Source organism: Peromyscus leucopus, chromosome 17, assembly GCF_004664715.2.
Source record: "Peromyscus leucopus breed LL Stock chromosome 17, UCI_PerLeu_2.1, whole genome shotgun sequence".
Classification (NCBI taxonomy): Eukaryota; Metazoa; Chordata; class Mammalia; order Rodentia; family Cricetidae; genus Peromyscus; species Peromyscus leucopus.
In genome coordinates, this window is record NC_051077.1 from 52,322,163 (window position 1) to 52,385,920 (window position 63,758).

At 40.6% G+C, this 63,758-nt stretch overlaps 1 protein-coding gene and 1 pseudogene across 1 annotated transcript; both read right to left on the minus strand.

Moving 5' to 3' along the window:
* Positions 1-2,439: 2,439 nt before the first annotated feature.
* LOC114709610 lies at positions 2,440-29,141 on the minus strand (annotated as a pseudogene).
* Positions 29,142-38,024: 8,883 nt separating this feature from the next.
* Positions 38,025-56,299, minus strand: LOC114709609 (zinc finger protein 431-like). Its single transcript, XM_037211788.1, has 5 exons — positions 56,049-56,299; positions 52,252-52,284; positions 41,534-41,660; positions 41,270-41,330; positions 38,025-40,166 (listed from the first exon to the last, which is right to left on the minus strand). The coding sequence occupies exons 1-5, from the start codon at positions 56,049-56,051 to the stop codon at positions 38,957-38,959; spliced, it is 1,434 nt and encodes a 477-aa protein (XP_037067683.1). The 5' UTR covers positions 56,052-56,299; the 3' UTR covers positions 38,025-38,956.
* Between the last annotated feature and the right edge of the window lie 7,459 nt (positions 56,300-63,758).

Below are 63,758 nucleotides of genomic sequence, written 5' to 3' on the forward strand. Positions count from 1 at the left end.
TTGGGTTCCAAAGTTTAGATAGAAAGCAAAAGATATGCAAAACTAAGCAATTTAATGAAGTTATATAATGAATTTTTCCCAGTTCTAAAACTCTCCCCCACTCTCAGCTCATCTCTCCTGCAAGGTGATCAGATAAGGAGCAAATGTTTCTCTGATAGAGACATCCTCATCTGGAGGACTTTTCCCACAATGAGATCCCCAGGGAAATGTGGATTTCAATGGGCTCTCTGTTACACTAGTTAGCCAAAGAATGATATAAATGTCTCTTATTCCTACCAGGCAGACAGTTTCCAGGGATTGACAGGGTGGGGACTGAGGAGTGTTTAAGGTCCAAGTAGGGACCACAAAGTTGGGGCCTACTAGGTACTACCACTGACAGCTACATGTAGTGGCCAAAAAAAAAAAAAAAAAGAAAGAAAGAAAGAAAGAAATGACTGGAAGACCTAAAGAGGGCTGACGCACCACAGCTGAGTGGATACAGAGTAGGAGCCAGCTTATGCTCAGGTACACCCCTAGCATGCTGTCTGGCCATTTGATCCTCAGGCTTTCACACTCAAACCTCCCTCCCTAACAAATCCTCCACACTCCACATCTCTTTGTAAAAGCCTGATTGACCCAGCCTTACAATGACTGATGTTTAAGTCTCAGGATCTCCTGACAACCTGGATGTCATTTGGAGTCACAACCATTCAGGGCTCCTAACTGAAGGTTTTGTAGGCATGAGGGAAACAGAATATGGTCCCATTCAGAAAAGTCAATCTTCATGCCTGCAAGTTCCTTTTCTCTCTTTACAGGAGGCATAAACTCCAGCAGGGGTACACATGACATGTGTCCTTGTGGGCTCCCTTTGCTGCCTACTTATCACATTTGAGATAATCTCAGTCTTGTGGCTTTGGTCAAGCAGCTCAGCCACTTCTTAAAGACTGGTATAGTCAGTTTCTCTCCTGATCATTTTTTGTACTCTTCCCTCATTTTGTGGACATTTGGGCATGGAATCTTCTTTAAGCACCATGACTAAGTTAGTTTCTGATGCTATCAACCTTATATTTCTTTTGGTGATCAAGGCTGAGGTAAAGATGAACTCAGTATCAGCCATCCATACCTTACTGCTATAATGACATGTTTATGGGGCTGAATAGATGGCTTAGCAGCTAACAGTACTAGCTGCTAATCCACAGGGCCTGCTTTGATTCCCAGCATGCAAAAGACAGCTCACAACTGTCTGTAACTCCAGTCACAAGGGATCAGACCCCTCTTCTGATCTCCACTGGTACCTGGCATGCCCTTCATATACACACTTGCAAAACTTAAGACATCTAGATTAAATTTCATTCTTTTTTAAAATAACATATACATGAAGAAAACTTTTAAAACCACACACACACACACACACACACACACACACACACACACACACACACACACACATACTTCCACCATTTGTATGTCTGATGCCCTAGGATGTCAGAAGAATGTATCATATCTCCTGGGCTTGGAAATAACAATTAGTTGTGACTTATCTGATGCAGATTCTAGGAATCAAACGAGTACCCAACAGAAGCAATACTATTGTGCAATAAAGGAGACTATAAGGGTTCCACCCTCGATAGTCCCCTCCCAGGGTCTGGGAAGAATCTACAACCAGCTGATAATGAATCTATGTACACGAAAATCTTTAGTCCATACACTTTATTCTTCTGAGTCAGTTCTCTCTTGACACAGCTTCTATTCTGCTCTCATACCTATCTCCTTTTTTGCCTCATTTCTTTCTACATTTATCTGCTGTCTCCTCTAAGCTTTGTCTTAATTCTCTCATCTTAGTTCTGCCCCATCTAGGTTCACATCCATCTAGTTCTTTCCCATCTTAGCTCCTCTCCCATCTCCTTCTTCCTCTTCTTGTTCTTTCCCATCTGGCTCTTCCTCATCTTCCTTGAGTTCCTCTAGTGCTCTCTTTTAGCCCTTTAATCTAGTTTTTTTCGATCTAGTTCTTCTGTTCTCTTTTCTCTGTCTCGTCCTCAAGTTCTCTAGTCAAAATCCTCCTTCTCTCTCTCAGTTCTCCCTCCTCAAGTTCTCTAGGGTATTCAGTTATAAACCCAAGTCATATCGATCCTCTTCTTTTTTTTTTAAGATTTATTTATTTATTATGTATACATTGTTCTGTCTGCATGTATCCCTGCAGGCCAGAAGAGGGCACCAGATCTCATTACAGATGGTAGTGAGCCACCATGTGGTTGCTGGGAATTGAACTCAGGACCTTTGGAAGTGCTCTTAACCTCTGAGCCATCTCTCCAGTCCCCAGGCTTGAATTTTTACAGGCTCCTAAAGGCAGGTAAAAATTTTCCTTAGGCAGTGACCACCAGGCTTTCTTTTACAATCCAAAATGGGAGTGGTAAAAGAGGTCTTAATTAATAAATAAAAGATAGCAATATATCATTTTCACTTGCAAATAGGATTTATTATTCAAATAAATAATAATTTTTAACTCTATTTTACTTTATCCTTGGATGAAAACATGTTTACAATATGAAAAGAAGACAATATTTTACTGATGTAATGTTTCAGCTAATCTTATGTGGGCACCAGTGAGATGGCTCAGTGGGAAATGTCTGCAGTGTGCAAGGCCAGTAACCTCGTCTTGATCACCATATGAAAATGGCTAAAAGTAGACCCCACAAAGTTGTCTTCTGGCCACCACATCTCTGTCACAGTCAAAAACCCATAATCACATACAAAACAGAAACATTTTTATAAAAAAATAAATCTCATTAATGTTACATCTTGCATCTCTGGAAGACAGTACTTTAAGATGAAGTGTTAAATGGATAACTGATGGGGACATGAAAATGCATGGAACTTCAAATACTATATAAATATCCATAGAACATCAAGTTATATTGTGAAATATATAGTTGATTGCTGATAATTCTACATTATTACATCTCTACCAAATAGATGAAAATGCTGCTGGATATACACATAAGGCATTTAATGTTTCTTATATTCTCTTCCATTAAACATTTTAACATTAACATTGTTAAAATGTGTTGACAAAACAGCAAACTGGAGGTACATCATCTACCCTTGAACTTGTACTCATTAGGATCATGAGTTCAATTGTATCCTTGACTAATTACTGATAACCAAGCCAGGCAGTATAACAAACAACAACATCTCAAAGGAATTTGCAAAAATATGAAGAAAAAAAAACCAGGAACAACAACCAACCACCCTTTCACAGATACCCTTACTTGAAAAATAGGATCATACACTTGTTGATATTTAAATGGACCACTTTAGATGATGGGCATCCCATTCTATACACTACAGCAGAAAAATATCTATCACTAAGTGAAAACACAATAGAAGATGAAGAAAAGCCACAGGAGGAATACAAAAATAACTTCACTAAATCAATTGGCCATACATATAACACACTTTAATATCTACTTCAAATATTGCAAAATAGAAACCATAATGCTGTGATCTCAGCTATCAGTTTTGTGTGAACATGGTAAATGATTTACTTATTTCAAGGTTACAATGAAAAAGAAATGAAACAAGCTTTTTTCTGGAAACAGAAGACAACTGTGATATTTAAAGTCTTTACAAAAATCATTTATATGAATAGGGTTTTTCTCTTCTTTGAGTTCTTCCATATTTGCTGATATCAAGAGGATATTAAAAGGCCTTAAAATATTTACAGGACTAGAGATATGGCAGAGCAGTTATGACAAGTTTATTCCCCAGATTAAAGTCAGTTTCTTAACAACTTCCTGTAATTCCTGCTACAAGAAGATCCAAGGGTCTAACCTTCTTGGGTCCCAGCATGCACATGCACATGCACATACCCATACAAAGACACAGTGACATCACATAATTAAAATTAAATCAAATCTTTAAACAAAGTTTCACTCATGAATGTTTTTTCTCATGTAAGCATTCACTCATATAACAGAGGTACTGAGGCTTACTTATGAGTTTTTCTTCATCTTGAATTGATTCATGTAACAGAAAGCAAGCCTGTAGGCTTGAAGTCAGGGAACTCAATCCTTCTCAAGTTGGTAGTCTCATTTGGGAAGATTTAAAAAAAAATACTGCTCTTCTGGAAGAAATATGTCACTGGGGGTGGGCCTGAGAGTCTACATCCACAAACCATTTTGAGTTAGTTCCCACTCTGCTCCAGGCTGAAGGCTGAGGTTGTGAGTTCTTAGCTTCCTGATTTAGCTGCCATGCCTGACACTTGTTGCCATACCACTTTCATGGTGATCTTGTATCACTCTGGAATCACAGGCCAAATTAAACACTTTCATAAGGTGACTTAGACACTATGTTTTATCAATTTTCATGGTGGTCTTGTATCGCTCTGGAACCACAGGCCAAATTAAACACTTTCATAAGGTGACTTAGACACTATGTTTTATCACAGCAATAGAAAAGGCACTAATACAAATCCATAAAGTTTTACACCTGGATGAGTTATTTCATGCAATTGAATAAAAGTGTGAAATCTAAAAGGTTACCTTATCTTTTAATTTCATAGGGCTTTTGTTCATGAGTTTGGAGTTGCAAACAAAATAAAGGGGGACAACATAATGCTTGACTAGATTGTTGACACCTGTCAGATTTTTTTCTTTATAATAAATAATCTTATATAACTGGATGTTATGTTGGCTAAAGATCTTGCCAAATCATTTATGATCAGATTGCCTTCTGTATGAGTTTTTTGAGGTCCTCAGAGACTACTCTGATATGCAAAGGCTTTAACATACCAATTACATGATAAAAGATTTACTCTTGTATAAAGACAACAACTTGACCACACTCACTACATTTATAGGGTTTCTCTGCAGTATGATATTTTTTTCTCATGATTTCAAAAACTGCTGATGATATATGGAAAGGCTTTATCACACTAATTACATTTGTAAGGTTTCTCTCCAATGTGTCCTTTTATGCATTCGAAGATGACTGTGAAGCGCAAAAGCTTCAAAACATTGATTACATTCGTAAGGTTTCTCTCCAGTATGTATTATTTTATGTATTTGAAGACTACCATGATGTGCAAAGACTTTCCCACATTGATTACATTCATAAGGTTTCTCTCCAGTATGTGTTCTTTTATGAATTTGAAGTTGACCATTACTTGTAAAAGCTTTACCACATTGATCACATTCATAGGGTTTCTCTCCAGTATGTCTTCTTTTATGTATTTGGAGATTACTGTATTGTGCATAGGCTTTACCACATTCATTGCATTTGTAGGGTTTCTCTCCAGTGTGTGTTCTTTTATGTGTTTGAAGATGATTGTGGCGTCCATATGCTTTACCACATTGATTACACACATAGGGTTTCTCTCTAGTATGCGTTCTTTTATGTATTCGGAGATAACTGTTATTTGCAAAAGTTTTACCACATTCATGACATTCATAGGGTTTTACTCCAGTATGTGTTATTTTATGTACTCGGAGATTACTCTGGTGTGAAAAGACTTTCCCACATTGATTACATTTGTAGGGTTTCTCTCCGGTATGTGTTCTTTTATGTATTTGCAGATGACTATGACGTGCATAGGTTTTACCACATTCATTACATTCATAGGGTTTCTCTCCAGTATGTGTCCTTTTATGTACTTGGAGATTACTGTGTTGTGAGAAGGCTTTACCACATTGATTACATTCATAAGGTTTCTCTCCAGTATGTGTCCTTTTATGTTTTCGAAGAAGACCATGACTTGCAAAGGCTTTATCACATTGATTACATTCATAAGGTTTCTCTCCAGTATGTATCCTTTTATGTATTCGAAGAGTATTACGGTGTGTAAAAACTTTACCACATTGATTACATTCACAGGGTTTTTCTCTAGTATGAATTCCTTCATGCCTTTGAAGATGCGTGTGATATGCAAAGACTTTAACACATTGAGTATGTTCAGCAGCTTTCTCTCCAGTATGACTTCTTTTGTACCTGCAAAGATAATTGATACATATAAAAAGCTTTACCACATTCATTACAATGATGAATCTTTATATCTGTATGAATTAATTTTACAACTTGGTCTAATTGCAAAGAGGGATCAGATCTCAAGGTTTACACTGATGGTGTTCCCCTTCATTAAGGGTTCTTCATTTTGTGTCTTTGAAAATACCACGCCGGGCGGTGGTGGTGCACGCCTTTAATCCCAGCACTTGGGAGGCAGAGCCAGGAGGATCTCTGTGAGTTCGAGGCCAGCCTGGTCTACAGAGAGAGATCCAGGAAAGGTGCAAAGCTACACAGAGAAACCCTGTCTCAAAAAAAAAAAAAAATACCTGTGAGGGTAAGATCCTTTATTACATGGCTCACATTTATAGCATCCTTTTTATAGATGAGATTTTTCACATATTTAAAGAGAACTGGAAGAACTCAGACCTTTACCATATCTACTGCATTCATAAATTTTCCTATAGTATAAATCATACTACATTTTCAAAGTGAACCAGGACAAACAGAAGTATTTATACCTTCCAATACTCATAGGGCTTTTCTGTAGTGTGAGTTTTTTGATACATTCCCAATGAAGTTGGAAAGCAAATTAATTGTAAACTTGTATAACATTCAACAAGTCTACTCAACATTGAGACTACTACATATCGTCTAATTGTTCTGGCAAAAAGAGAGAGAGATGTTGCTTCTTTCCATATCCCTATGCTCACAGGGCTTGAATCCAGAACAACATATACCTATTAAAGGAAAAATAACAAATAAAAGGTTTCCATATCACATTCACACAGACTGACTTTCTGTTCCTCAGACATGTGGTATAGGAATTAAGGCTTCTTCACAAAAACCTTCTTGATGTTCATAAACTGCCACTCACTAAACTTAGCAAAGTCACTACAAATATCTGAGTAACACTAGCTTTACTATGAACTACTTGCTTATTACAAGATTTTGGACATATACTTATCACCTACTCAACATGTATACCTTTTCCAATATCTGAGTGGTATAAAAATAAAAGGATTTGCAGTTCTACAGCCTACCTCTCATGGGGCTGTGATTCAAATGGTGATATGAGTTAAGGCATTATTTCCTTGTCTTCTTTCTTAAAAGAATGACTTGCAAAGACAGATCACCTTTCTAACAATGAAATACATGGATCTGTGAGAATTTAATAATCAATACACTTCAAGACGTGCTTATTTACATGGTTGCTTTCCTTCAAAACTTCCAGTACATATCAAAATTTCTTCAAATGAATATTTATATCAGCTTGCACATGAAAATTACCTTCCATATCTTCTAGAAGTTTGACAATGTTCTTTAATATTATGGTCTTCCCAATTGTAGCCTAAAATATAGAACCAGAAAATGTATGCTATATTATTAGGAATTGTGCAAAATTTAGGTTACTATCTTCAGCTCACCTTAAAGCCATGCCTGATTTATTCACCTCATTCTTCCTTTCTCAATTGAAATTATGGAAGAATATCAATAACCAAAAAACAGTTGTCTCTTTATTATAAAACATGAAGGAAAATTCAGTCTTACCTATAGCAGTGAGGTTCCAGTAAGTCTCCAACATCACATCTTTGTAGAGATTCTTCTGGGAAAGATCCAGCAAAGTCCACTCTTCCCGAGTGAAGTCAACATGCACATCATCATAGGTCACTGCATTCTAAAATATCCCATACATGTGTACAACAAAAAGTGTGATAGTGATAGCATTGTAAATGCATAATTCTTTGACAATATATTTATATAATTCCAGTGCTTCCCACACTTATTCCATGATTGAAACTCTAATGTAATCACCAAGTTACTTTAGAAGGATAGTGAATAGGAAGCTCGCTTGTCATTTCTTCACCCTTTGAGTAGGATAAGGCCTCAAAAGAGAAATGCCAACTAACAGACATAAAAAGAGAGACAAGGAAATAGATCCAGACAGATCCCTGCACGCCAAGTGATAAGATTAAAGGCGTGTGTTACCATTGCCTGACTTTTTTGTTTACTTATAATGGCTTGATTTTTTCCTCTGATCTCCAGGCAAGCTTTATTTATTAAAGCATAAATAAAATATCACCACATTTCAGCACAAATAAAATATCACCACAACAATGTGCTAACCATGATGACCACTGAGAGGTGCTTAACTATGAGGTCATAAGGTCAAATGTCTGTCTAAGGGAAATAAAGCATGGGAGAAGGAAACTTGTGATAAAACTGTCAGTGAATTATTGTCTAGCTTCTTGGAACAAATTTGAGGAAATAAAACTCAAATTATAAATTTTGTGACTTTCAAGTGAAAAAAAATACAGACAGCCTCAAGTTATTGAGGGCAATCTCCTTAACAGCAAAATTGGTGGTCATATTTTCCATTACATCAATGCCACATCTCTGTTCCTAGACCTAAAACTACCTCTCCACAGAAAGCTCACAAACCAACAAAAACTCAAGGAACGTTTAACAGAATATAGTAAACTTTCTGAATATAAAAATTGGTGAAGGTCCATCATTTTCCAGAGAAACAAGAATATAATTAGATGATAATAAAACTAACTAGATGGTACCACTGGGGGAAAAAAAGAGAGACCTTAACACAACTACAAATATAGATCATGGTCCCTTAAACAAGAATGACAAGATTAGAATCAAAATCAAACTCCAAGAAATCACTGGCCAGAACTCAATCTGTGCACTCCCACTCTATCCTTTGCCAATAATGGAAAATGGGTTGGGTCAAGAGACTATGGCTTTGTATGATGAAAGTACACCAGGGATTACTCTTATCTTTTCTCTCAGGGTGAACAACTTAAACCAGGAAAATAACAGCACTGTGAGGGAGGGTCACACTATTTTGCCCAGATCTTCTATTTTAATTTGGCTTCATCATTAGGTCAGTCCTTTATCCAGATTCTTGGTTTTTCTCAGCTGTGTACCTGAGAAATAGCCAGTCAGGACATTCACTGATGGTCTAAAATTGATATAGACCTTGGTATTATCAACTACTGCCAAAGCAGGAAAGTTTTCCCTTCCTTCTTGCCCCTCCCTTTTCTGCACTGTCATTACATCAAAGTTGGTCAATGAACTCAATTTGTCCACAGGTCCCTCTCAATTAGTTATGTCCCCAATAAAAGTTGGAGAAAGTGGGAGACCACAGAAGTTTCCTTGCGAGATCTGAGTTTGCCTGACACAGCAGAGCTGCATAAGGGGATGATCTGACCATGGGCAAGGTTGTCAGGTGGCTGGAAGGGTCTGCACTTGGCTGTCCCTGGGTGGAAGTCTTTTGCTCCTCCCCTTGGCATTCCTTTAAAAGCCCTTTGGCAGAGACAGTTGGGGCTTGATGGATAAGGATCCAGGTCCTCCCAAGGCTTTTCTATGTTTTGGTCTCTCTCTCTCTCTCTCTCTCTCTCTCTCTCTCTCTCTCTCTCTCTCTCTTTCTCCAGCTATATTTCTATCTAATATTTCCTGTTGCTCCTGATCAAGAATACCCTGGAGGAAAGGTGGGGGAGGGGTGGCCACAGGAGATATTGGAGGACACTCATTAACTGGTCTGTTTTTCCTTCTAACTGACCATTCAAGGCCCAGCCTGGAAGGAGTTGCAGGACTGTCTTCCCAGCACTGGCAGCAGAGGCAAGATTAGCCGTCTTCAAATTAATTTTCAATTACATAGCATGAGGCAAGCCTAAGTTACAGAAGTCATTACTCTAAACAGAAATAGTCACCAGCACTTGAGAAAAAAATGAATGTAATTCTTAATGACAAAGAAACATTGGAAAACATAAGCAAATAAATATTAGAGCAGTAGTGTTCTTTAAAGAAATGAAATTTTAAAATGATGCCAATAATTGGCTTATTTAAATGATAAAGATAGTTTAATACTAAAGAAAAAAAGAGATATATTGATATAGAAGTAACTAACCGTCTTATTAAATAAGAAACACAGAAACAATGTAAAGGAGAAAGCTGAGAGGTCAGAGCTCAGAGCTAAAATCTCACCCTTCCGCCTGCGGTGTCCCAGCTTCCCGAAAGAGAGCTACTTCCTGTCTGTAAATCGATTTTCCAGTCATTCTGCCTTCTCATTGGTTGTAAACCCAAACACGTGACTGCCTCGTCACTGTCTGAATGTACAGCCCCCTAGGTCTTAAAGGCATATGTCTCCAATGCTGGCTGTATCCCTGAACACATAGAGATCTATGGGATTAAAGGCGTGTGCCACCACCGCCACACTCTTGCTATGGCTCTAATAGCTCTGACCCCCGGGCAACTTTATTTATTAACATACAATCAAAATCACATTTCAGTACAATTAGATTACCACCACATATTGAAAAGGAGTAGGCCCTTCCCTAGTAGCAGGAATGTCATTAATAAGAGACTAATTGATCTTGCCCATATGCACATGTTGGCTTCTAAGATCTATAACCTGACTCACAGAATTATAATCAATGGTCTGTGTCTCAAACCTCTGAACTGACTTAACTGTTTCAAGCAGGATTGAACATATTTGCATAGGAGAGTTCCTCATTGGAAAGTCAGTAGACATTGGATCAAGCTTAACTTCCCAAATTGCACACCCACCAATCTAGTCTGTCTTCATTCACATGACATAAATTAATACATACATGATAGGAAAAACAAAGGCACTGACCCTGCTACAATCAGGTTTTTTTTTTCATAATGGAGACTCCAACAGCTGAATGCCTACACTGTTTTCCCCTGCAGTGTATACAATAAACTATTCCTCCTATTCTGGTCTGAAGGCAGAAACCATGCTCCAATTGCAAACCCTTTTCTTGTGACTGCAATGGATAGTCAACAACATGACTCAAATGGACAGTTTTACAACTCTGAGGTGGTACAGTCATTCTAGAATTTTGAAGGTATAATAGAGAGGACAGCAAGGTCACTGACCTAAACAGCAGCAGACCAGGATCAAGGCCACCTGAGTGAACATAAGAGAGTTTGTCACAGAAACATTTTTCTAAAAGGCTGCAAGTTCTCTCAGCCGGTCACCCCAGTCTCTAGGCCCTAGGGATGGGGCATAACCCGTGCTCCCCTACCCCCACCAACAGCAGCCCCAGCTGCAGGCCAGCAGGCAAGACTACTGCAAGGAGGCTTGCCCACCCCTCCTCATTGAACCCTGTAATCTACAAGCCCCAACCCATCCCCAAAACCCATCCATCCCCCCAAGACCTAGACTCTGTCAACTCTGATTAGACCAAGAGGTGAGTGACTGTTCTCCCCCCACACTCCCACCCATTGTAGCTCCAGTTTCAGGCCAGCAGGCAAGACTCCTGCAGGCAGGCCTGTCTACACACACACACACACACACACACACACACACACACACACACACACACACACATACCCGCCGCACTGGATCCTGTAATCTACAAGCCCTACTCCCTCCCCGCAAACCCACCTATGCCCTGAGATCACAACTGCTCCCTAAGTCACAGACTCCACCAGCTCTGATTATACCAAAACTGTTCTCCCAGCTGGTCAGCCCAGTCTCTAGGACCTAGGACCCAGGGCACAACCTGTCCCCCCAACCCCCACCCATTGCAGCCCCAGCTGCAGGTCAGCAAGAAAGACTCCTGTTGGCAGGCCTTCCCATCACCATCATCCACTGGACTCTGCAATCTACAAGTCCCACGCTGACCACAAACCCACCCATGTCCTGAGACCCCAGCAGCTCACTGAGATACAAACACTGCTTGCACCAATGGGAGGAAGAGGTGGCTAGATGCCAGTGCAAGGGTACATTCAAAAACATAAAGTGCAATACGGCACCACTAGAACCTAGTGGTTCCACTACAGTAAGAGCTGAACATGTTAACATAGAAGAAGCAGAAGGGAGACACAGAATCTGCCAGCTCTGCTTGAACTAGGAGGTGAGTGACTCCTCTTCCACCTACAGAGTCCTACCTCTAGGACTTAGGTTCTGGGGCATAACCTGTGCCCCTCCCAACCCCATCCATCAATGCTCCAGTTGCCAGCCAGCAGGAAAGACCCCTTCGGGCAAGGTTTACTATAACAACACCCCACACTGGACACTGCAATCTACAAGACTCACTCCCTACACCAAAACCACCCATCTCCTGTGACCTCAGCTGTTTCCTAAGACACAGAACCCACCAGCTCTCATTGGACCAAGAGTAGCTCTTTCAGACACAGAACCTCTTACGCCTATTGGAGGAAGAGATGGGTAGGCGCCAGTGCAAAAATACATACAACAACATAAAGAGCAATATGGCACCACCAGAATCTAGCAGTTCTACCACAGCAAGACTTTAACATCACAACAGAGAAGCAGAATAAAGTAATCTTAAAAATAACTTTATGAAGATGATAGAGGTCTTTAATGAGGAAATGAAAAAATCCTTTAAAGCAATTGAGGAAAAGACAAACAAAAAAATTGGAAGAAATCAGTAAATCCCAAAAGTCAAGAAAAAGCAATTAAACAGGTGAAGGAAACAGTTCAAGACGTGAAAATTGAATTAGAAACAATGAAGAAGACACAAACTGAGGGAATGCTGGAAATAGAAAATCTGATTAAATGAACAGGAGCTACATATGCAAGCATAACCAACAGAATACAAGAGATAGAAGAGAGACTCTCTGGTGTGGAAGATACAATAGATGAAATAGATTCATCAGTCAAAGAAAACACTAAAGCCAAAAAAGTCATCACACAAAATATCCAGGAAATCTGTGACACCATGAAAAGGCCAAACATAATAGGGATAGAAGAAGGGAAAGAATACCAGCTCAAAGGTACTGAAAATATATTCAACAAAATCATAGAAGAAACTTTTCCAACTTAAAAAAGGAAATGCTTATGAAGACACAAGAAGCTTATAGAATACCAAACAGACTACACCCCCCAAAAAGTCCCCTTGCCACATAATAGTCAAACTACTAAACATACAGAATAAAGAGAGAATATTAAGAGCAGCAAAAGAAAAAAGGCCAAATGACTTATAAAGGCAAACCCATCAGAATGACACCTGACTTCTCAATAGACTCTGAAAGACAGAAGGTCCTGCACAGATGTTATGCAGACACTAAGAGACCATGGATGCCAACCCAGACTACTATGCCTAGCAAAACTTTCCATCACCATAGACAGAGTGCACAAGATATTACAAGACAAAACCAGATTTAAACAACACCTATCCACAAATCCAGCCCTACAGAAATCACTAGAAGGAAAACTCCAACCTAAGGAAGTTAGATGCACATATAACAACACAGGAAATAGATAAGAAATACACACACACTACCACCAAAAGATACGAGGAATTAACAATCACTGGTCATTAATATCTCTTAATATCAATGAACTCAATTCACCTATAAAAAGACACAGGCTAACAGAATGAATATGAAAACAGGATCCATCATTTTGCTGCATACAAGAAACACCTCAAATTCAAAGACAGACACTTCCTCAGAGTAAAAGTCTGGGAAAAGACTTTCCAATCAAATTGACTTAAGAAGCAAGCTGGTGTAGTAGCTATTCTAATATATAACAAAATAAACTTCAAACTAAAATCAATCAAAAGAGATGAGATGGACATTACATATTCATCACAGGAATAAATCCACTGAGATGAAGTCTCAATTCCTGAACATTTATGCCCCAAATACAAGGGCACCAACATATGCACAAGAAACATTACTAAGGCTTAAATCATACATCAAACCCCATACACTAGCAGTGGAAGACTTCAACAGCCCACTCTCACCAATGGACGGGTCTGCCAGACAGAAACTTAACAGAGAAATAAGGGACCTAACAGAAGTTATGATTCAAATGGACTTAATAGATATCTACAGAACATTCCACCCTAACACAAAAGAATATATCTTCTCAGCACCCCGTGGAACCTTCTCTAAAATCTACCACATACTCAGTCACAGAGCAAATCTCAACAGACACAAAAAAATTGGAATAACCTCCTGTATTTTATCAGACCACCATGGCATAAAGTTAGAAATCAACAACAGTACAAATTACAGAAAACCTACACTCATGAAAACTGAACAGTGCTCAACTTAATTACCACTGGGTCAAGAAAGAAATTAATGACTTCTTAGAATTCAATGAAAATGAATGTACTACATATCCAAATTTATGGGACACTATGAAAGCAGTGCTAAGAGAAAAATTCATAGCATTAAATGCCCACATAAAGAAGTTAGAGAAATCTCATACTAGCAATTTAACAGCACACCTGAAAGCTCTAGAACAAAAATAAGCAAACTCACCCAGGAAGACTAGACACCAGGAAATAATCAAATTGAGGGCTGAAATCAATAAAATAGAAACAAAGAGAACAATACAAAGAATCAATGAAACAAAGAGTTAGTTCAATAAGATAGATAAGCCCTTATCCAAACTAGCCAAAAGGAAAAGAACATCCATAATTAACAAAATAAGAAATAAAAAGGAGATATAACAACAGACAATGAGGAAATCCAGAGAATCATCAGGCCATACTTCAAAAACCCTGTACTCCACAAAATTGGAAAATCTAAAAGAAACGGATAATTTTCTGGATGGGTACAATATACCAAAATTATATCAAGACCAGATAAACAATTTAAATAGCCCTATAAGGCCTAAGGAAATAGACAGTCATTGAAAGACTTCTAAGCAAAAAAAGCCCAGAACCAGATAGATGGTTTCAGCACAGAATTCTACCAGAATTTCAAAGAGCTAATACCAAATCTCTTCAAATTGTTCCATACAAAAGAAACAGAAGGAATATTACCAAACTCTTTTTATGAGGCTACAATTACTCTGATACCCAAACCACACAAAGATGCAACAAAGACCAATTACAGACCGATCTCCCTCATGAACATTGATACAAAAACCCTCAATAAAATATTGGCAAGCTAAATCCAAGAACACATTAAAAAAAATTATCCCCCATGACAAAGTAGGCTTCATCCCAGAGATGCAAGGATGGTTCAACATACAAAAATCTGTCAATGTAATACACAATACAAACAAATTTGGAAGAAAAAAGCCACAAGACCATCTCATTATATGCTGAAACAGCCTTTGGCAAAATCCAACACCCCTTCCAGATAAAGGTCTTGGAAAGGTCAGGAATATAGGGAACAAACCTAAACATAATAAAGGCAATTTATAGCAAGCCAACGTGTTAAGGCTACTTCCTACTTTCTCTTCTTTGATCCACTTGTATTTGAGTTTTGTGCATAGTGATAGATATGGATCTGTTTGCAATCTTCTACATGTTGGTATCCAGTTATGCCAGCATCATTTGTTGAAGATGCTTTCTTTTTTTTTTTTTTTTTCCATTGTACAGTTTGGCCTTCTTCGTCAAAAGTCAGGTGTTCATAAGTGTGTCAGTTGATGTTAGGATCCCTACACTGAACCTGATAGAAGAGAAAGTAGGAAGTAGCCTTAACACGTTGGCTCAGGAGACCACTTCCTAAATAAAACACCAGAAACACAGATAATGAGAGCAACAATTAATAAATAGGACCTCCTGAAACTGAGAAGCTTCTGTAAGGCAAAGGACATGGTCAATAAGACAAAATGACAGCCTACAGAATAGGAAAAGATCTTCACCAACCCCACATCTGAAAGAGCGCTGATCTCCAAAATATATAAAGAATTCAAGAAACTAGACATCAAAATAACAAACAATCCAATTTTAAAATGGGCTACAGATCTAAACAGAGAATTCTCAACATCCTTAGTCATCAGGGAAATGCAAATCAAAACAACTCTGAGATACCATCTTACACCTGTCAAAATGGCTAAGATCAAAAACACTGATGATAGTTTATATTGGAGAGGATGTGGAGCAAGGGAAACACTCCTCCACTGCTGGTGGAGTACAAACTTGTACAGCCACTTTGGAAATCAGTATGGCAACTTCTCAGAAATTTGGGAATCAATCTACTTCAAGATGCAATGATACCACTCTTGGGCATATAGCTAAGGCATGCTCAATCAAACCACAAGGAAACTTGCTCAACTATGTTCATAGTAGCATTATTTGTAATAGCCAGAACCTAGAACCAAACTAGATGATGTTCAACTAAAGAATGGATAAAGAAAAGGTAGTACATATAAACAATGGAGTATTATTCAGCTGTAAAGAACAATGACATGAAATTTGCAGGCAAATGGATGGAACTTGAAAATATCCTGAGTGAGGTAACCTAGACTCAGAAAGACAAATATGGTACATAATCACTCATAAGTGGCTACTACATGTAAAGCAAAGGATAACCAGACTACAACCCACAGTTCCAGAGAAGCTAGGGAACAAGGAGGACCCTAAGAGGGATGAATGGATCACCTTGGGAATGGGAAATAGATAAGATCTCCATGAGTAAACTGGGGATGGGAGGGTAATCGAGGGGAGGGGATAGGGGACAAGAACATGAAAGAACGGGATGGTTGAGGTGAGGGAGGGTTGGCGTGGGCAAGCAATGAAAGAGATCTTTATAGAGAGAGACATTATGGAGTTAGGAAGAAACCTGATACTAGGGAAATTCCCAGGAATCCACAAGGACAACCCCAGAGTAGACTGCTAGCAATAGGGGAGAGTGCCTCAACTGGCCTACTCCAGAGCCTTCATCCAGTAACTGATTGTGGGGGGCCTGCCCCCAATTTTTCCCTCCACGCTACTCTTGAGCACAGAGAAATGAGGAATATGTAGATTAAAATATAGAGGGAGAGGCCGGGCGGTGGTGGCGCACGCCTTTAATCCCAGCACTCGGGAGGCAGAGCCAGGCGGATCTCTGTGAGTTCGAGGCCAGCCTGGACTACCAAGTGAGTCCCAGGAAAGGCGCAAAGCTACACAGAGAAACCCTGTCTCTCTCTCTCTCTCTCTCTAGAGAGAGAGTTAAAAATATGATAGCCTCCGGAGGGTCTGGGTCAAAACCCACCAGCCCCTTCTGACTCTACTAAAGGGCTTTTAAAGGAATGCCAAGGGGTGTAGCAAAAGACCATCATAGCCAAGTGCAGACCACCCCAAACACCCGGTGACCATGCACATGGTCAAGCCATCCCCTAATGCAGCGCTACTGTGTAAAGCAAGCTCAGATCTCACTAGAAAGTTTTTGTGGGCTCCCACAGGTCCATCCTCTATTTTTTTAAAGAGCCCATCAGGCCCCATCAGATAGCCTGAGGTCTGTATTAGGTCATCCCCTTCAGCCAGACAACCCTTACCCATCTTGGACTTTCCATCAAGTGCCCTCTGGCTTAGATTGGGAAGCTGGCAAGAGAAAGTAGCCCATCCTTGACTCTCAGCCTCTGGTAGGAGGGAGTACTGAGCTTAACTTAGCTCTAGCTCAGGTTACTATTGAGTTTACAACCTCCACAGTAATCTCCATAGTTGCCACACCTCCCAGTACAGGAGTAGAGGATTATAAAGATGGTATATCTTTTTTGGAATGGGTCTTAAGGTGTTTATAACAGCCTTAGCTGTGCCAAGACCTATTTAAATCAATAAATCTTGATACAAACCACATCAGACAAATTACAAACTTAAAGAATCCCTTAGCTTTTACCAAACTCTGGTTCATTAACATCAACATAATTCTAGTATAAATGTTACATATTTACAACTATCATGACTATTTACTACACATATTTACAACTAGCATGGCCATTTACTATATGTATCTACACTTCTTACAAACTTACATCACTATACATATTACAACTTCTTTTTGGTTTTTTTTTTTTTTTTTTTTTTTTTCAAGACAGGGTTTCTCTATGTAGCTTTGGAGCCTTTCCTGGAACTCACTCTGTAGACCAGGCTGGCCTCGAACTCACAGAGATCCGCCTGGCTCTGCCTCCTGAGTGCTGGGATTAAAGGTGTGCGCACCAATGCCCAGCTCCATATTTACAACTCTTTATAATCTTACTTATTTATACTTCTTAAAAACTTATATTCAAGAGCAAACTTTATATAATTATCTTATAAACTTATATTCATAAGGAAACTCTATTAGCACATATCTCTTAGAAGAACTATTTACCAACCTTATGTTTAACTATAGAACTATACAGACATCTAGAACTAAGTTACACTAGTAAGCATCTAAAAGAGATTTCTTAACATTTAGAAGAGATTTCTTAGCTAAACTATTAACAAGACAAGAAGTACACAACTCATTTCTAAAGTTCAGAAGTTATAGTGAAATTCAGAGTTTATAGTCAACTTTGATATCATGCTTAAAGTTCTTGAGAGTTTGAAACAAGAGTCTAATTTGGCTCTCTCTACCCTGTGATTTAGTGAGTTCTGTTGCTATGGAGTTGTAACACTTGTTGCTGGGAGGCTGTAACACTCTCAGGAAAATGCCACTCCCCAAAGTCACCATTCCTGCCGAGCTCTCTCTGTAACCAGCAGAGATGCGCTCAGTGACAGGCTGTTTCTAACTAGGGGCTGTCCCTTTACCTAACTCACTGCAGCTCCCCTGTGCCACAATTCAGACAAATGTTTCTATTACAGTAGAACTTTCAATTTGCTCTACCAAAAAGCCTTGCCTCAGAATGAGGGTGAAATTACTGTATTGAGCTGCCATAAAGCTCTTAGCAAAAACTCCTTGTGCAGCTAATACACACTATCTCAAGCCTGCACTGATTTGCTACTAGTCACACAAAAGCGGTATGGCTTTGAGCTCCATTTCTTTTCAGCTTTTCATTGGAGTTGACATTCAACAAACTCAATTTTCCCCCTTCTTAATTTTTAAAGGTTGTCTTTTAAGTTTACCATGAGCATTTTTTAATGATATCAATGTTTTTCTCTTGAATCTTAAGCCTAACTCAATCTCTCAAGCTCCTGAAGCAACAATCTCCCAGTGTAAGGACCATTTTCCCTTGTTTTCTAAAGGGTTTCAAAGTTGCTTGTTGATAAACAGTATTAGCATTTTAATAATCTTCTTAGAGGCAAGCTGTTCACCTGATCTTCATTCTCATGAGGTAAGATTAAGCTTTCTGACATTGCTTTGGAAAAACAAAAACAAAAACAAAACCTGCATTTGGAGCTGAAAAAAGAGTTTCTGAGCAGTATCACCATTTTGATCTGATAAAACTACATTTCCCATGGTGCCTTTCTCTATATCACCATGCTGTTCCATTAGATACTATGTTTCCCAGACTGCCTTTTGAACTACATTTCCCAGGTTGCCTTTCCGGTACTCCACATTTCCCATTTCTGGTTACATGGCTAAAGTCAAATTTCAAGTTTTTGTCCTTTCACCACAGGAGATCTTTTTCTTCCCTAAGCTTGCATTGACAGGTGTATTTCCTTCACCTGACACTGTCCCCAAGCGGGCTGCATCTGTCTGCCCACACGCACTCAGTGCTTATTGCCAGAAGCAAAAACCCTTCAGGGCTTCACTCCCTCTCCTCACCGGGTCAGTGAAAGAAAATGAAAGCATTTGAAACAAAGCTTTTTCAGAAAGATCCTTTCCGCAATAGAAAATAGAGCTTTTTCAGAGAGAGTTTTTTTCATAGCTCATGCCCTGCCTCCTTCATTGCAGGGAGGATTTCAAAGCCTCCACTGCTTCCTCCACACCCTCAGACCCTCCCCAGGTCCTGAACAGCCTATGTTACAGCTTCACCTTGGGGAAGCTGTCCCTGCTTTGGCTTTCTGCCTGCACTTTCCCCGAGAATCTACGGCTAGGCTATCTAGCCTCAGGGGATTTCTGTCTAGGGTCTGAAGTATCTGCTGTTTTTCTAACACTCGCTTGAAAGAGACAGTGCTAGCAGAAAGAATATCTTGTTCCAAGAGGTCTTTTGTTTTTTTTTTTTCTTAGAGCAAATGACAGATGATTTCCCATACTGATATTGTTTCCAGGTGAGTTAAATTCTTGCCCTTCCAGAAAGAGAATCTGAGGAAGAAAGTTCTGAAAGGCTTCTAGTTTTTTAGAGAGAGATTAAGTTTTTCCCAAGAAAGTTTTCAGTTTTTGAGAGAGAAAGACCACCAAGTTTTCTGAAAACTTCTGTTCTCTAAACTTTGGCTTCATGGCAAAGAGAAAACTAATTATGTTGTTATGGTGTTGTACAAGTCTTCTCAGGCTCTGCTGGTAGAGTGGAGGGTTTTGTTTCTCCCACATCTGCCTCAGAAAAAATTTCCTCCTGCGTTTTAGGGCTTAGATCTAAACTGTCCCAAATCAATGCCCACAGGCCAAAGGCTTCCACAGGAATCTTTTCTGGCTCATATTCTTTATAATGTTTTTGCATTTCAACCCCAATTCTGCATTCAAAGTCCCATATTCAGTCTGCATTCAAAGTCCCATATTCAGAAAACCAAGGACACAGTTCTTCTATGAACTCCAAAAACCTCTGTACTTACCTTAACCCCTCTATTTTTTAAACTTTCTACAAGTGACTCTTCAAAGGCTTGCTTACTATTTTCATGCCCCATTTTAACACTAAGGAAATTCTACTCTTATTCAAAATTTTTCTCACACTATATTCCACCTTTCATAATTTTTATTATAGATAGGAGAGAGAAAGAAAGAAACTTTGATAAAGAGATACATCTATGCTGAAGCCTTATTCAGGTGTCTTTCGGCCCCTCATTCTTCCTCCCAAGAACAAAACCCTCCATCTTCACTTTCACCACAAAACTGGACCAGTCCAACCGCTTCTCATGGGGCTTTCTCCTCAAGCTTTGCCAAGTCCCTGGGTCCCGGTTCAGTTGCTCCATCTGTGGGAGACTAGTTCCCACATTTATTTACCCCATGGACTATTGAGGGGTGAGGAATAAGAGATTTAGATAGGCCAGGCTGTGGTGGCACACGCCTTTAATCCCAGCACTCGGGAGGCAGAGCCAGGCGGATCTCTGTGAGTTCGAGGCCAGCCTGGGCTACCAAGTGAGTTCCAGGAAAGGCGCAAAGCTACACAGGGAAACCCTGTCTCAGAAAAAAAAAAAAGAGAGAGAGAGAGATTTAGATAGAAATATAGAGGGGAGAGAATAGAAACACAGGATAGCCTCTGGTGGGTCTGGATCCTTATCCACCAACCCCTTCTGTCTCTACTAATGGGCTTTTAAAGGAATGCCAAAGGGTGGAGCTTCCCCCAGCACAGCCAAGTACAGACCACCCCAAACACCCGGTGACCATGCACATGATAAGCCATCCCCTAATGCAACCCTGCTGTGTAAAGCAAGCTCAAATCTCACAAGGAAGCTTTTGTGGGCTCCCACAACTAATGGAAGCAGATGTAGAGATTCACAGCCAAGCAACAGGACAAGCTCTGGAAGTCCAGTTGAAGAGAGGGAAGAGGAATTATTATATGAGCAAGGTGGATCAGGATCATGATGGGGAAATCTACAGAAATCTACAGTGCCCTTAACCACTGAGCCATCACTCCAGCCCCAACTCTGACCATCTTAATGGCGCTGATGATTGTGAAACGAACAATGGTGTTGTCAACAAGCCTGAACTTGACTCATTTGGTAATATTAAACTTATAGAATTTGACAGGAAGAGTCCCAGGAACAACTGAACCAAGCTTGTAGGAACTCACAAACTTTAGACCAACAGCTGTGGAACCCGCATGGGACTGGACTAGGCCCTCTGCTGATGGGAGACAGTTGTGTAGCTTGGTCTGTTTGAAAGGTTCCTGGCAGTGGTATCGGGATCTATCCCTGGTGCATGAGCTAGCTTTCTGGAGCCCATTATATTTGGTGGGACACCTTGCTCAGCCTTGATGCAGGGGGGAGGGGCTTGGACCTGCCTCAACTTTGCTGACTCCCCATGGGAGCCCTTATCTTTTTGGAGGAGGGGTTGGGGGGTAGGTCAGGGGAAGGCTTGAGGGGAGCAGGAAGAGGGATAAGAGGGGAATCTGTGGTTGGTATATAAAATTTTAAATTTTTTTTAAAAAGAAAATTAGGTGATTTACAATCATAATGTAGTTAACCCAATATATTGGATTTACACTTAAAGGATAGTAATAGCCTTAGGATTACTTTACTCAGCACTTGTGCTAACTGGGCATTATACTTCTGCCCAAACAGAGAGGGAAATAAACATGGCAAGGCAGGACCATAACAAATTACACCCTATGACTCATAGAAACTTCAACAAGAAAATGAAAGAGAATATAAGATGGAGCAACTCTATGATATTGATCTGCTGGGCCAAGACACCCAGGACATTGTTCCTAGGACTCTTTCTGTCAAATTCTGTAAGTTTAATATTACCCAATGAGTCAAGCTCAGGCTTGTTGACAACACCATTGTTCATTTCACGATCACCAAAACCATTAAGATGGTCAAAGTCAGGGCTGGAGAGATGGCTCAGTGTTTAAGAGCACTGACTACTCTTCCAGAGGACCTGAGTTCAGTTCCCAGAACCCACATGCCAGCTTAAAACTGTCTGTAATGCCAGTTCCAGGGGACCTAAAACCCATGGCAAAACACTAATGCACATAAAATAAAATTTTAAAAAAAGGTGGCCAAAGTCGGAGATGTCATCACTTTCATCACCAACCATATCTGCAGTACCAGGAACAATAAATGAAACAGCCACCATACCAACAGCAACTATAACAAACAAGCCAAGAGTAAGGCATGACATTGGTGACTTACCCTGCTACCCTTTGGATTGATTCCCACTAGAATCTCACATACACTAGGAATGCAGTCAATGTTCCATATGTTCATTGTGAAGCTATTGGGAATACAGTTTGGTATCACTATTGTGATGAATGAGAAAGGCTAATGCCCATATTGCACCAATATTGAGAACCATAGGCACCAATGACCAAGAGGATGCTGAAAACATACATTTTTAGGAAAGAAACACATTGAAATGCCATTTAACATAGATTTGTAGAACTATCACAGTAACATCAGCCATCTACAACTTCCACTGAAGAGAAATAGCTTCTGGAAGGAAGGAACATTGTCAAGAGTTTGTGTTTCCTTGCCAGGTGGTGGTTGCACATGCCTTTAATCCCAGCACTCAGGAGGCAGAGTCAGGCGGATCTCTGAGTTCAAGGCCAGCCTGGTCTACAGAGCAAGATCCAGGACAGGCACTAAAACTACACAGAGAAACCCTGTCTCAAAAAAAAAAAAAAAAAAAAAAAAAAAAAAAAAAAAAAAAAACCAAAAATGAGAAATAGCTCTTAAATCATCCTTCCAACTTACAAGGAACAACAAGGGAAGAATAAGATTTGAAATGCCAGACATGGAAATAGTAACAAACACAAAATTCCTCCCAGCATTTTGTCCTCAGATTTATGGCAGATGAACCCTGTATATTTAGAGGCTACCAGTACAATAAAACTACCAGGACTGCAAATGAAAATGTATACAACTATCCAGATTGAGACCAGAATGAGGAGCCAGTTTGCTTGACTGAGGAGACATCAACATCAACCACAACCAACCCATGTGAACCCATAATTTGGCATAACTGTACCTTGACCCAGACACTGATAGGAGAACACCATGCAAACATTTTCTCTCTTGGAATACAATAATACCATTACCATGTGGATTCAAATGCCGAAATTCATGTTTTTGGACTATACCCAGAACTGAGTATGTCAAATGTGACTATAGTGTTTGTGGCCAAATTTCCCAACATACCCTACTATGATGAGATGGACATATGGAAGAACCACCTGCTAGGGAAGGCAGAAAAGGATTCATTTCCACCTATTAATGACTGGCTGGAAATTACAGCACTGGGTACAGAACATTACAGATTTCCATGACCTTGAGTGACCTGCTGCCACAACCCTTCACATCTTACAACACCCTGTGGAACTATATAAACCCTTGTAAAAGAAAATAAAGTGGCACCTTGATCAGAATCTAGACTTGGTGTCTTTCCTTTGTATCTCCTGTCCCTACATTCCCTCCTTAGGGTGGTCGAGAACCCGTTGAAACCCTGCAGGCGGGGCAAGTAACAACAACAAAACTTGGATGGAAGGAAGGAAGGAAGGAAGGAAGGAAGGATCACTGGGAATATGATTCATCAATATTAAGAGTCTATATGGTGGCGTACGCCTTTAATCCCAGCACTTGGGAGGCAGAGACAGGCAGATCTCTGTGAGTTCTGAGGCCAGCCTAGGATACAGAGTGAGTTCCAGGAAAGGCAAAAAGCTACACAGAGAAACCCTGTCTCAAAAAAACAAAACAAAACAAAAAATGAGTTTATATATGATCAATTTGTACCATAAATTGAATACAATTCAAAGACAATGCCCAACAATTTATTAACAGGAAAGTTGATGCCAAAGCTACATGCAACGTGGAAACACTCAGAATACTCAATGGGATTATTTAAAAAAAAAAAATAGTATACACATTGGCACAATGTGACCTTTATATTAACCACAAAAGCTACAATAATCAAGAATGTATAAATATTTATGATGGAATAAAGGGGACAGAGAGAAAAAGCCAAGAACAAAAGCAGGAAAATACAGTCAACTTTTAATTAAAAGACCTAAGAAAACTCAGCCAGGAAAAGTGTGATTTTGACCAATGTTAGCCAGCTACCTATGATTCTATGTGTACATAAATTTATTAACACAGACTTCACAATTCCCACAAAATTAACTCAAACTGACCCTTAATCTGTTATGTTTCTGACCCTCCAGCTACTGACATTTCTCCTAGAGATGCCCCATGATCTAGAGCCCCATCTGCCAATGGAGGTGATCTTCTCCAGAGTCTACTATGGCTCTACAGCCCCCCCTATCCTTGTGGTTTCAGGCAAACCCAGCCCCAATGATACCCAATCACAAAACAGTGTAGAAGAATAATTTAGTTTGCTTCCTGACACGTGGATTATGATACAAGATGTGGCATCTGACCTATGCAACGGCCCAACATCATACAAACTTCAGAAACCTCTGCAGCTCAGAAACACCTCTTGTCCCCTGGAACTGAACTTCCCTGAATCTCAGTCACGATGGCTGGCAGTAGAAAGTTAAAAGCATTCTAATCATGGATTGCTGAAGGATGATCCCATTCATTACTTTCTACCAGTTTCCAAACTATCTGTAACATTTATAAGACAAACCTAAAAGTGGAATGCAATATTCAGAACTTATAGAAACCAGGTCTTCAGTTTTCCAAACTGTCTTCTCACTGCACACCAACAACAATGTCTGTGTGCACACTGGACAGTGATATTACAAGCAGTATGGCCTCCCATGCCAGGTAGCAGAGCCTCCCCCTCCCTAGGGAATCCACACTCAGCAAGGCTCAGAAGCCAAGGCCCACTGTCCAGGTAACCACAGGGACCAAAAAAACCACAGTCTGGCTCACAGTCCATCCCAGTCCCAGCAGCCAGGACTCTGACATCTCAGCCAACCTGCTCTTTCCTGTCTAAGGGCAAAGGTGCCAAATTCACCATAGCATGTCTTATGGTCTTTCTTACAGCTCCCTACAGCATAACCAGAGGAGAATCCTGGCAAGAACCTGTAAGCTACCTCCCGCTGGTGCTCCTGACTGCAAAGCCTTCTCAGAGTCCCTCATTGGCTACGGCCACCCAGCTGGGCCCCAGGACATTAGCAGCTCCCCTATTTGGTGGGCAGAGAACAAATGACTCAGACATCTAACACAGGCCTTCCCAGCTCTGCCCTTCCACCCTATGGTACAGGGCTCTAGTCTGGGAAATTAGTATTTTAGTAGAATCTTCCAGTCTCCCAAAGCACTTCCTGTTCCTCTTTCAAGGCACAGGGTCCTTTGTGTGCACATCCCATTACACACTCAATGTCCAGGGCAGCCAACCCTTTGCTTCATAGCTGGGAAGTCCTAGTCAAACACAGCTCACATTCAAACAGTAACTGTTGTTAAAGCAAAAAGAGGCCATGAATTAGAAAACAAGGAATGGTCTATGGAAGGGCTTCAAGGCAGGAAATATAGGATAGAAATGATGTAATTATAATCCCAAAAAAAATATGTTAAAAAGTTGTAACAGTCTTTATGGCATGTGGTCCAGAGACTACAGATTTGGAGCACACCAATTACTACTCATGCATGCCATTTCTCTCAGGTTGTACATCTTAAATCTGGACATGTTAGGCAGGGCCACACCATTTTATCCAGTTCTTCTATTTTGGTTGAACTAGTGTAACTACAGTAATTTGGTTTCATGATAGTTCAGTTCTTTATCCAGATTCTTGATTGCCTGATCTGTGGACCCAAGACATGGCAGTCAAAACATTTTTCAATCATCTATCCCTCTTCATTTTTAGGTTCCCAATAAAATCTAGAGAAGTTGAAGGACACTCATACACTGCTCTGTTTTTCCTTCTCACAGACCAGTCAAGGCCCAGCCTGGAAAGAGTTACGAGGACTATCTTTCTAGCACTGGGCAGCAGAGGCAGGATTAAATGTTCAAAGCAATTCTCAATTACACAGTGTAAGACAAGCCTTAGCTACAGGAGACACTGATCTAAACCAGGGGTTCTCAACCTGCCTAACGCTGTGAACCTTTAATACAGTTCCTCATGTTGTGGTGACCCCCCCTCCCCAATATAAAATTACTTCCACTACTTCATAATTATAATCTTGCTATTGTTATGAATTATAATATAAATATCTGTGTTTTCCAATGGTCTTAGGCCACTCTTGTGATAGAGTCAGCTGATCCATGAAAGGGAGCCATAACCTCCAAGACTGAGAATCACTAAAATAATCTGATATAGTACTTAAGAAAAAAATGAAATTGAATTCTTAATGACCAGGAAACATGGGGAAATAGAAACAAATAGAGATTAGAGCAGTAATTAGCTAAAAGAAAATGAAATTTAAAAAATGACAATTGACTTTTTAAAATGATAAAATAATTGGAAGAACATTAGACTATCCTGACTTTGAAACAGGGTGGGCACTTCCCTGGTAGAGAGAATGCCATCAATAAGACATTGTATGACTTTGTCCATGTAAAATGTTAGCTGCTAAGTGCTGTAAGCTGACACAGATTTATAGACAATGGCCTGTGTCTTAAAACTCCAAGCTGACTTAATGTGTCAACCAGGACTGCACATATCTACATAGAAGAGTTCCCTAAGTGGAAATTGAGTACTCAGTGGTTCGAGCTGTGCTCCCTAAATTGTACACCCACCAATGCTGTCTGTGTTCATTCACATGGAAGGAATTAAAACATGCTGGGAAATTACATAGAAAGTCACTAATCCTCTTCTATTGGGTCCTTCTTTATAACGGAGACCCCTGCAGCTCACTGCTCTTCAGTCTGTGATCTGGCTACTGTCTAGTCTGCTTCCCCCTGCAGTGTACACAGTACACTGTCCCTCCTCTTCTGTTCTGTATGCTCCACATACAAATCTTTTTCCTGTTACTGCAATGGACATCCCACTATGTGACTCAACTGGTCATTTTAGAACTCTGTGTGGTGCTACAGACCTGTAATCCAAGAATTTAGGGTGGTTAGTCAGGAGGACAGCAAGGGCAATGCCCTGTGGGGCTACAGACATGGTTCAAATCCACTTCAATCAACTGGAGACCTTGACTCAAAATTATTTTTCAAAAGGGCTGGAGAGCTGGGTGGTGGTGTTCCACGCCTTTAATCCAAGCACTTGGGAGACACAGGCAGGTGGATCTCCGTGAGTTCAAGGCCAGCCTGGTCTACAGAGTGAGTTCCAGGACAGCCAGCAGTGTTACACAGAGAAACCCCGTCTGGGGGTCAGAAAAAGGTTGGAGATGCAGCTGTTCTAGAATTAATATACCTTTATGGCACACCAGGACTTAATGTTGCATGTGACCCTTCAATAACCCATTGAGAAGCATGTTAGAGGCCTGTTTTGAATGGGGGGTGGGTCTTTTGGCTGGTTGTAAATCAATGTTGCCTCCTTTGTTAAAGGAATATAGCTTAATAACTGATGAATCCTGGGGAACAGACATTTACATCCTATCACACTAATTACTAACAGGCATGGTCAGCATACTATTTATCTTTGGAGTATTTGGGAGGCAGCCCTCCCTTAGCTAAACTCTACTTTGTGTGACTCAAAAGATTTGATAAATCCTAACACCATCAATTCTACTCTTCTATATCACAGTTGAGCAGTGGAGTGCTACTTTACACAGGAGACACTGTTTACAAGGTTAACTCCAGACGGATCCCAAACCTAAATGTTAAATATTAAAAGTGCGGAACTTCTGCAACAGAGCAGGAAGATCTGGGCTCTCCGAGTTTGGTAAATCTGCCTTATGATCCCAGCACTGCAGGCGCCTGCATTTCACAGTGACGTCAACAAGGGGGAAATTTCAAAGCACAGACCTGCTCCCAACACTCTGCACGGACGCAGCCCAGGGAGTGAAGTTATTCAGAGGCTGCCGCATGGCCCTGAGAGTTGCAAGGACCATGCAGGACCACACGGGACCCGGCAGGAACACGCCGAACTCAAGCTTCTGCCCGCTGGTTCCCAGCCAGCCTCTGGGAGAACCCACCACACCGGCACCCGCGGATGAGCCGGCGGTTGACCCCAATCTGGGGACAGCAGCCCCTAGCCCACGAAGGCCGCTCCTCCCAGTCTGGGGGCAGCAGCCCCTAACTCACCATTGTGCGACTGCCAAGCTTGCAGGTGCTCCCCGAAGCAGGACCTAAGGAACAGCACACAGGACAACTTCCGCCTTCCTCTATGGAGGAGCATAGCCAGGGACCTGGAGACTAGAAAAGCCCTCCCATCTCTCTGGCGAGTCCGCTGGAGGCTCTGATTGGCTAGTGAGGTCTGAGTGACAGAACCGGGTGAGCTGAAAGGAAAGCACAGAGGTTCCCACCCCTGGCTTCCACCCAGGCAAGGACCTATCCCAGATTGGATGCAAATTTGTGCCAAATTCCACAGCATACTCCCAGTTTTAGAGAAGGAATTCTGTTTTTGCTCTATGCATCAGGGCCTTAGAAAAAGTTCCCAAAGCCTAGGAAGGTTTCCAAACTCGATGAGACCTGGTTTAACAAGTATCTTCTAGAAGTTCTGCACTTCACATTTGACATTTAGGTGTAAGATAAATTTGCAGTTAATTTTGTGGAGGTAGTAAATGATATCTCAGGTACTGGGTAACACTCCACTACTAAGCTGTGATGTAGAAGAGAATTGTGTATAAAAAGATTTACCAATGTGCCGGGCGGTGGTGTCACATGCCTTTAATCCCAGCACTCAGGAGGCAGAGCCAGGCGGATCTCTGTGAGTTCAAGGCCAGCCTGGGCTACAGAGTGAGTTCCAGGAAAGGCGCAAAGCCAAAAAGAGAAACCCTGTCTCGAAAAACAAAAACAAAACAAAAGACTTACCAATTCTTGGGAGATAGTAAGTCACAAAAAGGAGAATTTAGGTAAGGGAGGGCTGCCTCTAAAATATCCCAAAGTAAGTAGTATGTTAACCAGGCCTGTTAAAGATTAGGATGCTAGGATGTAAATGTTTGTTCACCTTTTATGTATACTGGTATTGGTCACATGTCTGTGACAAAAAGTGCTAATTGGATGCTGAGGAAACATATCTCTGTAGTAAGCTGGGGCACCACAGTTTGAAGAGGAATTTCTTCCTTGTCTTGTACTGGATTCTGTAAACATAAATTTGATGGTGTTTTGTTATATATTTCCTGTGTATTTTTATCGCCTACATACATCCATTAAAAAAAGCATGGTTAGCCGGGCGGTGGTGGCCCACGCCTTTAATCCCAGCACTCGGGAGGCAGAGGCAGGCGGATCTCTGTGAGTTCCAGGACAAGCTCCAAAGCTACACAGAGAAACCCTTGAAAAAGCATGGTTATAGTAGTGATGCCATGTATTATATTAAGACTGCCTTGTATTTTCTCTAAGGTTTAGTTTAACAGATTGTACCTAGGAAATATTAATTTATTACATTATCTTATACACAGCTTCTATTCAGCTTTCTTTTATTTAACTGTTGTTGCTCAGTGCTATCTTAAGACAAACAATTGGCACCTTCCTATGATCAGCTGTGCCTGCTTACAAAGCATGACCACCACCAGGTTTGCCAACTGTTGGCATTCCATTATAGAAGAAGGGATCCCCTCCTTCCGAGTATACAGCCTCTTTCCCAAGCAACTTTACACAATTCTGCCCTAATGATATGTGGATTGGGAAAGGAGCTAGAGTACATGGCCGGGGAAGGACTTGGGAGGAGGTGAATTCTGCATATGCACCCATAAGAAAACCATCTTTAAATGTGGGAATTTAACTTGAATGCTACCAGGGTTACCTCCTATGTACAGTGAGAAATGCAATGTAATGCTGGAGTATATGGACAGTGGAAGAGTACAGAGAAGGTGAGCTCCACATATGCAGGTGTATGAGAGCCACTGTACATAGCAGGCATTGATTGAGACATTCCCGTGTGGCTGATTTGGGTTATCTGTCTTAGAGCTCCTATTGCTGCGGAGAGACACCATGACTATGACAACTCTTATAAAGGAAACCATTTCATTGGGGCTGGCTTACACCTTCAGTCCATTATCATCGTGGTGGGAAGCATGGTGCTGCTGTGCACGCAGATGTGGTGCTGGAGAAAGAGTTGAGAGTTCTACATCCAGATCAGCAGGCAGCAGAAAGCCCTGTGACACAGTTCTTACAACAGGGCCATAACGACTCCAACAGGGCCACATCTCTTAACAGTGCCACTGCCTATGGGACTATGGGGACCATTTTGATTCAAACAACCACAATATCTAAACTCCTCTAAGGATTTCAACCATGCTCAGTAAATAACCTCAAAAACTCATTGGTTCCCCAGGGTGGACTTTGTGAAACTGTACTTTGCATTTTCATTGGGACTTCTCGGGATGTGCTAAATTTTGTCTCCGTCCATCAGGGAGAAAATTCTCACAACAGATCATAAATATTAAATAGATTTGTTAATGTTGCTATGTCTCATGGTATTAGAAAAGGAAGCGGTACAAAAAAGAACAAGATAGAAGAATGGAAATATGGAAATGGCGCAGTAAAGAAGGACTTAGATATATGAAGATGATGATGACTGGATGGCTTCACATTAAAAATGACTAGAAAGTTTTGCAAATTATGAAGGTCTGAGTAATTATTTAAGGTACATAAAAGATGAAACTGGGAGATCATAAATTGTATTTAAGTTAGCAAGGTCAGATATCAACTATTTCAAGGATTGGCTAAAATAAATGTCAATCAAGTTTATTGAGTTATATCTAGTTATTGAAATATTATACAGTAATTAAAAGTACCAAAATGGTGTAAAACTGATTTTCTAGGTGTTTAATAATCATTCTTGGAGGCAATTTCAATGTGGTTAGGGGGACTAAAACAGAGAATACTTCTCTCCTTACCCTACAAGGTCAATAAAGTCCCAGGGACTAAGGACATTGATTACTTTTCTTGTTCATGGAGGCCATGGAGACCCCACTCAATGAATGTGAAACATTATCCAGTCTACAAAAGGAGGGTCAATGTGGGAAAGATTTCCTCAAGGCTTCAAAAGAAGCCACAGTACCTAAAGCAAAGCCTTTGACTCATCCTCACATTGATGGACAACTGGTAAAAGAAAGGCTAGAAGAGTCTGAGGTTCCTCTAAAGCCCAAGTGAACCCTGAGGGCTAGGTGCTCAACTGTCCTTGACAGCACAGAAAGAAAAGATTAATTTTGGCCACCTGCATGGTCTTCAGCATCAGCAGGAAAGTATAACCAAAGACTAAGAGAATTGGTAACAACTCAAGGGATTGCACTCCATGGACATTAGACTTAAGAGTACATAAGATGTTAATTAGATAAGATGTTATTTAGACAATCAATCTCACTAATATTTTCTTGGTGAGATTTTGCTCAGATGTGATACCTCAGACCTTGGCTCACTGAGCATCTGCCTACAGCCATGGAAGACAGGCCCATGATTGTTTTAACCCCCAAATTAAATGATGGCTAAATACTTCCATTCTCCCTATCCAGAAGCCACATGGGAAGGGCATCATGCTGACTTTTGTCTGCTGAAACAACTATAAAAAGATATGAAAGCTAACTGTGGGTTCATCACTCTGGAGACCAACCCCAGAGGTCAAAGGGAAACATCTAATAGATAGGGGCTATTGTGAATCCATCAAGAATGGCTTATGGACTTTGGACATTTTAGTCCTTTACAGACACCAGGAAAGGAATTCTTTCCTGTCTATATCAGAGAATTTGGACTTTAAGAGAGGCCCTCTGGAATGGTATCCCAATACTGCCACTTGATACCCCAAATTCAGCTGCAAGGAGACAGACAGTCATTGCCCCAACCCTATAGTGGCAGTTAGAGTTACCTCTTCGGAGGGAGGTGGGGTAAGAACTGGAGGTAGAAATTGACTGGGATTTTAGAGTAAAAAGTGATGAAGGCCTGTTAAGAAAAAAAGGTCCTTGTTGGTAGAGATTAACAACAAATATCCCCAAAGCAAGAGACATCAATATATCAAAAGAAGTAGTTGGATTCTTCCTTGTATAATAAAGGAAACACCAATTTCTAGAGCCCCTACATTCTATACTGATGTAAATAAACCAGTAAAGCCTGTTTATAAGTAAGGAAAATTAAATAAACTGGCTCAAAGCCCTTATGATTCAGTTCATAAATCAGAATTATATGCTACTCTCATAGTATTATTATATTTTCCAGAACCTCCTTCTATAGTTACTGACTCTCAATATGCAGAAGAGTTGTTTTACATATAGAAAATGCTGAATTTATCCCATATGATTCTGAATTAACTTTTTATTTATTCAACTATCACAAGCAATCAAAAATAGAAATCATTCCTTGTATATAACACATATTAGATCCCATACAGGTCTACCAGACTCTCTAGCACAAGGAAATGGCAAAATTGCTCAGCTATTGGTAGGAAATGCACTAGAAGCTTCAGAATATCACAAGAAACATCATGTTGGGTTGGGGATTTAGCTCAGTGTTAGAGCTGGCCTCAAACTCACAGAGATCCACCTGGCTTTGCCTCCCAAGTGCTGGGATTAAAGGCATGTGCCACCACTGCCTGGCTAGGACTTTTATCATAATGAATTTTTATTATTTTCATTGGTTAAGTCTTTCTAAGGCTTGTATCTTATCAGCCAAAATTTTGTTTTCATTAGTATTCTAAGGCTTCTATTTTTATCAGTCAAATTTTAATTTTTTGATAGTTATCAAACCACCTTTTAAAGAAGAAAAATATGAATTATTGTCTTAGGGTTTACTATTGCTGTGAAGAGACACCATGACCATGGAAATGCTTATAGAAAAAAACATTTAATTGAGAATGGCTAGCTTACAGTTTCAGAGGTTTGGTCCACTATGATCACAAAGGGGAACATGGAAGCATGCAGGCAGATGTGATGCTGGAGTTGAGAGTGCTACATATTGCAGGCAACAGGAAGTCGACTGACTACCACACTGAGGTAAGCTTGAGAAAGAGACCTCAAAGCCCGCCAACACAATGACATACTTCCTTCAACAAGGCCACACCTAATAGTGCCACTCCCTTTGGGGGCTATTTTCTTTCAAAGCACCTCAATTACCAAACTGATAGTAGCTATAATCAGCATTATGTCAATTCCAGCTCAGTGGTTCATCCCTTCATTGATTTTTTCCACTTGCAAGCCATTCACAGTAGCACTATACAGAGTCCCAACTCCCTACTTTGTAACATTTCCAATTCTTTTTTTTTTTAAAGATTTGACTGATATTTGTTATGAACAGTGTTCTGCCTACATGCCTGCCTGCAGGCCAGAAGAGGGCACCAGATCTCATTACGGATGTTGTGAGCCACCATGTGGTTGCTGGCAACTGAACTCGGGACCTCTGGAAGAACAGCCAGTGCTCTTAGCCTCTGCACCATCCCTCCAGCCCCAACATTTCCAATTCTTTTTTTTTTTTTTTGTGGTTTTTTCGAGACAGGGTTTCTCTGTGTAGCTTTGCGCCTTTCCTGGAACTCACTTGGTAGCCCAGGCTGGCCTCGAACTCACAAAGATCCACCTGGCTCTGCCTCCCGAGTGCTGGGATTAAAGGCGTGCGCCACCACCGCCCGGCCATTTCCAATTCTTAACCTTTAATATTATTTAACTCTCCTTAAGGGCTTCCTAAGTGTCCAACCAAATCTGCTGACTTCTCAGTTTGTCTGCAGCAATAGAGCTGTCATCAGAGACAGCTGAAATTTTCAAGCATGAGCCCATGTTCTAGAGTCCTGCAGTCTCACAGAGGCCCAGGGGGTGGCTTCAGTGGCACCAGCTGGCAAGATTTGTCCATCTGTGTGGCCATGCCATGCACTGGAGCACCATATCATATGCTGTTTTTCTGCCAGCACAGAGGCTGCACATGAATCTAGTATTTTAATTAATGTCTGCAGCCTCATGGCCCCTCAAGCTATGGCCTGGTGGGGCTTATTTACAATAAGACTCGGGAGTCAAAGGCTGGGGTAAAAACCTGCTAGCTCAAAGATGCTGAGTAGGAACATTTCTTCTTGGCCAGAGACACTGCAAGACACCCACCTCTTCCCTTGTTCCAGAACCAAGAGGAAGATCAAACTCCAGTCCTCACCCTTTCCTTCTCTCGCATCCTCTCTATCCAAATTGCTGGCTTCACTACGTCTAATTCTGGGCAGCAATGTTTAACTTTATTGGCAAGGAGTGTCAGAATACAATCAAAATATTCCACAACAGAAAGAGATGGTGGAAATGGTGTAATTTTAATCCCCAAAATTGTGTTTAAAAATGAAAGACTTCATGACTGTGATTCAGAGACTAGGGATTTGTATGAGAGCACACCAAATATTACTCAATGCTTTTCTCTAAGGCTGTATATCATAAACTGGAAAATACAATCATGTTAGGTAAGGCCACACCATCTTACCCAGATCTTCTATGTTGGTTGAACTAGAGAAATTACAGTAATTTGGTTTCACAGTAGGTTCAATTCCTCATCCAGATTCTTGATTTCCTGGTCTGTGGCCAGTTAGAACACTTATCAATAATCTAAGATTGATTACCTCAGTATTCATAGCTAATGTCAACTACTGTCACAGCAGGAAAACCTTTACCCTCCTTCTTGCCCATAGCTTTCTGTGCTGTGACGACAACCACTTTAAAGTTGGTCAGTGAACTCAGTTCTTACACAGGTCCCTCTGCATTTGTAAGTTCCCAATAAAAGCCAAAGGGGTTAGAGGACTCTTGTTCATTGGTCTATTTTTCCTTCTCACAGACCAGTCCAGATCCAGACTAGGAGTGGCAGGACTGTCTCCCCATCCCTGGGCAGCAGAGGCAGGATTAAATATTCAAAGCAATTCTCAACTACAGTGTGAGACAAGCCTGAGCTATGGGAAAAATTGCTCTGAACAGATATAATCAATAGCACCTGAGAAAAATGGAAAGAAATTATTAATGACTAGGAAATATTTGAAAATAAAGACATGCAGATTAGAGCAGTGATGCATATAAAGAAAATCAAACTTTAAAAGTGAAAACAATAACTGACTTTTTAAAAAAGCTGGGCTCTACTGACTCAAAAAAAAAAAAAAAGAGCAGGCCTTTCTCTGGTTGAAAGAATGGCATTAGTAAGATACTGTTTGATCTTGCCCCTATGTGCAATGTTAGCTGCTGAGATCTGCACCTTGACACACACGGTTCCAGCCAATGGCCTTTGACTCAACCTGCTGAGCTGACTTCACTGTGCCAACCAAGACTGCATATGTCTGCAAAGCAGAGCACCCTAGTTGGAATTCCAATATTTACTGGCTCAAGCTAACCTCCCCAAATTGTACAACCAACAATCTGGCCTGGCTTTATTAACATGAGATAAATAAATATATGCTGGTAAATTACAAAATCACTCCCCCTGCCACAATCAGGTCCTTTTTCATAATGGGGACTCCATCAGCTGATTGCCTACCCTGTTTCCCACTGTGGTGTACACAATAAACTGTTCTTCCTATTCTGGTCTGAAGGCAGAAACTATGATCCTCATGCAAATCCTTTTCCAGTGATTCCAATGGATAGTTTACTACATGACTCAAATGAGTAATTTTAAAACTCAGTGGTGGTACAGCCCTTTATTTTAATAATTTAGTTGGTTTAATCAAGAAAACAGTAAGGTCATGGCCCTGGAGAGTAACGGAAGGCCATCTAAGTCAACATAAGAGAGCTTGTCTCAGAAACAGTTTTCTACAACACTGGAGGTACAGCTCTTCTAGAATTAATATACCTTCCCTGGGAGAAATCACTCCATACGCTTAAAGTTATAAACAATAATCTCTTTAACAACAGTGTGCATCTGGCTAACACTAAAAGAGGAGCCAGCCTAGAATAGACTTTGCATTCCTCATATGCTGTCATCCTCAAGTCTTTTTAGGTTCAGGTCCCAGGTTGTACACTGAACAATTTAAAGGACAGGAGACTGCAAGTCTACCATTTGAGCAGATGAAGATTAACAGAGGAAATCTATCTTTTGGGTCATACAATGTACATTTAAAAGATGTTATCAATGGATTTAAAAGAATTGCCACAATTCTTACACATACCAAAGGCAGAGAACACAAATACAGAAAATATCAAGGGATAGTCACCTATCAGCACTGTGGATGCTGTTCTTAGATGAACAGCCTTGCTGAGCAACTCTATCCTCAGGATAGGGCTGATTGGCTTTAAAGCAGGCTGGCTCAGAGGAAGGCCACAGATGCTTCACTTTAACTCTGCCTGCTGTCTAAGGGCTGTAACATCACTGTGGAGAATTCCATTTTTAAGCTCTATTTCTGTGTTTTGTATAAGTGTTTGCCTACAAGTGTCTGCACACAGTACCTGCAGAGGCTAGAAGACGAAATCAGATCCCTTGGGACTGCAGCTACTGGAGAGGGTTAGCTACCATGTGGTTTCTGGAAATGGAACCTGTGTCCTCCATAACAACACTCAGAGCTCTTAACTGCTAAGCTGTCTCTCTAGCTGTTTATTAAAAATTCGTTTTTATACACTTTAAATAAAATATATTACATCATTTTCCCCCTTCCTGTCCTCTCTCCATCCCTTCACAAATTCTTCCCTTCCAATCTCATTCTCGTTAAGCATGTGTGATTAAGCATGCACAAATACATGAATAAAACCTGATGAGTCCTTTTCTGTTGGTTATGTATATGGTTTCAGGGCTGAACACACTGCATTGGATATGCAGTTAGGGAGCTCATCCCTGCCTAAGGCTAATTCTCCCACTTGGAGGAAAATGCCACTGTTTAATGAGCAACAGGAGTCAGACTCTGAAGTGACCTAGGCTGCCTTGTACAGGAAACATTAATAGAAAACCTGGGGTGTAAATACCTCAGCTAACACTTGCTGGTGCCATGCCCTGAAGTTCTGGAGCTACAGGGAAGGCTATGGACACTGGCCAGAACCAATCATAGGACACTGGCCAGAACCAATCATAGTCTCCCTTAGTTCTTTTGGACTCCCACCATGCTCCATTGACCATTGTAACCTCAGATGCTTTTGAAATCATGAAATTCCTGCCTCTGCTTCCTAAGTACCATGATTACAAGTCTGTGACACCATACCCGCTCAGGTGGCTTCAACTTCATTTAGTGAGTCATTAGAATGATAGGATGAGTAAGAGGAGCAGTTACACTTAAGTACATTCAAAACCACTGATCTTCATGAGCCTGGGTTTCACCATCTGTAGAATAAGGACAGAACTCTGCCCCAGTCCCTTGATGAGTTATAACACACTCAATGATAAAGAAAAACAATACTCATCACAATTGGAAGACAGTGGACTTTAAGGTAAGAACACTGCTTTTAATGAGAGCCTTCTTCTGTTACTGGAGTTAGGACCAGAGCCTGTGTCCTGGCTACCATAACCAGCCAGGCTCAGCTACTCGTCTTTATTAAGCCAATTTAAAAAACCAACTTAACAAATTGTGATATGCCCACCTATAATGCAGATACTCTGGAGGCAATGTGGGCAGATCTCCTTGATGTCCTAGGACAGCCTAGTCTATACAGTCAGTTCTAGGCCAGACAGAGAATAAAATGAGGCGTTTTTTTAAAAGAAAAAAAGAAAAAAGCAAATTACTAATAAAAATTAAAACAAGATATTTATTCAGTATGCACAATTTAGAACAATTATGAAGATAAGGTAATCAATTCATCCTTAGAAGGCAAGAGATATGCACAACTAAGTAATCTAACCAAGCCATATAATAAAATTTTCCCATCCCTAAATCCATCCCCAATTCTCAGCTTTCTCTAGTGCAAGGTATTCAGATAAGGACTAAATGTTTCTTCAACAGGAAAGTTTTCTTCTGGAGGACTCAGTCTCTTCCCAGAATGAGATTCCTGGGGAAATTTAAATTTCATGGGGTCCACTGTTTCACTAGTTGTTAGCCAACGGGAAAGATGTAAATGTCTCTTTAGAATATTCTTATTCCCATCAGGTAGGCAAGTTCCTGGAATGACAGGGTGGGGACTGAAGAGCTTTAAGGTCCATGTGAAGACCATCAAGTGGGAGCCTGCAGGGTGCTGTCACTGACAGCTACATGTAGTTGTCAAAAAAAAAAAAAAAAGGACAGAGTGGAAGACTTGGAAAGCACAGACCAACCATACCCATGAAGTTTTACACCCACATGAGGTATTTCTTGTTATTGAAGGGAAGTATAAAATCTAAAAGGGTTACCTTATTGTTTAAATTCATAGGGCTTCTGTCCAGAGCTTACAGGCGCAAACAAAATAAAGAGGGACATCATAATGCTTGAACAGACTGTTGACACTTGTCAGATTTTTTTCTCCAGAATAAATAATCTTGTGTAACTGAACATAAGTATGTTGGCTAAAGATCTTACCAAATCCTTTATAGTCAGATCTGCTTTGGTATGAGTTCTTTCAGATTCTCAAAGACTAATATGATATTCAAAGGCTTTAACAGACTGATTATACATTAAAGGTTTTCCTCTTGTAAGAAGTCTACCATGAAGTGCCAAGACTTTACCACACTGACTACATGTTTAGGGATTTTCTCCAGTATGATTTTTTCTCATGACTTCAAAGACTACTGTTACATGCAAAGGCTTAACCACATTGCTTGCATTCATAGGATTTCCTCCAGTATGTGTTCTTTTATGTATTTGAAGGCTACTGTGATGTGCAAAGGCTTTACTACATTGAGTACATTCATAGGGTTTCTCTCCAGTATGTGTTCTTTCATGTATTCGGAGATAATTGTGATGTGCAAAGGCTTTATCACAATGATTACATGTATATGGTTTCTCTCCAGTATGTGTTTTTTTATGTATTTGAAGACTAGTGTGCCGTGCAAAGGCTTTACCACATTCAGTACATTCGTAGGGTTTCTCTCCAGTATGTGTTCTTCTATGTATTTGGAGATAACTATGATATGCAAAGGTTTTACCACATTCAGTGCATTCATAAGGTTTCTCTCCAGAATGTGTTCTTTTATGCATTCGGAGATAACTGTTATGTGCAAAGGCTTTACCACATTGATTACATTTGCAGGTTTTCTCTGCAGAATGTGTTCTTTTATGCATTCGTAGATGCCTGTTATGGGCAAAGGTTTTACCACATTGAGTGCATTCATAGGGTTTCTCTCCAGGATGAATTCTTTCTTGATGCTGAAGACCATAGAAATGTGCACAGGCTTCATCATATTGAAGACATTCATAGGGTTTTTCTCCAGTATGAATTCTTTCATGCCTTTGAAGATGACTATGACGTGCAAAGCCTTCACCACATTCATTACATTTGTAGGGTTTCTCTCCCGTATGTGTTCTTTTATGTACTCGGAGACTATTGTGTTGTGAAAAGGCTTTACCACATTGATAACATACATAGGGTTTCTCTCCAGTATGTGTTCTTATATGTATTTGGAGACTAGTGGGTTGTGAAAAGGCTTTATCACATTGATTACATCTGTAGGGTTTCTCTCCAGTATGTGTTATTTTATGCCTTCGGAGGCTACTAAGATGTGCAAAGGTTTTACCACATTGCTTACATTCACAGGGCTTCTCTCCAGTGTGTGTTCTTTTATGTATTCGGAGATAACTATGATGTGCAAAAGCTTTACCACACTGACTACATTGATTGCGTTTCTCTCCAGTAGGAATTATTTCATGACTTTGAAGATGACTGTCATATGCAAAGGCTTTACCACTTTGAGTATATCCACAGGATTTCACTCCAGTATGATTTCTTTCATGCCTGCAAAGATAATTGACACATGTAAAAACTTTACCAAATACATTATATTCATTTTTACCTGAATGAATTAATTTTACAATTTGGTCTAATTGTAAAGATGAATCAGATCTTAAAGTTTTATCACTTTGTTTACACTCACAGTATTCTCCATTAAGGGTTGTTTTGTGTCTTTGAAGATACTTGTGATGGCAAAGAGCCTTTCTCACATGTCTCACATTTATAGCATAATTTATGTGAGTTTTCACATAGTTTTTCACATAGTTGAAGAGAACTGGAAAAACTCAGAACTTTGTCACACTGATTGCATTCATACATTTTCCAATAATTCACATTTGCATAGTGAATCAGAACAAACGGAAGAATTTCTACATTTCTACTACTCATAGGGCTTTTCTATAGTGTTAAGTTTGTTGATGTATTCCCAATGAAGTCTGAAAAACCAATGAATTGTAAACTTGTATCACATTCAACAAGTCTACTTAAAGGGGGACTACAACATATTATTCTGGGTCAGAGAGAAAGGTATATTGCTTCTTTCCATATTCACATGGCTTGTATTCAGAGCAAAATATGGAATACCTAATAAAGGAAGAATAACTAATAAAAGGTTTCCACAGTGCATTCATACCATTTGTCTTTTGGTTCCTCATAGACCTGTGGTATAGAGGTTGAGGTTTCTCCCCAACAACCATCTTGATTCTCATAAACTGCCCCTCTCATTAAACTTAGTAAGATTCCCAACAAGTACATGAGTAACACCAGCTTTACCATGGACTGTTTGCTTATTAGAAGATTTTGGACATATACTTATCACCTGTTCGCCATGTATAACTTTTGGAATATGTGAGTGGTATGAAATTAAATGGACTGGCACTTTACAGCACAGCTGTCATGGGGCTGTGATTCAAAAGGTGATATCTGTTGAGGCATTTGTTTTCTTGTCAGCTCCCTGACATTGAGGTACATGGTTTTGTGAGAATTTAATAATCACCACTACACTTTAAGGTTGTGCTTACTTCCACTATTACTTTGCCTTAAAACTTCCAGTTCCCATTAACTTTTCTTAAGAGCCACATTTGTATCCACTTGCACATCAAAATTACCTTCCATGTCTTCTAGAACTTTGACAATGTTCTTCAATATTATTTTCTTCCCAACTGTAGCCTAAAATATAGGACCAGAAAAATGTATGACATATGATTGGAAATTATGTATAATTTAAGTTATTATCTTCAATGAACCTTAGAACTCTGCCTGGTTTATTTACCTCATTCTTCCTCTTTCTCAATCAAAATTACAAAAGAGCATCAATAACAAAGAAGCAGTTGCCCCCTTATTTTAAAAAGTGAAGTAAAATTCAGTCTTACCTATAGTAGTGAGGTTCCTGTAGGTCTCTATCATCACATCTTTGTAGAGATTCTTTTGGGAGGGATCCAGCAAAGCCCACTCTTCTTGAGTGAAGTCGACATGCACATCATCATAGGTCACTGCATTCTAAAATATCCCATACATGTGTACAACAGAAAGCATGATACGAACAGCATTGTAAATGCACACTTCTTTGACAATATATTCATGTATGTAATTCGGGTGCTTCCCATACTTATTCATTCCCTCACACAGAATTTTCACTGTAATCACCAAGCCACTGTAGAAGGAAACCAATGTAAGAGTGAGAACCCTCAAGGGCTAAGTAATATCTCCCATGGGAGACATTACAGATTGGAGCACTCTGGGGAAACACAATGCCCCCAGATGTTCTTGCTGGAACATTCAGGTGCCAGCCTATATTTGCCTGGAGTTCCCAGCAGCCAGGGGTTCTGCCATAGTTTCCAAGCTCCTCAGATGCCTTTGTGTTGAAGGCTTGGTCCTCGACCTTAGGTCCTGTCAGGAAGCCGTGAGGCCTCCAGCATGGCTGGCTCTGCGTCCCATTACATGTTGCTCCTTGGATGGCCCCCTGGTGTCTCTCTCAAAGTCAACTCTTTATAGCATGTGTACCACTACTTTATTTACTACTGAAGGAGCCCATACAATAGCACCCTAATAATTATAGCATCACTCGTGAATGCTATACTATCCATACTTGTGTTAATTCTAGTATGTCTTTAAATGTAACCTCTCTGAAGTTTATACATTCTCAGAGCAAGGCCAGCAGCCTGAACACCAGTGAAGTTGTCAAGGACATGGCAAGGCTCACCTGTGATGATCCTAGTGCAGAAGCTTGCTGAAAGAATATTAAGAAGAACTCGTCGAATGATCAGACTGGTCATTGCTATACTTATGGGAATTACTGCATTGGCTGCTACTGCTACAACAGCAGGACTGGTGCCTCATAAAGAAATTCAAATGGCTGAGTTTGCAATCCAATAACTCAAAGACTCGGGCAGTATTGATGTCATGAATACACGCTATCTTGGGAAACAGAATGATGCCCTCTGCCAAATTTCCAAATTCAAGATGTGGGTAAAGATCACCACAGCAGAATATGCTTGACATGTACAAAAACTATCTTTTCAGGCCCATTAGCAAATAATATGAAAACAAAAAAAGAGCCAGGAGTGTTAGCCCACTTTTAATCCCAGCACTTGGAAGCCAGAGTAAGGTGGATCCAAGTTGGAGGCAAGTATGATCTACATTCAGGACAGCCAGGGCTACACTGAGAAACCTTGTCTTCAGCCGGGCACTGGTGGCACATGCCTTTAATCCCAGGACTTAGGAGGCAGAGGCAGGAGGATTTCTGTGAGCTCGAGGTCAGCCTGGTCTACAGAGGGAGTTCCAGGACAGGCTCCAAAGTTACACAGAGAAATAAAGAATTTCTGCCTCGAAAACAACAACCAAAAAAAAAAAAAAAGGAAACCTTGTCTTCACAAACAAACATAAGAACATCAGGGCAGCAAAATGGTTTAGCACTGAGTAGCAATTGCTTCTAATGTATCCTTTGTGATTTAGGTATAGAGACTAAAATGGTGGTAATCAAAACCCACCCATACCACTCTTAGGCATATACCCAAGGAATTCCCAACCATACCACAAAGAAACATGCTCAACTATGTTCATAGCAGCACTATTCATAATAGCCAGAACCTGGAAACAACCTAGATGCCCATCAACTGGAGAATGGATTAAGAAAATGTGGTACATATACACAATGGAGTACTACTCAGCAGAGAAAAACAATGACAGCATGAAATTTGCAGGCAAATAGATAGAGCTAGAAAATACGATCCTGAGTAAGGTAACCCAAACCCAGAAGGACACAAATGGTATGTACTCACTCATAAGTGGATACTAGATATAAAGCAAAGAACAATCAGACTGCAACCCACAGAACCAGGGAGGCTACAGAGCAGGGGGGTCCCTAGGATGACTGTGGCTTATAATAAGTTTTGGTTTTATTCAATCACTGGGCAAGCCTCAGTGAAATACTTCACTATTAAAATAAGAATTTGACTGGGTGGCAGTGGCACACACCTTTAATCCAGCACTGGGGATGTAGAGCCAGGCAGATCTCTGTGAGTTTGAGCCCAGCCTGGTCTACAGAGCAAGATCCAGGACAGGCACCAAAACTACATGGAAAAACCCTGTCTGAAAAAAAAAAAGTTAGCCGGGCGGTAGTGACCACGCCTTTAATCCTAGCACTCGGGAGGCGGAGCCAGGTGGATCTCTGTGAATTCAAGCCATTCTGGTCTACAGAGCAAGACCCAGGACAGGCACAAAGCTCACAGAGAAACCTGTCTCAGAAAAAAAAAAAAAAAGATTTTGTACTGTATCAAGCTGATAATAGAAAAATAAATAAATAAAAATGAAAAAAAAAAAGAACTGCTTTAACTGTATTGTAAAATTTGTAGTAAGTTTTGCTTTCATTTTCATTTGACTCAAGGATCTTTTTAATTTCCTCCCAGATTTCCTTAGTGACCTTACTGGTCATCCAAGTATAAATTTGTTCAGTCTTTATGTTTGTATGGTTTTTGTAGTTCTTCTTCCAGTGACTTCTAGTTTTATTGTACTATGATCTGACAAAATACAAAAAAATTATTTCTTAAAAAAATAAAAGTAAACAATCAGACCACAACCCATAGAACCATAAAAAAAAAAGTAAAAATAAATAAAATGGTGGTAAAGACATGACAAAATAAGAAGGAAGTTGACTGGTCAGTTTCAACCACAACATAGGAGACACAAAGAACAGGAAATGGGTTGAAGCTATAGACACTCAAATCCCATCCCAAATGAGGAATTTCATCCAGAAAGTCTCCTCCTACAAAGGTTTCCATAAGTAACCCCAAAGAAAGTCACCAAGAGGAGACAAGTGTTCAAATACATCATCCCTACTGGGAGGTTTTTCAGTCAATCAACTACATTCTGACCCAGGTCAGACTTATGGTCATCTCCCCAAGCTTATGGTCATCATTCCGACCAGACTTGTGGTCATCCCATGATGAAAATGCATTTAGTCTAACTCCAATGATTCTCATAGTCTGCAACAGTCCCTACACTATTCCAATGCCCAAGGTCTCTTCTGACACTCAATGCAATCTCTTGACTGTGACATCTTGTAAAATCAGAAAACAAGTTACATCTTTCCAACATACAGAATACCCATTCCCATTCCAAAATATAGGAATGGGACACAATGAGGGAAGACTGGGCCAAGGCAAGACTGAAACCCATCAGGGCAAATACCAAGTCCTGTACAGAAACAGGGGGCTTCAGTTACAAAGGGCTCAGTTGGCCCTGTCTCCACAATCTTTCATACATCTCTCGCTTTGGTTACTGCTCCCTATATGCAGCTCTCTGTGGCAGATGTCTCATAGCTTAGGAATCTCAAAATCTTATGGTCTTCATCCTCCTATCTTCATGCAATGAACTCTAACAGTCTATTCATTGGGACTCTGACTTTGCCAAACATACATGCCTGCAACAGTGCTGAACTGAAACTACTGAGTAACAATCCATGACCTTAACTTTTTTGTCTTTCTTGCTTCTACAACAAGCACAACATGGGAGATCCTGCCAAGTTTGGCTTCTAAATTAGGATGGACCCTACTATACTTAGACCACAGTTACAACGGGTTCTGTATGAAGTTGCTTCCTGGGACTAGGAATCACTTTTGCCTAGTCCATCCATTAATTGAAGGCTTAGCAGGATGGAGTGTTACCTTTAGGTACCTTGCTAGGCTTCCACTGTAGAGCAAGGGTCTTCCTGCCTCTGTTTCAGCATGTGATTGCTATCTGAAACTACCTAGAGCTACTCTTGTCTACAATCCACAGATTATTCATTTACTTCTGTCCCACTTGCTCCTTTTTGGCACTGTAGTCCTGAATGAGTCACCATTAATAACCATCCAACAGACTCAATATTCCAGCTAAGAAATCAGCCCATTATTATTTTTTAATTCTGCCTTACTCAATTTCTCATGGCATGAACAGAGTAAGAAAGATTTGGGGCCAAATTATCACAGAATGATCCCTAGTTTAATTTTTCATGGACTCTATTTCCCACTAAAACCCTATGACCTTGAGCTCCTCCATGTGCATTACTCTCAACATTCCCATCCCCCTGGTAATACAAGAACAGTCAATTAAACTCTATGCACAGCTTTCTATGGATTTTGCCATCTAAAGTCCTGGTATCTCCACATTCCTCCAAAAGACAACATTCCAGGTTCTGCCCAGCAACACAACCACTTTTGTTGTGCCATCTTTTATTCTAACTTGCTTCTCTGCTTCTGTGATTAAATCCTCTAACCAAAAGCATCTCAGGTAATGAATGGTTTTTTGTTTTTTGTTTTTTGTTTTTTTACTGATTCTGCCAGATCATACTCCATTGTGGGAGATTAGGATAGGAAATCCAACTAGAAGATGAAGGGGGAAACCACTGGTAAACATTGTTTCCTGGCTTTCTCTCTGCCTTGGTCAGTGTGTCATCCTCAGCTAGCTCCCTTATCCAGGACAGGCCCACTTGCTTAGTGATATTGCTACCCTCAGTGGACGAGCCTCCCCCCACATCCATCAACCCAATCTCTCACAGACATAGCAAATGATCATTTTGATGGGGCCACACCCTCAAGTGAGGCTCACTCAAATGACTACAGAACCTGAAATGTTGACAACTGAACCTAATTAGGACACATAACAATAATATATGAGACAGTTTTAAAAACTCAAAACCAATATGTTAACCATATCATCATTTAAAGTAGCAAAAACCCAAACTTTGATGACTGCAACACCTGGGAAAAATAGATGTGCCAAGAAATGAGGAGAGAAGAGCCTTTAGCATCAAGAAGAAAAAAACTAAAACTATTTCTCCATAGAAAGTCCCCAAACCAACAAAAACTCAAGGAACTCATAACGTAATATAATAAATTTTCTGAATACAAAAATTGGTGAGGGTCCATCAAATATTTTCCAGAAAAATAACAATATAATTAGACTATAACTAATAAACTCACACATATAGATGTCACCAATGATAAAAGGAGAAACAAAGACAGACCTACAAGTTTAACATGGTTTCTTAAACAAGAAATACAAGATTCTAACCAAAATCAAAATCAAAAAAAAAAAAAAAAATCACTGGCCAGCACTCACCCTGTGCACTCAGAAGGGCTGTCCCACCAAAACTGGAGAGATTCACATGAAGCCTTCTGATGTTTCAACATTGGAGAAAATAGTTTTGATTACTAAAAGTATCTCATTCCCTTATGATAAAACCAGGGTGTCTGTTACGATCATTTGGGAACTGTTTTGTTTCCTGTCTTTGAAGACTGAATGTAAGGCTGCACCAGAACAAGGAAATGTAAACTTTTAAAAACCAAATGCAAGATAACAGATTTTTAAAGAAACAATTATGATTTATATTATACACCTAAAGCAACTTGTTTGGCTCTAATTGTCATAAGCACTTTGAAAACAAGTCTATCATCATCTTTTTTTTTTTTTTAATAAGAAAAGACTTCTTTAATGAAAGCATACATCCATCTCTGGCTAATGTTCAAAGAGGAGCCATCCTAGAAGATACCTTGCATTCCACGTCTATCATCATCTTTATGTGTATGTTTGGATGTGCAAAAAAGAATGTCTTCCATGTGTGTACAGGTGCCACACCAGAAGAGGGTGTAAGATACCCTGGATCTGGAGTAACAGGTGGTTATGAGCCTCCCAACTTGGTATCTGAACTGATATCAACTCAGGTCAACCCCAAGAATAATACTTGCTAAGTAACCTGCCCAGCCCACATAGTACTTTTTATCCAATAAACTGAAAGTCTTTCACAGTTTTAACAAAAACAAAAACCCAAATAAAGAAGTATGTAAACAAGCCCTACGAATCTGATGCCTCAGTATTAAGACGTTGGGGATGGGACCAAGTGGGCAGTCCATGGGCATTCACCACTCTCCATGACCAGAGACCCAACAGTCAGGGTTGCCACCAGCATTGCAACACAACACCAGCTGAGGTTTCCCCTATCCCCTGTCCATGCATCCTAAAGATCTCACAGACCATCCCTACCTGCCCTGTCCTTCCTGCCCCACCTCTGTGTTCCAGCCCCCAGCTTGGGCAGACACCCTCTGCTCAACCACAGGCCATGCCTGCCAGAAGACTAGGTAGGCTGTCTAAAGACCTACCCCACTGTTTGTTACCATAGACCCAATTCTCACAGTTGCCCTCAGCACTGGAACAGAAGACCAGGGGTACCTTCCTCTCACTCTGTCCACACTACCTGTGGAACCCTCAGACCATCCCATATTTGCCTCATCTCTGTGTCCCAGCACCCAACTCAGGCAGCCACCCCCTGATCAGCAACATGCCATGCCTGCCAGAAGACCAGGTAGGTTGTCTGAAGATCTACCACACTGTTACCCCAGACACAATTTTCAGAGTTGCCCCTAGCACAGGAATAGAACATTAAAGGCAGCTTCTCCTTCCCCCTCCACACCTCCTGTGGATCCCTAAGACGCTCTTCCCCCAGCCTCCAACAGCAGCAAGCATTTCCCCATGAACACACCAGCCAAGCAGGCCAGTAAAAAAGACAACACTTAGCACAAATACTCTGAAAATCCAGAGAGAAAGCAAAAATCTAAGAACAAAACTCCAACCCAACCATGACAAACCCAGAATTCAGCATCTAGATATAATCAACCCAAACCCAGATGCCTAGATGTCAGCTTATGAACATAATCAATAACCGTCAGGGCATTTATGTCACCAATGAACCCTACTATCCTACCACAGCAGGTCTTGAATGTTACAACATAGCTGAAGCACAAGAAAAAGACCCTAAAACCAACTGCATGGTGACTGAAGTCCTTAAAGTGGAAATAAATGCCTTAAGGAAAACAAACAATTAGAGGAAATCAACAAATCCCTCAAAGAAAGCCAGGAAAACACAAACAACTGGAGGAAACCAATAAATCCCTTAAATAAAGCCAAGAAAACACAATTGAAAGAAACAATTAAAACTGTAAAAGACATGAAAATGGAAATAGAAGCAATACAGAAAACACAAACTGAAAGAGTCTTGGAAATGAAAAATTTAGGACTGCAAAGAGGAATTGCAGAGGCGAGCATCACCAACAGAACACAGAGATGGAAGAGAGAATCTCAAGCATTGAAGATACAATAGAAGAAATTGATACGTTAGTCAAAGAAAACATTAAATCTAAAATTATCATACACAAAACATCCAAGAAATATGGCAAACTATGAAAAGACTAAGCCAGGGGAAGAATACAAACTCAAAGGTCCAAAAAACATTTTCAACAAAATCATAGAAGAAAAATTTCCTAACCTAAAGGAGGTACCTACCAAGGTACCAGAAGCATACAAAACACCAAATAGATTGGACCAGAAAAGAAAGTCCTCTTGCCACATAATAACCAAAACACTTAACACAGAGAACAAAGAAAGATTAAAAGCTGCAAAGGAAAAAGATCAAGTAACATACAAAGGCAGACCTATGAGAATTACACCTGACTTCTCAATGGAGACTTTAAAAGCCAGAAGGGTGTTGGATACAAATCCTGGAGACTCTAAGAAACCACAGATCCTAGCCCAGATTACTATATATCCAGAAAATTTTCATTCACCATTAATGAAGAAAATAAGATATTCTATGATAAAGTCAAATTTAAACAATATCTATCTACAATGCAGCCCTACTGAAGGTGCTAGAAGGAAAAATCCAACCCAAGGAGGTTAACAACACACATGAAAACACAGGTAATAATCTCGTATCAGCAAAACCAAAAGAAGGGAAGCACACACAAATACAGTCACATACATACACACTAACAACAACAACACAGGAATTAACAATCATTGTTTATTGATATCTTTCAATAGCAATGGCCTCAATTCCCAAATAAAAGATGCAGATTAACAGAATGAATGCAAAAACAGGGTCCCTCCTTCTACTGCATATAAGAAACACACTTCAACATCAAGAATAGATATTACCATAAAGTAAAAGGCTAGAAAAAGATATTCCAAGCAAAGGGACCCGAGAAGCATGCAGGTGCAGTCATTTTAATATCCAACAAAATAGAATTCAAACAAAAATTAATCAAAAGAGATGGGAAAGGACACTGCATGTTCATTAATGGGAAAATCAACCAAGATGACATTTCAAATCTTAACATCTATGCCACAAACACAAGGTCACCCACCACCTTTGTAAAAGAAACACTTCTGCAGCTTAAATCACACATTGACCCTCACATACTGATAGTTGATAGTGAGAGACTTCAATACCCACTCTCAACAATGGACAGGTCCTTCAGACAAAAAAAAAAAAAAAAAAAAAAACCAGAAATACTGGAGCTAACTGACATTATAAACCAAATGACACTATGATATTTACAGAACATTCCACTCAAATATTAAAAAATGTATATTCTTCTTAGCACCTCAGAAAACTTTCCCCAAAATTGATGACATACTCACACACAATGCAAGTCTCAACAGATAAGAAAAAAACTGAAGTAATCAATTGCATTCCTATCAGAACACCATGGATTAAAACTAGACCTAAACAACAGCAAAAACAACAAAAAGCTTACAAACTCTTGGAAACTAAACAACTCTCTACTGAATGACTACAGGGTCAACAGTAACAAAGAAATTAAAGACTTTCTAAAATTCAATGACAATGAATACACAACACACCCAAATTTGGGGGACACAATGAAAGTGGTGCTAAGAGGAAAGTTCGTATCACTAATTGCCTACATTAAAGAAAATGGGAGAAATCTCATACTAGCAACTTAACAGCACACCTGAAAACTCTACAACAAAAAGAAGTAATGTTGACAAACATGTCATACAGGACAACTGAAGAGAGACACCTGAGGATGTAATGAAGCCTTAAAGGAACAGGAAGGTCAGCCTCAGTGGACTGAACCCCAAACAGCCTTGCAGGAGCATTTTTATTGATTTTTATTGATACAAAGGGTATTTTTTAGCAAGTTACTCTTCACAAATCAGAACCTTTGATCTAATCTAAGAGTTGTCTGAATACATTACCCAAGCAATTCTCAGCCATTATAAGATTTCTTGGTTTGCCAGAAATGTCTTGTGAATGAAGTCATGCAAAGGCTTTAAAGCTCCTACAGGAAAAACAACTCAATAAATCTCAGATAACAATTACTGATTATTTACAAAACATTACTGCAAGCCTAAGTGAGCCATTACTCTGGAGTTTCCACCAGGTACAGTAGGTATACTAAATTTCACACTACAAAGTAAGCTTAACAGAAAGGAGTAGACAGCAAGAAACTATCCAATTCAGGGTTAAAGTCAACAAAATAGAAACAAAGAGAACACTGCAATAATCAGTGTAACTCAGAGTTGGTTCTTTGAGAAAAATCAACAAGATAGACAAACCCTTATCCAAACTAAGAGACAGAGAGAAAATATCCAAATTAATAAGATTAGAAATGAACAACGGGATACAACAGGCACCAAGGAAATCCAAAGAATCATAAGGGCATACTTAAAAGCCTGTAGTCTACCAAATTGGAAAATATAAAAGAAATGAATAATTTTGTGATAGATACCATTAACTAAAGTTCAATCAAGATCAGATAAACAATTTAAACTGACCTATAACCCCTAATGGAATAGAAGTCACATGTCTCCCAACCATAAAAGCTGAGGACCAGAAGGTTTTAGCACAGAATTCTACTAGACTTTCAAAGAACAGTTAATGAAAATAAAAGTATATTTTCACTCTTTTTTTTTGTTTGTTTGTTTTTTGTTTTTTTCCAGAGTTTCTCTGTGTAGCTTTGCACCTTTCCTGGATCTCCTTCCGTAGATCAGGCTGGCCTCAAACTCACAAAGATCCACCTGCCTCTGCCTCCTGAGTGCTGGGATTAAAGGCATGCGCCACCATCGCCTGGCTTATTTTCACTCTTTTCTCAATTAAATCATACATGCCAGTAATCCTCAAATTCTTCCACAAACCAGAAACAGAAGGAACATTACCCAATTCATTTTATGAAGGTACAATTTCCCAGATACACAAACCAAATAAAAACTCAAAGTTTCCCTCATGAACATTGATGTAAAAATATTCAGTAAAATACTTGCAAACAGAATACAAGAACACATCAAAAAAATCACCCACAGTGATCAAGTAGGCTTCACCCCAAGGATGCAGAGATGGTTCAACATATGAAAATCAGTAAATGTTATCCACCTGCCTTCTATCAATTTATTCATAAAATTTTTCACACAAAATTGAATGTGGAACGCAATATTCAGAACTCCTAGAAACTAGACCTTCAGTTTTCCAATCTGTCTTCCCAATGCACATTAACAGTGATACTTATGTGTGGACACTAGACATTGCTATTACAAATATCACAAGTTCCCATGACTAGGGCTGTAGAGCCTCCCCCACCTCCAGGGAATCCACATTCAGGGAGGCTCAGGGGCTAAGGGCCACTGTCCAGGCCACCACGTGGACAAACAGAACCACAGTGTGGCTCACAATTCATTCTACTCCAAGAAGCTTGAACCTGGATAATTCAGTCAACCTGCTTGCTATTCCTGGTCTGGAGTCAGTAGCCCCCACACTCACCATATCATGGTTTGTGGTCTCCCTCGCATTTCCCTAGAACAGAACCAGAGAGAATCGTGGAAATAATCTGCATGCTACCTATCACTAGAGCTCCTGATCGATAAGCCTTCTCAGAGTTCCTCAATAGCTAGGGCCACCCAGTTGGGCCTCAAGACAGTAGCAGCTCCCCCATGGGTTAAGCAGAAATCAAATGACTCTAACATCACAGGCCTTCTCAGCTCTACCCTTCCACCCCACAAGACAGGGCCCTAGTCTGGGAAATTTGTAGTTTAGTAGAACCTTCCATTCTCCCAGAACACTTTCTGTTCCTCTTCCAATGTACAGGGTCCTTGTGTGCACATTCCATTACACACTCAATGTCCAGTATAGTCAAGCCATTGCTTCATACCTGGGAAGTCTTACAATCAAACATAGGTCACATTCAAAGAGTAACTGTTGTTAAAACAAAAAGAGGCTATGGATTGAAAAACAATGAAGAGTCTATGGGAGGGCATAGAGGCAGAAAAGATATGGTGAAAATGATGTAATTATAATTATACCAAAAAAAATGATAAAAAGTTGAAGTCTGGTGGTGGTGGCGCATGCCTTTAATCCCAGCATTCAGGAGGCAGAGGCAGGTGGAGCTCTGTGAGTTCAAGGCCAGCCTGGTCTACAGAGCGAGATCCAGAACAGGCACCAAAACTACACAGAGAAACCCTGTCTCGGGGGAAAAAAAATTACACCAAAAAAATGATAAAAAGTTGAAACAGGCTTTATGGCCATGTGCTCCAGGGACTTATATAAAAGCACACCAAGTATTACTCATTCCATTTCTCTTGGACTGTACATCTTAAACTGAAAAAATACAGTCATGTTAGGCAGGGCCACACCATTTTACCCAGATCTTCTATTTGCTTGAACTAGAGTAACTACTGTAATTTTGTTTCACAAGAACTTCAGTTCTGTATCCAGATTCTTGATTGACTGGTCTGTGGACGAGAGATATGGCCAGTCAGGACATTTATCAATCATCTAAAATTGATCACCTCACTACTCATTGCTAATGTCAACTACTGTCACAAAAGGAAAGCGTCCACCCTTTTTGCCCCTCCCTTTCTGTGCTGTGACTGCACCTGCTTTACAGTTGGTCAGTGAACTCAATTCTTACACAGGTCCCTCTTCAACTGTAAGTTTCCAATAAAAGCCAGAAAGGTTGGAGGACACTCATTAGCTGGTCTATTTTTCCATCTCACAGACCACTCAAAGCCCAGCCTGGAAGGAGTTGCAGGACTGTCTTCCCAGCCCTGGGCAGCAGAGGCAGGATTAAATGTCCAAAGCAGTTCTCAGTTACATAGTGTGAGACAAGCCTGAGCTACAGGAGACATTGATCTAAATCAGTGGTTCTCAACCTTCCTAATGCTGTGGCCCTTTAATACAGTTTCTCATGTTGTGATCAAGACCCAACTATAAAATTATTTTCACTGCTACTTCATAATTATAATTTTGCTACTGTTATGAATTTTAACTGTTATGAATTGTATCTGTGTTTTCTGGTGGTCTTGGGCAACCAAGATGTTTGACGACCCCAAAGGTAGCCTCGACCCCACAGGTTGAGGACTGCTGCTCTAAACTGATATATATATATATATATATATATATATATATATATATATATATAGAGAGAGAGAGAGAGAGAGAGAGAGAGAGCACTTTAGAAAAATAGGATGAAATTCATAGTGATCAAGAAACATAGAGAAATAGAAACAAATAGAGATTAGACCAGTAATTCATTTAAAGAAAATGAAACTGGCTGGGCGGTGGTGGCACACACCTTTAATCCCAGCACTTGGGAGGCAGAAGCAGGCGGATCTCTGTTAATTCGAGGCCAGCCTGGTCTACAAAGCAAGTTCCAGGACAGCTAGGATTGTTACACAAAGAAACCCTGTCTCAAAAAAATCAAAAAAGAAAAAAAGAAAAGAAAATTGATAAAATGATATCAATACCTGACTTTTTTGTTGTTGTTGTTTTTGTTTTTTTGAGACAGGGTTTCTCTGTGTAGCTTTGTGCCTTTCCTGGAACTCACTCTGTAGCCCAGGCTGGCCTTGAACTCGCAGAGATCCGCCTGCCTCTCAAGTGCTGGGATTAAAGGCGTGCACCACCACCCCCCAGCCTGACTTTTTAAAATTATAAAAACTGGAAGAACATTAGACTATCCTGACTTTGAAACAGAGTAGGCACTTCCCTGGTAGAGAGAATGCAATTAATAAGACATTGTATGACTTTGTCCATGTAAAATGTTAGCTGGGGAGTGCTGTGAGCTGACAAAGATTGACAGCCAATGGCCTGTGTCTCAAACCTCTGAGCTGACTCAGAGTTTGTGTCAATCAGGATTGCACATCTGCATAGGACAGTTCCCTAACTGAAAACTGAATACTCAGTAGCTACCCTCCCTAAATTGTACACCCACCATTGCTGTCTGTGTTTATTCACATGGTAGGAATCAATTCATTGAGAAAAATTGTACAAAAAGTCACTCACCATGCCCCAGCAGGTCATTCTTTATGATGGAGACCCCTGCAGCTCACTGCCTTAAACTTCAGTCTGTGATCTAGCTATTGTCTAGTCTGTTTCCCCTTGCAGTGTACATAGTACACTGTTCCTCCTCTTCTCGTCTGAAGGGAGAAGACAGGCCCCAAACAAATCTTTTTCGTGTTACTGCAATGGACAGTCCACTATGTGACTTAAAATGGTCATTTTAGAACTCTGTGGTGCTACAGACCTGTAATCCAAGGATTTAGGGTGATTAATCAGGAGGACAGCAAGGGCAATGCCCTGTGAGGCTACAGACATGGTTCAAGTCCACCTCAATCAACATAGGATGCCTTGACTAAAAGCCTCTTTTCAAAAAGGCTGAAGATAGAGCTGTTCTAGAATTAATATACCTCCATGGCACACCAGGACTTAATGTTGGTTGTGACCCTATCATGGCCCCTTGAGCTGCATGTTAGAGGCCTGTTTTTTAATGGGGGGATGGGCCTTTTGGCTGGTTGTAAATCAGGGTTGTCTAAGTCGTGGGAATTGTAGTTTAAGCACTGGATAATCCTGGTGAACAAACATTTACATTTTATCATACTGCTCTCTGACAGGCATGGTTTGCATACTACTTATCTTTGGGGAATTTGGGAGGCAGCCCTTCCTTAGTTAAATTCTACTTTGTGTGACTTAATGTCTCCTAAGCATTGGTAAATCCTTATACCATCAATTCTATTATCATCAATTCTACTCTTCTACATCACAGTTTAGCAGCGGAGTGCTACTCTACACAGGAGACACTGTTTACAAGCCCCACAAAATCAACTCCAGACGGATCCTACACCTAAATGTTCAACGTTAAAAGTGCAGAACTTCTGGAAGATACTAGAGAGACCGGGGCTCTCAGAGTTTGGCAGATCTGTCTTCCACAGAGACAATACGCGCACTACCGGCTCCAGCTTCACAGTGACGTCAACAACGAGGATATTTCTAAGCACAGTCCGGCTCCCAATGCTTTGCGCAAACTCAGCCTGAGTAGTTCAGAGGCTGCCTACCCGTTCCAGGTAGTTGCAAGAACCATGCAAGACCGATCGTGCAGGACCGACCGGTCAGGAACACGCTGAACTCTGCATCTGCCCGCTGGCTCCCACACAGCCCCGGGGAGGACCCACCACATCGGCTCCCTCGGCTCAAGCGAGCGCTCCTCCCAAGCTGGGGACAGCGGCCCCTTGCTCACCAATGGCCGGCCACACCTCCCCATCTGGGGACAGCAACCCCTCACTCACCATGGTGCAGCTGCCGGACTCCCCAGAGGTCTTCCCACAGCTTCCTACAGCGGAGCCAAAGGCGTCGCACAGAGTACAACTTCCGCCTTCCTGAGCACACTGCACAATTTCCGACTTACTCTGCAGAGGGGCTGAGCCAAGAGTCAGTTTTCCCGGAAGAACCCTCCCATCTTGCTGGCGGGTCCGTCGGAGGCCCTGATTGGTTAGTGAGGCCTGAGTGACAGGAGTGCTTCTCCTGGGGACCACGAGGACTGAAGGGACACAGCACAGTGATTCCCAGCTGGCTTCTACACCGAGCACAAACCTATCCCAGATTGGATGCAGATTTCTGCCAATTACAACAGCAAGTTTCTTGTTAACATAAACCAATAGGTTCAATTTTAAAAAGGAATTGTACAAATTCAAGAGGAGGTTAATCAGACAATATAGCACAAGAGGAACACCATGTATCTCAAGAACATAATGAACAAAGTTCACAGTGGCCCTGGGACTGATAACCATAGACCGATGTGTGTAAAGAGTTAGGTTCTCAGGATCTGAAACAACCGCTTCCCAAAGTCTCTGATTCCATATCATAACCAGCTCTCCCAAGCAAATTCCGGAGTTTAGAGACGGAACCCTGTTTTTGCTCTATACATTAGGGCCTTAGAGAAAGCTCCCAAGGCCGAAGCAGGCTGCCAAACTCAATGAGGCCTAGTTATTCAAATATTTTCTAAAAGTTCTGTGCTTTGCATCTGACATTTAGGTGTAAGGTCCAATTGCAGGTAATTTTGAGGAAGTCATAAATGGCCTCTCATGTACTGGGTAGCACTCCACTACTAAGCTGTGATGTAGAAGAGAAGAATTGGTGATATTAAGGATTTACCAATGCTTGGGAGATAGTAAGGCGCACAAAGTAGAATTTAGCTAAGGGAAGGCTGCCTCTAAAATACCCCAAAGATAAGTAGTATGTTAACCAGGTTTGTCAGAGACAGGATATTAGCATGTAAATGTTTGTTCACATTTTATGTATATTGTTATTGGTCACATGTCTATAGTAAAAACAGCTAATGGGATGCTCACCCATGGAGAAGATAGAGAGACCCTCTGCGTAAAGATCTCTTTATAGTAAGCTAGGGCATCATGGTTTTAAGAGGAATATCTTTGTTGTGTTGTACTGGATGCTATAATTCTATAATGTTTTGTTATGTATTTGCTATTTCTTGGTATTGACTACATACTCACATTAAAATCCAAAAGCATGCTTATAGTAGTGATGCCATGTATTGTATGAATACTATCTTGTGTTTTCTCTAAGGTTTAGTTTGACAGATTGTAACTAGGAAATATTATTTCTTTTTTTTTTTTTTTTTTTGGTTTTTCGAGACAGGGTTTCTCTGTGTAGCTTTGCGCCTTTCCTGGAGCTCACTTGGTAGCCCAGGCTGGCCTCGAACTCACAGAGATCCGCCTGGCTCTGCCTCCCGAGTGCTGGAATTAAAGGCGTGTGCCACCAACGCCCGGCCGGAAATATTATTTCTTACATCATCTTATACACAGTTTCTATTCAGGTTTCTTTTATTTAATTCTTATTTTTCAGCACTACATTAAACAATTGCCTCTACCTATGATCAGCTGTGCCTGCTTACAAAAGATGACCACCCCCAGGTTTGCAGACTGTTAATATTCCATCGTAGAAAAAGGTATCCCCTCCTTATGAGTATTCAGCCTTTTCCCCAGGCAACTGTATGCAAATCAGCCCTAATGACTTGTGACCTTGTGGTTCATGGAGAAGCTACAGTACATGGCCTGGTAAAGACTTCAGAGGACATGGGTTCTGCGTATGCACCTATAAGAAAGCCATCTTTAAAGGAAGGAATTCACCTTCAATGCTATCAGGCTTACCTCTTTCATACACTGAGAAATGTAATGTAATGTAGAGTATATGGGCAGTGGAAGAAGTTAGAGAAGGTAAGCTCCACATATACAGCTATGGGAGAGCCATTGCACATACTAAGTGGAGACATGCCTGTGGGGCTGCTTTTGGGTATCTGTCTTAATTAGATTTTCTATTGCTGTGGAGAGACATCATGACTATGGCAACTCTTACAAAGGAAAACATCTCATTGGGGCTGGCTTACAGTTTTAGAGGGTTTACTCCATTATCATCATGGCGGGAAGCATGGTGCTGTGCAGGCAAATATGGTGTTAGAGAAAGAGCTGAGAGTTCTGCATCCAGATCATCGGGCAGCAGAAAGTGACTGTGACACACTTCCTGCAACAAGGCCACGCCTACCTCAACAAGGCCACACCTACTAATAGTGCCACTCCCCAGGGGACAATGGGGGCCATTTTGATACAAGCCATCACAGTATCCAAATTCCTGTAAGTATCTCCTCAACCATGTTCAGTAGGTAAACTCAATAAATTCATTGTTTCCCCAGGGTGGACTTCGGTGAAATTGTACTTTACATTGTAGTTGGGACTTATGGGGGTAAGAAAGACATTGCTTTGTCCCCATCCACCAGCGGTAAAATTCTCACAACAGATCATAAATATATTTGTTGATGTTCCTAGGTCTCATGGTATTAGATAAAGGAACGTGTACATCTAAAAAAAAAGTTAGAAGAATGTAAATATGGAAATGAATTCAGTAAAGGACTTGGATACATGAAAATGATAATGACTGGGTGGCTCCAGAATAAAAAGGATTGGAAAGCTCTGGCAAGTTGTGAAGATCTGAATAATAATTTAAGGTACATAACAGATGAGATTTAGAGATCATATCTTGTATTAAAGTTGGCAAGGTCAGATATCAACCATTTCAAGAACTGACTAAAATATATTGTTGCATGAATCTCAAATAGTCTTATAACAAAAACCCAGAGCCAGATATCAGGGTGAAAGCTGAAAAAACAGAGAAGCAAAGCAAGCCACAGCTATCACCTCTTACCTCACCAACTCCTCAGCCTGACAGAGCCTCTGCAAGGGATAGTAAGTTTCCTATCTCCTTACACCTTAGGTTCCTTTCTCTGCCCAGCCATATTACGTCCTGTTTCAGCCTTCCTAGTGCTGGGATTAAAGGTGTGTGATCCCAAATGCTGGAATTAAAGGTGTGTGCCACTACTGCCTGGCTCTATTTCTTTTTTAGACTGGATTAACCTGGTGTTAGACTGGATTAGCCCAGTGTGGCCTTGAACTCACAGAAATCCAGACACAACTGGGTGGTAGTGGCGAATGCCTTTAATCCCAGCACTTGGGAGGCAGAGGCAGGCGGATCTCTGTGAGTTCAAGGCCAGCCTGGGCTACAGAGTGAGTTCTAGGAAAGGTGCAAAGCTACACAGAGAAACCCTGTCTCAAAAAAACAAAAAAACAAAACAAAACAAAAAATCCAGACAGATCTCTGCCTCCGCCTCCGCCTCCGCCTCTGCCTCCTGAGAGCTAGGATTAAAGGTGTGTGCCACCACTGGCTGACCTCTGTGGCTAACTCTGTGGCTGGCTCTGTCCTCTGATCTTCAGGCAAGCTCTATTTCTTAGATTACAAATATCACCACAATACATGTCAATCAAAAGTTTATTGAGTTATATCTGGCTGTAGAAATGTTATACAGTAGTTAAAAGTACCAAACTGGTGTAAAACTCGTCTTCTAGATGTTTAATCATCATCATCATCATCATCATCATTATTATTATTATTAGAAGAAGAAGAAGAAGAAGACAATTCTAATGTGGTTGGAGAGACTAAAAGGACTAAGGCCATTGATCACTTGTCTTGTTCATGGAGGCCATAGAGACCCCACTCAATGAATTTGAAACACTGTCCAGTCTACAAAGGGGGGGGTGTCAATGTGGAAAAGATTTACTCAGTGCTTCAAAGGAAGCCACAATACATAAAGAAAAGCCTTTGTCTTATCTTTACACTGAAGAACAAACAAAGAAAGGCTAGAAGAGTCTAAGGTTCCTCTCAAGCCCAAGTGACCCCTCAGTACTAATTGTTCAACTTGTCTTGATAGCACAGAAAGAAAGATTAATTTTCGCTATCTGCATGGTCAGTACTCAGGAGGAAAGTTTAACCAAAGACTAAGAGAATTGGTAACCACCCAAGGGATTGCACTCCACAGACATTAGACAAAGTCTACATGAGATGTTATTTAGACGACCACTCTCACTAATATATTCTTCTTCACAAAAAGATGTTGCCTAGAGGTGAGATGTCAGACTTTGTCTCACTGAGCACCTGCCAACAGCCAATGAAGACAGGCCCATGATTGTTTTAACCCCAAAATTAAATGATGCTAAATACCTCTTCTCTCCCTATCTAGGAGCCACATGGGAAGGGCACCATGATGACGAAACAGGATGTGAAAGCTGATTGTGGACTCATCATTCTGGAGACCAACCCTAGAGATCAAAGGTAAGATCTAATAGATGAAAGCTATTGTGAGACCATCAAGAATGTCTTATGGACTTTGACATTTTCCAGACACCAGTAAAGGAATTCTTTTCTCCTGTACATCTGAGAGTTTGGACTTTATGGGAGGCCCTCTGGAAGGGTGTCTCAACACTGCCACCTAATGCCCCAAATTCAGCTGGAAGAAGACAGATCAGTCATTGCTTCAATCCCATAATGGCAGTTGAGGTAACCTCTTCAGAGGAAGGTAGGATTAAGAACTAGAGGTAGAAATGGACTAGGCAGTTTAGTGCTGTGGGGTGTTCTGTATGTTAAATGTGTTGCTCTGGTTGGTTAATAAATAAAACACTGATTGGCCAGTAGCCAGGCAGGCAGTATAAGCAGGCCAAGGAGAGAGGAGAATTCTGGGAAGTGGAAGGCTGAGTAAGAGAGACACTGCCAGCCAGCCGCCATGACAAGCAACATGTAAAAGATACTGGTAAGCCACAAGCGATGTGGCAACTTATAGATTAATAGATATGGGTTAATTTAAGTTATAAGAACTAGATAACAAGACTCCTGCTGCAGCCATACAGTTTATAAGCAGTATAAGTATCTGTGTGTTTACTCGGTTGGGTCTGAGCAGCTGTGGGACTGGCAGGTGAGAGAGATTTGTCCTGACCGTGGGCCAGGCAAGACCGGAAAACTCTAGCTACAGTTTAGGGTGAAAAACCCCAAAGAAAAATAACCAGTTGCTTTCTTGGCTGAAAGCCAGAAGTGACTCTAGCAATTTCATCCTTGCCAGAGGACAAAGATGCCAAAAGTGTTTTGGGAGCTCTGATCTCTGATAATTAGTGATCCTGGGGGGCCTTAGGAAGGAGGAAAGTTAAAAATAGTAATGAAGGCCTATTAAGAGAAAAAAGGCCCTAAGTCAAGAGAATCGAATCTCTGGCCTGGAGGCAGACCTATCATTTCAATAGGGATGAGTCAATCTCCTGCCCTTGGAACCTGGTCTGTGGAGCCCAAGAAATGGCCACTCAGGACATGTATTGATCACCTATAATTGACTAAATGATTGCACATTGGTAATCCCAACTGCAGACAAAACTGGAAATCTTTCAAGCTCCTTCCTGCCCCTCCCTTCCTGTACTGTGACTATAACAGTTTGTAATTGTATGGACAATGAATTCCCATTCTTACACAAGCACCTCTGCATCACCACCCCTATAAAAGCTGGGCTGCATTAGGACACTCCTTCCTCTGTCTCCTTTTCCTCCTCACTGACCAGTCAGGGCCCAGCCTGGAATGACTGACACACGTGTCTTCACAGCACTGGATGGCAGAGACAGATTAGTGTTCAAAGTAATTCTCAATTACACAGTGTGAGGCAAGCATTGGATACAGGAGACATTGCCTCAAACAAAAATAAATGAATAATAACCATGGCACAAAAATGGAATGAAATTCTTAATGACTGGGAAACATTGGATAACAGAATCAAATAGTGAGTGATTGGAGCAGTGATCCCTGTACAGAAAATGAAATTTAAAAGTGATATCAACATTTGACTTTTTTAAAAGATAAAAATAATTGGAAAAACTCTTACCTATACTTCACAACATCTGTCAACTATGCTTTTCAAAAGCTGGGTGAGAATTGCAGGATTAGGCTGTGAACACACTGGCTTCTCTCTTCACTCTGATTAAAGACAGTTACAATGCTATGAGCTGCCCTGGAATATGTGACAAGGAAAAGAGAGAGGGGTCTGGTCAAGAGCCAGCAAGCAACAAAGTCCCCAGCCCCCAGGGCTGTGAGATACTGAACCCTGAAGGCCACTATGCAAGTGAGCAAGATGAAGCCTATTGGTCTTCACTTTCCGCCACTGAAATCAAGGTGTTGACTGAGCTTTCTGAAGCTCTAATAGGAAATCCACGTTCATGCCTCTTTCTCAGCCTCTAGAAATTTCTTGCTTTCTTTGGTTAACACAACCCTTCCTCCTTCAAGGGTCTCTCACACTGTATCACTTTGACACTTCCTCTCTGTCTCCTTCTTACACGTACAAGCAGTCTAATGATTATACTTGGCCCACATAGAGGATCTAGGAAAAATCTCCTAATTTCATAGGCAACTCTAACTTCCCCTTTCATGTGCTTCCACATATTTAGTTTTCAAAGATTAGATCAAGACAGCTTAAATGTTCTCACCACAATTGTTGACTCTGTGAGGTGATGGATGTATTAATGAGTTTAATTAAATCATTTCAGTGTATACATGTAGCTGGAGTTTTCTCCAGTCCTGCCTGGTCTACAGTCAGGACAAATCTCTCTCACCCGCCAGTCCCACAGCCGCTCAGACCCAACCAAGTAAACACAGAGACTTATATTGTTTAAACTGTTTGGCCTAATGGCTCAGGCTTCTAGCTATCCAGTTCTTACATCTTAAATTAATCCATTTCTATAAATCTATACCTTGCCACGTGGCTCGTGGCTTACCGGCATCTTCACATGCTGCTTGTCATGGTGGCGGCGGCTGGCAGTGTCTCCCTCACTCAGCCTTCCACTTCCCAGAATTCTCCTCTCTCCTTGTCCTGCCTACTTCCTGCCTGGCCACTGGCCAATCAGTGTTTTATTTATACAGAACTATATCCACAGCATATAAATATATCAAAATATCATGTTTGTCCAGTGGTGGTGGCACATGCCTTTAATCCCAGCACTTGGGAGGCAGAGGCAGGTGGATCGCTGTGAGTTTGAGGCCAGCCTGGTCTACAAAGTGAGTTCCTAAAAGTCCAGGACTGTTACACACAGAAACCCTGTCTGGAAAAAGAAAAAGAAAAGAAAAATAATCATGTTGTACTCCATAAATATATTCCTATATATTTGTTAATTAAACATTTAAAAAGATGTTTTCAAGCTGAGTGTGGTGATGCTTGTTTTTAATCTAGCCCCATCAGGCAGAAGCAGGAAGATCTCTGAGTTCAAGAGTAGCCTGGTTGCTTATCCAACCAGGGCTGTGTAGTGGGACCCTATCTCACACAAAAAAGCAGACTTTAAAGAGGCCATTATTCCATATAACAGACAAACCATGTTTGTTTTGGGGAGAGTCCTGGCGGCCTTGTACAAGCTAAGTATGTACCCTACCCCTGATTACACTCTAACCCTTTATGGGAACTTTCTTATCTATCACTGTATCAAGTTAAAAGTCAATGTGTATGAATCATCAATCATAAACTAAAATGTTCCTTAAAGCAAATAAAGTTTATAAAATAAAAAAATGGATAGGCCCTACATTATCTCTTTCAGTATTTGAATGTTGCAAATATAACAGTTCTCCAAAAATGGTGA

What these genes read in the sequence shown, in the direction of transcription:
- LOC114709609 (XM_037211788.1), bottom strand. An exon ending in AGACCACAAACCATGATATG is followed by an intron (nt 41,661 to 52,251) that starts GTGAGTGTGGGG and finishes GGGATATTTTAG; the next exon opens with AATGCAGTGACCTATGATGA. An exon ending in CAGGAACCTCACTACTATAG is followed by an intron (nt 41,331 to 41,533) that starts GTAAGACTGAAT and finishes CCTATATTTTAG; the next exon opens with GCTACAGTTGGGAAGAAAAT.